This window comes from Selaginella moellendorffii, unplaced genomic scaffold (genome assembly GCF_000143415.4).
Source record: "Selaginella moellendorffii unplaced genomic scaffold, v1.0 SELMOscaffold_23, whole genome shotgun sequence".
Taxonomy (NCBI): Eukaryota; Viridiplantae; Streptophyta; class Lycopodiopsida; order Selaginellales; family Selaginellaceae; genus Selaginella; species Selaginella moellendorffii.
In genome coordinates this window covers 1957025-2025940 of record NW_003314284.1, presented here as the reverse complement: position 1 = coordinate 2025940, position 68916 = coordinate 1957025, and the positions used below count along the sequence as shown (strand labels likewise).

Below are 68916 nucleotides of genomic sequence, written 5' to 3'. Positions count from 1 at the left end.
GTATAAGATTACAAGGTGAGCATATTTAGATTGAGGAACCACTTCCTAAACTATCGGGTAGATTCATCCTTAAGAATACTTGCTAAGGCATGGTAGAAAATATAAAGCTATTCTCCCAACTTGGAAGAGAATGACTAAAGGAAACATGTAATGCCAAAAAATAAGTAGTAAAAGGATAAAACCAAACCATAAAAAGTGAAGGATATAGCTAAGGGTAATTATGCATGTTAGGAGTGAAGAATCAAGTGGGTGCTCAAATATGTTGTTATTAACAACTGTAATACCATAGAAAGTCTAAAGTATAAAATTGTCTATATTAGACCATATAGCAATTAAAAGGCTTGTGAAAGGAGAAGCATTAGCAAAGTAAGGTATAAAGTTCCTTCAAGGTTCCCAAAGACAATTCTAGGCAAGTTAGTACCTAGAAAAACAAATATAAATGGTTCATAGAACATGTGAAATCTAAGTGGCGCAGAAGACACATGGTCATAAAGCTTACTATGAGGCGAGGCTATCAAGGATGGGGAAGTTTTTCCCAAGTGTTTAAAGAGATGGCTTTGAATGAAAGTTGATAGTTAAGGACTTTCATACTTATGCATTGAACCATGTTACGCTAGTCAGATGACATGATAAGCGAGATTGGCAAGTTGGAGGAACAAAAACCCTAGTTAAAGGTGCTGACTTAGAAAGGGGTGGCCCATGGGGCCAAGTATGGAAGAGTCCATGCATGATCACAAACTTGTTAAGTGAGAGGACTTGAAAGTTTGGAGGAACTAGGTTCTTAAGCTATGATTTGTAGCGCACTTTAGGTATAAATTGACACACTAGCGTGGGGAGTCACACTTGGCATCTGTGGTGATGCCGCCTATAGATGCATCTGCGAAGGTTGGGTTCAAGTCCCAACTCTTTAGTGTTTAGGTTCGAGTCCCAACTCACTAAAGCATGGTGATAGTTTGGAATATGAGGACATTAATTTTTCAGTGGTCATGGACTCTCAATGAGGAGACTAGCTTAGGCACACTGCCAAGCGAAGGATGCCCCAAAGTTGTGATGCACAGTTAGATTGCTTAGTGTGAAAGTTTGGCATATTTAACTTGAACACTTTAATGCAAGTGGCATTAAGGATGTAATGAATGAGATGGGGACACCCAACATCATTTGCTATAGACCCTTGGCTAAAAGGGCTATCTTGAGTGTGCCACCATCCCCCCAGAGTCATGATCAACAATTTAAAAGTTTGGAAGATCTACTATTTATTAGTCAACCTGTTAAGGTATCAAAGTTAGATCACTAAATGATCTTATGGTTAAGCTAGGATAAAGTCCTTGTGAAGTTAAGGAATAAAGTTCCTAGTTCAAAATGTTAATTTGAATTATTGAGAATGGTGTTGCTTGGTCAAGGTGACCAAGTGGAAAGGCCATCTAAGGGAAATGAACTGCCACAATCCAATGGTATTGTGAATTCAATAAAACAATCTTTAAAGAAAGACCCATAAATTGTTTGAAATGTTAGTACATGGATAGAGGCTATAGTAGAAAAATATTAGGAAAACTTACTAAGGGTAAACACCCTTTGGACTTGGCAAAGTAGAACTTTTGTTATAAAACCAAAAAAATACCTCAAGGATGGATATAGTGATTTTATGTTGCTTGGTGTAACGGTCAAAGGATAATAACAAAAGATTAATGGCCAAGAATGGGCCATAAAAATCATTAAAAAAAATCCAAATGGCAATGCTAAGTGAAGAACAATCATGTGTTAAATGCTAACAGCTTGTGAAAAAGGAAATATATTTCCAAAAATGGATTCTCAAATGCTCCAATTTAGCAAAGGTAAAAGCTCCAAAAGAGATGGAGCGATAAAGTAGACAAATGATATGAACATGAATAACTCTAGCATGAATCATGGATAAATGGAATTTAGTGTTAAGTGTGGTATGAAATAGAAAAGAAGAGGATGATGCCTTCAAGTAGAAAACTTCCTAGGATGGGGAACTAAAGTTTGCATAACATGCGCAATGTAAGGTGTTTAAAACACCTATAAACTCCTGAATTTGGACTTTCTAGGAGGTCATCCAGCCCAATACTATTCAAACCCAAGGATGCTTAACCCCAAATATCCCAAAACCCTTAACCGATTGGAAAAAAAAGTGCACTCTTATTCATGGGCCTTTCCTCTTTATATTTGAACCCCTATGGATTGTCTTTTGAGTTATTCCCTTTGGTTGTTTATAACACCCAAGAAATTGACTTTGAGAAGTCAAAATTAAAAATTCCAAAGTGTGATGGTTTTATTGATAGAAGCTAAGACTACTTGGGAATGAGTAGTTGGATTAAGATAAAAAAAAACATTTCTAATGGGTTTAACAAGAACTAAACCAAATAAAGGGAGAAAACCACCACAAGTGGTCTAATAAGTCTCTAAGTAGGGGAGATTATGCTCCTTAGAGAAGGGGAAAGGCATGGTGAGCCTCTGATGTCAAATCATTAACGAATATTAGCTTGATGCTAAAGAAAATTGTAATCCATTATAAGGTTACTTTATAAAATGGTTTATCGTTTGATAAAAATATCAAACTTCGTCTATGGGTGGTGGAGTTGTGCGACACAAATCCCTAAACCCCAAAGTGGAGCAGAAAGGGTGCCATATGGTAATGGTTGAAGCGAAAGTCTAATAAACATAACATATTTGGACTTAAGGCTTCAACTTGGAAAGTCAAGAGTGGGAGTAGAACTCCGAACGAAGTGCTTAAGGGATGAGCACGAAGAAATTGGTGAATAAATCTCTAAAAAGAGACACAAGAAGGACTGGCACATGGCAAGTATTGTGACATAAGGAAGTGTTAAGAACAAGTTTGAGGAGTCCAAGATGAAGTCCGAGATGGAGTCTAATATGGACTCTGAGATGGAACGAAGATGCAATTTGAGATGGAGTCCGAAATGGACATAAAATGGAGTCTGAGATGGACTCAAGATGGACCTAAGATGGAACCTAAGATGGACCTGAGATAGAGTCCGAGATGGACCCAAAATGGACCCCGAGATAGATCTAAGATGGAGTCCAAGATGGACCCAAGATGGAGTTCAAGATGGAGTCAAAAATGGACCCGAGATGGAGTCTGAGATGGACCCAAGATGGAGTCCGAGATCGAAGCCGAGAAAGAGACCGAGACTGAGACCGAGACCAAGACCAAGTCCGAGACCAAGTTCAAGACTGAGCCCAAGTCTGAGTCCGAGTCCGAGTCCAAGTCCGAGGGTGAAAGCCCAAACCGATCATCTCCCAGACCCTAAGGGGTTTAGTGAGCTCCAAAAGTATAGGTGGGGTTGGACTCCAATGGAATCCATTTGACTAGGAAAGGTTAATGTGACCAAGGAAGGTTATACCCACATGTTGAGTGATAATATATCCACTGAAGAGTCCAAGGTTAGAATGAATATAAACAAACAAATGGGGTAACTTGGTGAAGTGTTCAAGAGTTGGCTTTAGCTCCCTTGGAAGATCGAATGGTTGATGCTCCCAATCTAGTGTCAGTGGCACTAACTACTTGGATACCAAGCGTGACTTATCGAAACCTCGCTCTAGCCACATAACTAGGGCACCAAAGGCAAAAAGTGGGGAGAGTACCCATGAGGCTTGCATAGGGCCATAGTGTTCCGAAATAATATCCCAAAGTCCTAGACTATGGAAAGGGAAATGAACAATCCTCTAGTGTAAAGACCAAGGATACATTCATATGGTGAGGAAGTCCCAAATGTTAGTGGGACATAGTGGTCAGGCATATGGGGCTTGACCTAGTGGTAGTGTTGATAAACGACTATGGAGGAGAAAAGACTTGTGGTGACTGAAAAAGGGATATTGGGAAGGCTCTTTCCCATGTCTACGGGCATCTTAAGGATGCTAAGGAGTGGATCTCGGATGATCACTCATGAACGGATGGCCTAGTTTTTGAAAGATGAGATTGTGATGTAAATGGTGTTGGATCACCGATATGACAAAGGTTAATAGGCATGGCATTAGCAAAATGGCCAATATGTCAATGGTACCTTTAGGTGTCAATCATGGGATCAGACACGTAAAGCACTTGGACCAAGTGCAAAGGTTAAGTGGCATAGATGCCATTCTCGGGGCTAATAAGTCCCCAAGTCCAAAATAAGATTTACAGAGGTTATGAGTGAGACTCCTCCAAATGGTCAGAGGTGTGGTTAAGTGACTAAAGTAAAATGGAAAATTTAATCACTTACATTAGTGTTGAGATCAGACATGTGGTGCACTTGGACCAAGTGAAAGGTTGAGTGGCATAGATACCATTTTTAGGGCTAGCAAGTCCCTAAGTCTGGAATAAGACTTATGGGATTCTTCCATGTGGTTGGAAGTATGGTTAAGTGACTAAAGTAGAATAGAAAATTTAGTCGCTTAACATTACTTCTGGCATATTGCAAAGAACTTCATCCATCATTTGTTGAAAAGTTTCTAGAGCATTGTTCAAACCAAACAGCATCACCATGAACTCATATAAAAAACAGTCTTAGAAATATCTTCTTTGGCTATCAATACTTGTCAGTACCCAAAAGCAAGATCTAACTTGGTGAACTAATAACTTCTCCTCAAATGATCCAATAGATCAGCAATGTGAGGAAGAGGGTATACATCCGGGATAGTTACTTCATTTAATAAACGATAGTCAATGCAAAAATGAATACTCCCATCAAGTTTTGTTGTAAGATGAAGTTTACATGCCCAAGGACTCCATGACTTTTGAATAACTCCCTTTTCCAACATTTCTTTGACGTTTGCATGTAAAATCTTGATCTATTTAGGTGATCAATAACAAATAGAAACCTTGATTGGACGAACATCCCCAGTTCGAATAGGATGACGTGTTGCAATTTTAGCCCCAAATGATAGGTCAAATTTAAAGAGTTTGGCATATTCCTTTATGAGTCAGTCAACTACTACAACACAAAGACCGTCAAAGCGATCAAAAAAGGAAAGCAAAAAAATAAGACAGAAACTTAGAAGGAAGTAAAAGGGAAACAAAAGTGATGGAATTAGAGGTAAAAGCAGAGGGATAAAAATGTATAAAGTGAAAGGAATAGAAGAAATATCAGAAAGTATGAAATAAGGGGGAGAAACCTCAAAATCACACTTGGCATGATTGTGCTGCAACCAATCTATACCAAGGATGAGGTCAAAAGCTTGACTTGGCACCACCCGCAATGACTACAACTCAAGCTCAAGATTGCCTACATGCACAACCAGGTCTCCCTCATCTCATATACATATATGTGTAAAAATGACAACTAGTTATGCCGCACGACACAAATGTAGATAGCAACGTGTGGCAATATGCTAAGCAATAAAAGATAAACTTAAGCCTATATCAACTAATATAGAGAAAATAATAAAAAACTTCTTGTTATAAAATAAGTTCCTTGAACTCAAGCAATAGTAGTATTAACCTCAATTGGAATAAGACAATCTCCCACAGGAAGTGGAGCTGAAAAAGAAATGAAAGAGGTGACATCTCATAACATTATGCCAAGCAAAGGGCATTGTCAAGGGTGGCTAAAGCAAGTGCATACATAAATCCTCAATTAGAGTTCTTTTGTGGGAATCCTAGGGATGATGTGTACCATCGGTTTAATCACTTCACGGTGATTGCCACATATCATTCTTGGGATGATATTTGACATTTGTGTGAGTTTCTTATGTGTCTCTAAAGGACAGCATTGAAGTGGTAATCGTCTACACGTCTAGATGCATGTTTGAAAACATTCGAAAAATACTTCAATTCTCATGAGTGGTTACATTCAAACCATTGAAGAAGAGTTGTACCATGCACTATGAATGCTGCCATTAATTGAGTCTAATTGTTTAACTGCAACTACATAGCATCAAACAATTACACTAACTATTGCTCTAGAGTCAAAAGAGAAGGAAGTTGCTACTCTACCATGAAGATGAATAAAAAGGAAAGAGTAAAAGAGAAAAAATTGAGAAAAACAATAAAAAAAGGGAGATCTAGACAATGCAAAAGTTAGATTTAAACCAAAATCCCAAATCCTAACACTTCTCAGGGACAAGCAAAGCTTCTTTACACCTTTACCAATGTGAGTGCATGGAATATAGAAAGAGAAAAATGTGCATATTAATTAGTCTAAAACCCTAAGTTATATATAGGAGCAACTAGTCCCTACCAAAATCCCACTATGCTAATATTAGTATATGGTATTGTAGCCATACACTTGGACCTCACCACTTTATTTATACCTCTCTTTAGAATTAAACATGATATAAATGTTATAATTAAAAAGGAAGAATAAATGCTTGATGTTGAATGACCACTTAATAAATAGTATAAATGTAAAAAGAACTAAAATCTTCATAGTTATTGCTATGAAATATTAGAAATTTTAATAACTGCTATCTTTTTAATTGGAAGTTTGATCCCATGCCTTAAATAAATAAAGGATTATTCATGGATCTCTTGGCTCGCTTTAACTATGCTGATCACGCTCATGTAAGTTTAGCTTTGCTTAATGTTTAGAGTGTCACAAAGTCATTATGTTACAGGCTCTTTATAAAGGTCATGAGGGCCACGCAAGGCATCCGACCTGTAATTTATGTAAATGATGCCTTCGTTTGAAGCAGGTGGAATGTCTTTGTAGGAGGTGGAATGTAGGTGAGGCCTTCGCTTGAAGCAAGGGTATCACGATGATGTTGCATGTATCTAGAGTTTTGTTTGAAGTTTGAAGTTGGTGATGGTGTGGTTCGAGGATGGCCAGAGGCATGTACCGGTTGTGTCAGACCTGTTCTCAGACGTGGAAAAATGGATGACTAGATAAAACAGAACCTCTCAAACGATGCAGTACGACATATACTGGGCATTTGTTAACCCAAGTGGTATACTGGGATTCATAGGATACCACCATTGTGCTCCTTGGGGTTCGCCACACTATTGCAGCTTACAGACAGACTTCAGGTGGAAAATGGTCGCCACCAACGCCCACTTCTTCCTCGACCTCTCCGCATTTGCATATATTGGTGGAAGATGTATACCACGTTTTGTTTGACTGTCCCGTTATGCACAGTCAGTGGCATGGTTCTTCAAGCAAGTTGAGAATGCTCGAGATGAACAAGATACATGAGGCTAGGGAAACAAAGTCCCATGGGACTGTAATAACATATTAATTTTAGCTGCTCCAGGAAGTTTGATGTTGTTGCAGTTGGCTGCTATGATAATTCCTAATGCAGGGTTTCTTTGAAGTTCACAAAGCTTGCTCGCTGCAGCACGACGCTTTACTGCGGTGACATCTGGTCAGATGGCTGCTACCTAGCTAACCGTGGTTAACCAACGCTGGGGCCAAAGTTCAGCTTTTAAATTGAAGACTCTGCCCATTCCACGCCACGATCACAAGAACACAGTGTTGCTCCAGCCGCGCCATCTCGCAGGAGACCAGTGAGTAATTCTCCACGAGATCGTCTGGAGCATCGAGCAATTTGAGCCACTGCGATTTAGGCCACCTTGGTCCTATGATGGATTCGTTAGTGAGAGCTTTGCCAAGTCCTTCGCTGGCTGCTGCAAGAGCTTGCAGAACATGCCACGTGTCTTCATGCAAAAAATACACTTCAAATGCAGCTTTAACATTCAAATTGTAGAAGTGTAAATCACTCTTGAGGACGGCGAGTCATAAATTTACTAGCACAAAGAATTCTTCCCTTTCTTATCCCGTAAGGTCGTGGATTCAACAACATTACAATTGTCTTATCGGAATACTTTCGCAGTATGTTGTGCTGAGGCATCTGCTCGAAAACTCCTCCTCTAACGAAGGATGATGATGGACAGATCATCAATTCCTGGCAACACTGGACCAATGCGGCTTTCGACTCCCTGGAAGCCACACTGCCACTGCGAAGTCCCTAGCGGCTGATGATTGAGCGGCTTATCCTGGCCAAAGAGATATCCGGCATTGTTGGCGACGACAAGAACTTGGGGTCCGGCACCAGAGCTTCGGCAATTGGAGATGAGACATGGAGGCTGCAGGATTCCCCTTGTAACCTTGCGTTCTCGATGAAAACCGAAACCACGAGAGAGGATTCGAGAGCTCGTTTATTCTTCAGGTAGAAGTTGACAAGGAAAAGTTGGTAAGAAGAGCACTTCCATCCTTCCAGAGACCTGCTGTCTTCTAAGTCGCTGTCTTAAAGTTGGGACTCCAGCGGTGGACTCTGGAAAAAAGCTCCCACGGTCAAGATCCTGTTCACTGTTACCGAAGTTTTGGCGACGTTCTTCCGTACAAGAGCAATTGTTTCACGTCCGAGTGAGCGCCAAAAAGGTTGCAAAAAGGTCAAGCTGGTGTTGAAAATTGTTTGTAGGAGTGATGTGTTTTGCTCTTCCATTTATTTCAGTGGTGGAAATTCATTTGCAAGTCAGTAACACAAGTGGATCTTCGAAGGTAAGCAACCAGATTTATGGAATAAGATAGATACTGCTGCCAAAAAGTCCTTGCCTTCAGGTAAATCGAATCAATTGTGTCGGCATCGCCAAAAAGGCGAGTTAGATCAGCTCTTGACGATGAGAGGAGAAGGTTTTGTGCATAAATTGAGCAGTCCTCTCATTCGCACGGTACCAAAGAGTCTGTGGGGTTCTTCCTGATTATAGATATTGAGGGATGAAGACCTTGGCACTAATCTTCGTCTTTCTGTTGTCTTTCTTGCTCGCTCGATCCAATGCTGGTTTCCACTTTGTTCTCATCCATGGAGCGGGAGAGGGCGCGTGGAGCTGGTTCAAAGTCACTCAGAGACTCCAAGCAGCAGGACATCAAGTGGATGCTCCAGACTTGGCAAGCGCTGGAAGAGACCGTACGGACGTCCAAGAAGTGAAAACTTTGGAGCAATACTCGGCTCCATTGATCCAGATCTTGGAGTCTCTGCCGGCAAACGAAAAGGTTATTGTTGTTGATGATGTTGTTTTGTTGTTGTTGTTGTTGTTGTTGCTGTTGAAAACTTTATGATCTCTTCTTTTTCTTTTTGGTGGCGATAATGAGCTTTTCCTTGCATTGATTCAGGTGGTTCTTGTTGGCAGCAGCCTTGCGGGATTAAGCTTAACTTTGGTTCTCGAGATGTATCCCGAGAAGATTGCAGCGGCGGTATACCTCTCTGCTTTGATGCTTCCCAGTGGGCCAATTGCTGCCACTCTCTTCAAGCAGGTATCTTCTTTCTAGTCGTTCGTTTGATTGAAGAGTTCCTGACAATTGAGTTATCTGATCTAGTTTAGATATTTCAAACTTTTGGAAACAACGTGATCGTGGAGAACGCAAACGGCTCGAGCACACCGGTTTCAGTGAGGTATAACTTTGCCACGGTCCAAAACTTCCTCTACAACACCTCTCCAACCAAGGTGTGCTATACTGTTGCTACAGGCCATGTAAACCAAGTATGTTTTTCCTGGGGCAGGATGTGGTGCTCGCCAAAACGCTCCTCAAGTCCTTCCCGTTTCTTGATCCCACCGTCAACTTCACAAAGGCTCGTTATGGCAGAGTCCCTCGCTACTTCATCAAGGCAACATTTGATCACGCACTCCAGCCCGCTGATCAGGAAGATCTCATACAGAGAACGCCACCAAAGTTAGTGCTTGAGCTTCCATCTGATCATTCGCCATTCTTCTCACAGCCCACGCTGCTGGTCACAAATCTCGTCAATATAGCAACGCTACAATTGCTGCTTTAGATTAAATTTGTGTTTATCATTATAACTATGAAAAATAAAAAATAAAAAAATGAATTGTTTGGTTTGTTTAATTCTTTTTATGAGGTAGCGTTTCTCCTGATTGAGTTTAACTTTCTTAGAGTCAGATCATTTTCTCATTATGGGTGGAATGTTCTATCTGAAAATTTAATGATAATTAATTTATCATGCTTTTTCTCCTAATGCAATAGATTGGAGATGCTTGCACTTGGCCTATGCACTTGCAACTTAGCACTTTCTAGATTCTCTATTTCTTTTAAAATATCATTTACACGTGAAATAGTTATGAGGCTTTAGTGGAAAGGACATACATGTCAAAGTGCAGCCAGAAACCATAGCAAATAACTCACCAAAAATATGTCAAGGTCAAAAAACTTTTGTATTGTGTCATGGGATCCAACAGCAGCAAGCACTTTTGGAACTGAACCAGTAGTTGAATCTGGAGGAATTTGGTGCACAGAAATTAGGGCAAAAGAAAGTTTGTGAGAGGAAAGATATTCTTGCTGTGTTGCAGAAAAGGGCTTTATGAATTTAACCAATGTTCTGTGTTATTTCATCAAGACCAACAACAATGTCATGCTACCCCAAGATTTGCTTATATACTGAATGGCATCTTTAGGATCTCCTTGGATCACACACCCTTCTTCTGGAATCCCACTAATCCCATAAGCCTTTTGGACAATTGTTTGTTTAAGCAAAGTTTGGTCTACCTGATCATTATGTGTATTCAAATAACATGCAATATATGTTGATGAACTTCAATTAATATATGAGCATAATTTAGACAGCCAAAAACTCAAATATGATCAACTTTTGGAATTTGTTTGTATAAGCACTACTCTAGTGTGACTCAGGTGAATAATTGTATGAGCTAATTAAAAAAAAATTAAAAATTTAGAATCATATATTTCATCATATATCAAATGATATTTAGAGTTGAAAGCATTTCCCTCTCTGTAACGCCACTTTGATCATTTTGGTGTTGGAAGACATGAATCTCATACTTATGAAGAAGCATTAGAAGAAATAGGAATATCAAATAAAAGGCAAGTTATATAACCAATTGACAGTAGTTATCCTATAAATGGATTTTTCACCATGTACATAAAGTGTCAAAGTTAGTTTGCCAAGATCAATAGGATGTACAATATCAAAGTCATAGACAAAGATATCTTAGAGACATTGAATTATTAGTATATAAATCTTAGATTAAAACACAATAGTAGTTATTAATTGATAAACTATTATGACCTTCTAGATCCCAAGGTATATATTTTCAAACTATAATGATTTTAGTGGTTTCTATACTAAGATTAATCATTCAACAGAATTCAATAGCAAGTATATAATCAAGAAAACTTAACAATAAAACTTAACTACCAAATAGCATAGATAGCATGCTAAACAACTTACAAAAGATAGCTTAAAAAACATAAAATATGATTGCCTAACAAATAAAATACTTGCAAATGTATTATATAAAAGAAATAACATTCCAATTTATTAGCATCAACTTTAGCAACAATTCACATATTAGAATAAATGTTGTAAATGCCAATAAACACTCTTTATGCTCTATTTCGTTAAAGTGGGATTTATTCAGTAAAATGGGACTAGGTACAAATTTTCAAGTATTTGAAAATGACGTGAAATTATATGTTTTTTGTCCAGGGGCTAGACATATCTGGGGCATGGTGACTAGCGCAGTGACTTTATGTCCAGACTGAGTCCATCTGGTTGTATAATAAATCTCATTGTCAAGGTGAACAAGCCGAATCTGAAGCTAAAGAAGAGCGATGGCATGCGCGCACACACTATTTGTTTGTTCATTGAGCGTGTGGTGAGCTTTCCAAGATGAACGTCATTCCTATTAGCCAGGCATATAACTTAATGGTGAGAACATTTAGATATTATTCAATGTTATCTTTTTCTAACGAATCTAATTGTGAAGGTGTAGCAAGAGGCATTGCTAGTCTGGAGAAGTCATTTAACTCATTTGACCCTTAGTGTATTTTCATGAAACTAAATAACATTCATATTATTAAGGAATTTCTCTAGTACCTTTTTTTTACGACATAGAGGCTTGCATTTCTTTCAAAGGTGATTTAGTAAAAGGCCTGAGGGCACATGCCATTCTATTTCTCAGACCGGTATTAAGATATACTAGTGCAAAGGGAAAAAGGTATTTGGTGATCAAGTAAATGGCATGAGGGCACACGCCATTATAAGCCTAAGCGCTAGTGGACACCTCTTTTTTGGTACTCTCAGCGGTACTATCATCCTTCTCCGGGTCAGTTGTTTTGCTTTGGATTGTTGTCTCTGACGTTACTGGGGCGTTCTCGATAGTTGTTAATGTTGCCGTTTGTTCAGAAAAATGATCACCTGGAGTATAGTACGGGGAGTTTGGAAGACTTATATATTCTACATCTTCACCTATCTCCTTCTCCGTCTCCTTTTCTGCCTCACTTACAGATTTTGTGCTTGCCATGAGAACGCTCTTCACCCTAAAATATGGAGTTCGTTGTGTTATAAAAGGAAACCAACACACTCGCTGCAAGGGAATGATGGTACATAAAGCACGTAAGCCCACAATATGGGTTTATGTGCCATTAATATGGGCCACACTCCATATTATTAGATTTATGCATGTGTGATTGGTAAATGCATATGTCACATCATCTTTGTTTTACCTCACACACTATATCAGGCCTAATGAACCATATCACATGTGCGCACATGCTATATATATGGAGAAGTATTATGCAAGGATAGAAATTCAATGCATGATTGTGGAGAGCAATGGCATGAAGCCACATGCTAAATAACATTTTAGAGAAAGAATTAAAAAGAATTAAAAGAATTAAACCATCTCTCCTCGTTCAATAGCGACCACATTCCCATCGAAGACAGTCTCTACTGATACAGCAGCATTGCCTTCCCCAAGCCTTTGACAGTGTATAACAAAGTTCCGATCCATAGACACAAGGGTCCCTTTTACAACTCTCTTCCCACCATTCAAAATGTAAACCTTTTCCCCAACCCTGAAGGCCATTCTGAAAGTGCAGAAAAGAAGTTAAGACCGTACAAAAAATGATTGGAGAATGGCCTAAATCATAACATACCAAACAACCTCAATAGCATGAGGCCACATGCCATTATTCAAACATGCTATTGACACCCACGTGAAATTTCACATTCACAAAATTGGCATGAGCCCTCATGCCATCTTGATATACACACAGCTGCAGGCAAGTAAAAACATACATGACAATACGCTAGCCATGAAATTGCAAGGGCCCAAGATGGCATGTGGCCTCATGCCATTTCTAAATGTGGTCCTAAGCCATTCCATGGTCAACATACCAGGAAGCACAAGTGCCGAATATCAAGAGGAAGCAGTAGCCACACCAAAGACAGTGCCGCTCGCAACACCGCAACTACTCGTAGCGCCGCTCGCAACACCGCAACTGCTCGTAGCGCCGCTCGCACAAACTGCCACTCGCATAAACTGCCGCTCGCAATGGCGCTCGCAATGCCGCAACCGCTCGTAGACGCATAAACCACAGCCCACAACGCCGCTTACACAAGCAGCGCTCACTGCGCTCAGCGGAACCAAGAACACGGCGCACAAAAATGATAGACCTAGGAATGAGTTCGAGAATTCAAAAATAACACACGCTTGAACGTCACATCAAATCCTCTGACAAACCAGATCTTATGATTCCTCTGACAAATTTCAAACTGAGTAGCTTCTAGACTTTGCTGTCGGAGGTTGAACTTTGTCACATCATGTCCTTGCCTCGATCCAGCTGTGCCATGTCAGTGATTCGAACTTTGCCATGCCATGTCAGCGATCCGCGCCAAGATTATTCGCCGTGTAAAGGAATAATTATGCTGTGTGTGTACGTCCATTTATGGCAATATAAGGCCACACGCCATTCATAGAATAATGCTCGACATAAGGCCACATGCCATTCAAAGAATAATGCTAGTCGAGCATTTTTTGGTGCATTTTTGGGTTCAAAATTGCATGAGCCCACACGCTATAAAGTTTACCTGTACCAAAAATAGAAACAGCTTTATTTACTTGGGAATTTAAGTGGTTGAGGCATTTTTAAACTTACAAACACATGCCCTACTTACATTCCTTTGGTTGCTTAAAATTCAAAAATATTATAAACCTTTCTTTTTGCATTTTCAATGTTTTCAATTATGGTTTTTGATTTTCGTAGGACCAGCCTAGTAATCTATTTGCATCCCGTCATGTTTATAGCTAGCTTTCGTTTGTCCCCTTCGCTAGCCTGAGGTACATCTGCTCGGCATCTGCCTCTTACAGCATTTGCCCAGAAAGGGCATCTTTCTTCACGCAGCATTTGCCACATGTTTAGGGTTTAGGGTTTAGGGTTTAGCAATTCAGTAGCTTGATAAACATGCAAATACAGAACTTGATGCAAAATCCTTTGATATGTCACAATGCCCCTAGGACCATAAACACATTTCAATAGAGAGGGTCCTTTCATTTCATAACTCCTTACGTAGATCTTGGTGAAACCAGAGTTAGTGAAGTTAGTTTCTTGTGATCCCGCATCTGATTGTGATGTCCCTTTGCAGTTTCGATGGAAAGGTCAATGCACACCAAACTGTAAAATCTTGGAGCAAAATAACGGTCGGATCTATGGCAAATGCCTCTGAAACATTGTAAGGCTCGTGTGGTCTCATGTGGTGTCCGATCGAGATGCTTCTTTGCAGGGTCATCAAGAAAGACATTGTATACCATTCTGTAAAATCTAGTTGCGATCTAACGGTTGGATCTCCAGAAAACTCAAAAAAATCTCGCGCGTGTCAGAATATCCTAGGAATATACTCCTATGTGCCCCTGAAAATGGCATGCGGCCCCACGCCATTCAAGAGATAACGCCAGATGACGCCGAGAATTTTTTGGTGCATTTTTTGGGTTCAAAATTGCATGAGCCCACACGCTATAAAGTTTATCTTTGCCAAATAGAGAAAAGTTTATCTGTGTCATGTGAGGTAGTTACAGTCCTTTGTGCTTGGCATCTGCCTCTTGCAGCATTTGCACTGAAAGGGAATTTTTCTCCATTCAGCATTTGGCCCTGAAAATGGCATGCGCCCACATGCCATTCAAGGAATAACGCCACAGGACGCCTGGATTTTTGGGTTTAAAATGTTTAGGGTTTTTTGGGTTTTTTCAAAATATTTTGGGTCCAACGTTTTTTGGGTTTCTTTGGTTCAAAATTGCATGAGCCCACACGCTATAATATTGATTTGAGAGAAAAATAGAAACAGATAGAATTTCTTTATTTAGCTGAACATCTGCCAGTTTTGGAAATACAAGATGCTTTGGAATATCCAATCATGCATGGTATAAATATAGCGAGGGTATTAAATGATATCCCAATCATGATCTTTCTTTTGGATTTCGCGTGCATGCAGTCCGAGGAATGATGACGTTGCGGATTTCTTTTGGATTTTGCGTGCTTGCATGCGCGCGGCAATCCAGAAATTAATGGTGGCGCCCAAGTCCGAGGAATGATGACGTGGCGGGATTACCAACCGTTGTGACATTTCGCGCGTGTGAGGTTAGGTTTTGCATTTTGCTTTGTACTCGCGCTCGCGCTCGCATCACACTCGCGCTCTCGCTCGCATCGCGCTCCCACTCGCGATCACGCTCACTTCTCTACAGGTTTCTCGTGTGCATCGGCGTCCACTCGCGCTTGCATCACACTCGCGCTCGCATCGCGCTCGTGTGCATCGGCGTCCACTTCAAGACACACCCAGTTTGTAACTTCGCCGCCAACTCCGCCGCCCACTCCGCCACCCACACGCAGCCCACTTGGCGTCCCGGGAGATTTCAGCGCCACTCTCCAACTGTAAGTGGCAGAGTAGCCTTGCTGCTACGATCCGCTGCACACACAGTGCACATTCGCCAGCGAGTCCGGCCTCGATTGTCACGGCCTCCATTCGGCTTCAAATGGTAAGTCTTTTAGGCCAAGTAGAAAATGGCATGAGGCCACATGCCATTCAGTAGCAACATTGGCATGCACCGATTGGGCTCTCGAGTGCAGTCCGGTTACAGATGGCGTGTAGCCTCACGCCATCTTAGGATGCAGCCTCAAGACATCTGATGCAGTGGTGAATGGCGTGTGGCCTCATGTTATTTCCAGCTGCTAGCTTTTCATCTGTCAGCTCTAATTGTTGTGCATTTCTGAACAGGCGAGGAATTGCGTTCTTCTTCCAGCCACTGTCAATGTGGATGCAGAGAAGGGGGAGGAGCTCACCAGTTGGACTTTCGGGATGGAAGGCGAGGATCTGATGCTGTACAACACAGATGGTGGGAGAAAAGAATGCATGGGGATCCTCATCCAAGTGACAGACACTCCATGCAGTTCCATGCAAGAATATGGACTGGCACTTGTGGTAGAGACAGCGTCTGCCTTCAAGATCCACCTTGCACATCCTAGCGGCTTCCCGGAGGGGGGCAGCGGCTATGAGGAATTCCTAGAGGGAGCTAGGGAGAGGTTGTCCAGGAGGCCCACAATTTCAAAGACGCTGCGGGTCTATGAAGATCACATGGAATCCACGGACCTCACCTACGGCGATGTTCAAAAACTATATTCCAACATTGAGCCGTTGAGAGTGCCTCCAGTTTGCGAAGCGAAGGGGAAGGGGGTCGATCTGGAAACTACCCCGAAGCAGAAAAGGGTGGTCAAGCTCAAGCCGACGTCCGACTCTGCTGCTCCAAAAAAGAAGCTACTCGGTGATGCCATTGCCTCGGGTTCGAACACTACACCCACCAAAAAGAAGAGCCGCAAAGAGCAGAAAGAGCAAGAAGAGGCAACAAAAATCGTTGCAGATAATAGTACTTGTTACTATTCCAACAAAGTATATACAATCGACGTGAGCCGTATCGAGATCCAAAGCAAATACAACCACAGGCTAGTATCTGATGAGTGGGTGGAGAAACTGAAGCAGAAGATGCTGGCAAGTCCAGTAACACCCGACATCGCAGACGTGATCCCCTACTACCGAACAATGAAGGGCGAGACGAGGTTTCCAAACTTGATCAATAGGAAGGTGTTGGACGATCAGAACATCCGGTTCTATGCCGTCTCCGGGCAGCATTCTAGCTTGGCGATGCAACAGATAGTTGTGGATATTATGGTGGGCGAGGAGGTGAAGAAAGTCTTCAAGACAAGAGTTGTCCGCCTGATAAAAGGCAACTCGCCCCTCCGATCTATCATATACATCTCCCACGCGCAGAATGTCAAGCAAGAAACGTGCTACAAATCGGGTCTGCACGAGACATTGGCACGAACACGGAAGCTCTGGGTTCAACTGAAGAAGCCACAAAAACCAGGACAAGGACGTGCACTAGCAACTAGCGCCTGGCAGGTAAGCCTCGTTGCATGTGGCATAGCATGTGGCCTCACGCCATTTCCATTGCAGGAATTCTCGAGTCTTCTCTCGAAAACACTGGGGGTCAATGACACACTCAGCATCCATAACATTCTACTCGCGACAAAAGTTGTTTTTGACAAATGGGTAGATGTGCTAAGGAGGTACCATGACGGGGAGTTGCTAAACTCAATGGGTGTGGAGGACGGCCGGAAGCCCAATGATTTGAAGCTCAACACCTTGCGTTTCTCGCGGTCTCTAGATGACGACGACCTTCTGACAGTGGCTAATGCTCTTCTACGTGGTGAGGTAGTCTTCAACAAGACCAAAATGACTCCCAGCCATATTGTGACATACGAGGACTTGTGCACGACTCTGAGAGCTTGTGCGCTATTGAAGGATTGGATCTTCGAGCAAGTGGCCGTGGCGAGGGTGAGCATCGACACCACGCAAGAGATGATGGAAGAGCTGGACTTGTCAAATGAAGACATCGACGAGTACGTGAAGGGGGCCCCCAAGTTCATCGATCTGCTGCGGGATGCCACGAAAAGTAAAGCTGAGAAGTTGGATCAGTATCCAAATTTCATTAAGAGGGATGTCGACCGCCGGCTTCAGAAACAGCTCGACCCCACAGCAGAGGCCTATCGAGAACCTTACCGGGTATACGTGAATTCGGATGAGGATCAAAGGTGGAGGAGCATCGTTTCCCGCGGAGATGAGCAGGTCAAGAACATCTTTTGTGTGATGGACTTCACAAACGAGGAGATCACTCATGCAGACGAAGTCAGCTCCATCATTGACTTAATGGTGGGACTTGCGGAGGTGGAATCTTCAGTCCACTATATGATCTACGACTCCGAATCCTATCACAAGTTCTGGAAGGCCTTGAACGAGGTGAAGGCTCGGTTGAAAGGCAAGGAGATGCGGGAGATCCATGGGATAATGGCTAAGAAGAAGATACCGACGAATGTCCGCATCTTCACAGTCGCCCTTGTTATTGGTCCTGCAGCAGAGTGGGACTGGAGTGACTTCCCAGCTTCGTTCAACAAAGCTGATCGAATTGATCTGAGGGAGGTCAATTTACCCATGCCTGAGGAACTGAAGACGGCTATGGAGCTTTCGAATCCAAAGAAAGCTCCAGGTGCAGCATGGGAAATGCTCAGCTGGGTCTTCAACGCAATAGCGGGTGACTCCAAGGGCAAATGCGTTGTCGAGTACAACTGCGGCGGACTATTCTTTCGAGCCGCACTACTCAAGGGTGTCCCGTGTGTTGCGGTGACAAACTCCATTGAAGAGGTGACTTCAATGGAGCATATAATTACAGTTGCCAAAGAAAAACAGTATCTTCTCTACGAACCTGGTGAGTACGCACTTTAAGTTTAAATGTTATCTCACAAGCTCTGTATGCAGGAGCGTGGCCACCCCCAAATGCTGAAACGGCGTTAACAGCTACTGATGTTAGGCCGAGGTTACAACCTACACAAGGTAAGGTCACGTGAGGCCTCACGCCATTTTGATTATAGATCGTTGTGAATATTCAGACACGAGGACTGAAAAGCGCACTGGTGGCGCGTCGAAGAAGGACAAACAGACAAGCAATAGGAAAAAAGGAGGTACAAATTATATTTGCAATGGCGTGTGGTCTCATGCCATTCCTTGCAGGAGACACTTCTTCAAAGGCAAAACAGGCAAGCACCAGCCAAGCTCAAACTGACAGTGGTCATAAAAAGTGAAAGCACATTGGACAGTCGTCGGGATCAGAGGCGTTTGATTCGAAAAGGAAGAAGGGCAACGAAAAGATGATAGGTAATGCCTCGCGGTTATGGCGTGTGTGCTCATGCCATTCATTGCAGATCAAGGGCTGAGTGAAAGGAGCCAGTCACCACCTTCTGACTCAGATTCCTATGGCGGACTCCCCTTCCCCAATCTCAATGGAGAGGTACAATGGATGAGGGATGCTTTTCAAGTCAGGGCCACGTTTTTCTCATCTCGTCGTCTTCGAAGGGTGCAAGAACGTGCAGAAACCATGTTAAGACAGTCGGGTGAGGATACGGTCCTAGGTCACGCACTAAAACAGGCTATGGATGTCTTGTATTTTGAGATGGAGACTCGGCCAGATGATTTTCCCAAGATGGTCCTGGAAAAACAAGCCATCCAGCCTGAGCAGCCTATGAAAGAAATGCAAGAGGGGGATGAGGAGCCAGAGAAAGATAATGAGCAGGAAGAGCAGAAGGACAAAGAGGAGGACAAAGAAGAGGAGGACGAAGAAGAGGAGGATGAAGAAGAGGAGGACGAAGAGGACTTGGATGGTCCTCACAATGGTGACGATCACAATAACGACGATGACGATGATGATGACGATGGCCAGCCTGAGGTGGCCAAAGAGCAGCGGAGGAAGGTCATACAAGACAAACCATCAGGTAAATAATAGTACATCCATTCCTAACCTTTTACCATTTCTAACATTGTCCATGTAGGTCGCAGAAGAAATGGTAAGTAGAGATTATTCAGTTGAATTAAGATACAAACTCTAGCCTTTAGTGTCGAGGAAGGATAGTGCCAAGCAAGGGTCGAAACGTATGTCCAATCCTTCAGAATCAGCAGTGCGCCCAAGTGATATCGGTCCTAGTTCCTCAATAGCAGTTGATGGTAAATACAGTATAGTCGATTCAATGTGCTAATGAGTTTGTTTTTAGTAGCACGGGAGGATACCATCTCAATCGAAGGGAGATATTTGGACATGCATATGGATCCGCTAGTGGACTCTACTTGCCTGCAAGAGTCATCAGAGCTGGTGGAGGCTACTATCCATATCAACGCCAAGCAAGCTGACCACGCTCCACTTGATGCTGCCCATACCACTGAGTCAATCTTGTCCACGTATCCAACTGACGGTGACCAGGCGCCATTGGACCCGCATGAGGCCGCCCCAGCCGCCGAGCCGGTCGTATCCTCATTTCCAACGTGTGCCCAATCGTCTGACTACGCGCCGTTGGAACCTCCCTACACCACCCCTGCTGCCTGTTCGGTCATGTCCACTTTGCCAACGGAGGCACCAGCTGAAATGGCGTGTGATCACACACCATCGGAACCACCCCATGCCACTGTTGAGCCAGTTGTACCAGAGTCTACAGCTGAAATGGCATGTGCCCACACGCCATCGGATGCGATTGACCCCACATTGCAGAGGAGAGTATTTCCGCCCTTCACGTTTCCTCGACCAAAACCCTCTGAACGACCATCGGGAGCACCATTCGCTAATATTGTAGATGGTAAAATTGACTTGTACCATTTTTTATGCTGACGCATTTCATTTCAGAGTCACGGCGAAAGTACTGTATCGTTTTTGATCTGAACGGTGTCCTTTTCTCCCATGAGCGTGGCTCGTCCTCGAATGTCACTGCACACTCCAAAGCCTGCGGTTGCAAGTTGGTCAAAATAGACAGATTCACATTAATCACACGGGAGAAACTGCGGGATCTAATAATGACCATGCGACACTTAAAACAGAGGGCCGGGTTCAATTTGCAATTGGGAGTTTGGACATCCATGATGCGCCACAATGCATTAACGTTGCTACAGATGATGCACGATCAGACGCGAGTAATATTACCATTTGACTTTCTCCTAACGCAGGAGGATTGCTTGACTATGGTCCATGTGAGGGGTAGCAAGCCCATCTTCGTCAAGGCAGAGGCTGTAGTGATGAACCGGACTGCTAGGTCAAGTGAAATCCTCATCATCGATGACTCGCCGATTAAAACTGCAGCGAACACGCACACATATGCAGTGCACCCCATCTCTTGCAGTATGGAAACTAGGGAGAAGAAACCGTATGTTCTGGGGGACCTTGCAAAACGGCTTGAAGCGATGGTGATAGAGAACTGGCCAGTCCAGGAGGTGGCTGCAGAAATCAACCAAATAGCAGATGGAACGGTATATCAGAAGCCATTTGATCGGACAGACACCAGTCATCATTTATGGCATGTATATTGTCTAGCCAAGCACTATCCGCATCTCCATAATCTGCTCAACCGGATGGGTTCTTCGACCACTGAACATGAGCGTGGACGTATTAGAGAAGAGATGGCATTACTATTGGGTTTAAATCCTGATAGTGTGGAGAGTGATGAAATTCCAAGATTATTGTATAGGCGTTGGAGGCAAAAAATAACAGTCTGAGATGGCATGTATTTATTTAAAAATGTAACTTATTATGGCATGGGGTTCCATGCCATTGTATTAATATTAAAAGACAATTCTTTGAGAGGATTTGCATTATACTAGAAGTGTTACAGCATGTTATTGGAAGTCTACGAAGTTGTTTTATTAATAAGGGGAAAGTAAAGATTGAATGGGGACTTGGGCTCCACCTAGACTCGGAGCAACTGAGCCAATATTAAAAGGATGGAAAGAAATTGGACGACGATGACAAGGAGAAGAGAGAGGTGAAGCAGTGGCAGGGGGAGGAGAAGTGATTGAGTAGACATTTCCTTGTTTAAAATAAAATGGCATGTGCCTCAATGCAATTGAATTTTGTTATATTTATATACTATATAAAGGTTTGGAAACTTTATTTTACAAGTGGGATAATGACAATTCCCACTTTAATGAAATAGAGCTTTCTTCTAACTTACTATAAACCATTTATTAGAGCCCATTGGAGTTTGGTCGTCATTTCTCTCAGGGCCGACCAAACATCAATCTTTCACCTAGATTCCATGCATCGCATTGGACACGACAGTAACGAAGTCTTCAATATTGTTAGGGAGTACCTGGAAAGTGAGTGGAGACTTCCAGGAAATCTATCAAGTAGACGGCATCGCCTAGGATGCCTGGCGTGACTCCCCACGCCGGTGCACTAATATATACTTAAAGCACGCTATAAATCACAACTTAGGAACTTAATTCCTCCGCACTGCCAAGTCCTTTCACTTGACAAATCTGTGATCATACATGGACTCCTCCATGCTCAGCCCCATGGGCCACCCCTTTTGAAGTTAGCACCTTCGACTAGGGGATTTGTTTCCCTGACTTGCCATTCTCACTTAGCAAGTCATCCGGCCACAGTAACATGGTTCATGCATAAGCGTGAAAGTCCTTAACCATCGACTTTTGTTCAAAATCCTCTCTTTGAACACTCGGTAACTACTTCCCCAACTTTGATAGCCTCACCTCATGGCCAACTTCAAGACCACACTTCTGCTGTGCCACTCTGATTTTGCGCGCTCTAGGAACCATTTACACTTGGCTTTCTAGGTACTTATCTACTTAGAATTGTTTTTGGGAACCTTCAAGGAACTCTGTTCCTTAGCTTGCTAAGGCTTCTCCTTTGCAAGCTCCCTACTCACCATATGGTCTAATATGGATAATTCCACATTTTAGACTTTCCATAGCATTGCAGTCGTTAATAATAACCCGCTTGAACACCCATTTGATTCTCCACTTCCAACTCACATAACCATCTTTGGTTATGCCCTTCGATTCCTATGGTTTAGTTCCATCCCTTTACTACTTTGCTTTTTGGCCTCATATGTTTCTTTCAATTATTCTCCTCCGGACTAAGAGGATAGTTTTGCACTTTCTACTATGCCTTAGCAAGTATTCATAGGGATAAACCTACCCGATAGCCTCGGGAGTGGTTCCTCAATCCGGGTATGTTCACCTTATAATCCTATACACTGGGATTAATGTTGCTACTCATGGGCCTTTATATACTCATTATTAGCCTTGCCAAAATCCCTTTTTGGCTTTGTCCAATTCGGGTAAAGAGGCTTCCCCCGTCTTTGCAACTTTGGACGTTTGGATAGCACCTTCTATCTATCATTTGTTAGGGACCTTGTCCCTTAGGCCTTATCTATTGCCTTCGCAACACTAAACACCACTTTTTAGAGTTCTAAAGTGTCTGGGTGTCCCAATGATGGCCTCCTTGGCAATGAGCATTTCCTTTTATGACATTAACTTACTATATCGCAACATAAGCAACTTATCCCCAATAAGGGTATATTTAACTTCTTTATGCCATTAAGAAGTCTTGGATAGTTACCTTCTACCTGTTTAACCAATTACTTGCACCTCTTGCTTAGTTGTCTCATAATTGTTAAGTCATATAACTCATTGCAGGTGCTTCCACACCTCTATCATTATCCGGGTCACCACACTCTACCACATGCCTTCCAACTTAGGCTATGCCATTCCCATTTCCATTGGGATTCCCTTAGCAAGGGGTTCTCATGAACCCATCAACGTAATCTCAAGGTATCACACCTTGGCCCATTTGATGTCTCCACACCATCGGCTCCATGAGTCTGCCGATGTTCTTCACACCAAGGTGTTCTGATAAGCTACATTAAACAATCTAACCATGCATGACTAGTTCATCTGTCCATGAGTGATCATCCCAGATCCACTCTTTAGCATCTTTAAGATGCCCACAGACATGAGGAATAGCCTTCCCCAATATCCCTTTTCCAGTCCCCACCAAGTCCCTTTCTGCCCATGGCCGTGTTCGCCAACACTGCCACTGGATCGAGGCCCATAGGCCCAACCACTTGAGGAGGATTTCTTGACTATGGTCCATGTGAGGGGTAGCAAGCCCATCTTCGTCAAGATAGAGGCTGTAGTGATGAACCGGACTGCTAGGTCAAGTGAAATCCTCATCATCGATGACTCGCCGATTAAAACTGCAGCAAACACGCACACATATGCAGTGCACCCCATCTCTTGCAGTATGGAAACTAGGGAGAAGAAACCGTATGTTCTGGGGGACCTTGCAAAACGGCTTGAAGCGATGGTGATAGAGAACCGGCCAGTCCAGGAGGTGGCTGCAGAAATCAACCAAATGGCAGATGGAACGGTATATCAGAAGCCATTTGATCGGACAGACACCAGTCATCATTTATGGCATGTATATTGTCTAGCCAAGCACTATCCGCATCTCCATAATCTGCTCAACCGGATGGGTTCTTCGACCACTGAACATGAGCGTGGACGTATTAGAGAAGAGATGGCATTACTATTGGGTTTAAATCCTGATAGTGTGGAGAGTGATGAAATTCCAAGATTATTGTATAGGCGTTGGAGGCAAAAAATAACAGTCTGAGATGGCATGTATTTATTTAAAAATGTAACTTATTATGGCATGGGGTTCCATGCCATTGTATTAATATTAAAAGACAATTCTTTGAGAGGATTTGCATTATACTAGAAGTGTTACAGCATGTTATTGGAAGTCTGCGAAGTTGTTTTATTAATAAGGGGAAAGTAAAGATTGAATGGGGACTTGGGCTCCACCTAGACTCGGAGCAACTGAGCCAATATTAAAAGGATGGAAAGAAATTGGACGACAATGACAAGGAGAAGAGAGAGGTGAAGCAGTGAGAAGTGATTGAGTAGACATTTCCTTGTTTAAAATAAAATGGCATGTGCCTCAATGCAGTTGAATTTTGTTATATTTATATACTATATAAAGGTTTGGAAACCTTATTTTACAAGTGGGATAATGACAATTCCCACTTTAACGAAATAGAGCTTCTTTGTAGCTAATTATTACACTAGTTAAACTAAATAGATCTTGAATAACAATACTAAGGAACTAAAGTTATTAAAGCAAGCATAAACAAAATCCTAATATCTTAAACCCAATAGCAAACCACAAAGAACATATAGTAATGTCGAAAACAAAAAATCATCAAGGAAAACAATTAACCGCCACTAAAAATCATCAATCACCCTATTAATAGAAATGCATTAAAGAATCATCTTTTATCTCAAAGAATGGCAAATCATCCATCACCAATAATAATCAAGCAAGACTTATAACAAGGACAATTATCTATCCTAAATAGCAATCAATTATTATCAATAATTGCATCCCCAAGAACTCTTAATAAATGAAATAATGAATATAAAAACTCAAAGAAACAAAAGTTAAGAAAGGCAAGTTTTATATAGTAATAATCACAAGTTTTATAATTTCAATGTCAATAAAAATATTATAGTATACATGAATCACCATAAATGGAAAATCTAACTTCCTTTAACTAAACACTCATATCAATTCTAACAATATCAAAATTAAAGCATCATTTCAATACCATTAACATTAAAACAATGTGAGGGCCAAATGTACGGCTACGATGCCGTATACTAATATTAGCGTAGTGGATTTTGGTAGCCGTCAGATTGGTTTCAATCCGGACCACTCGCTCCTGTATATAAGCTAGGGTTTTTGGGCTAATTGATATGCACATTTCTGTATTCCTTTTCCATATTCCATGCACTCACATTGGTGGAGTTGAGGGGCACTTTTGATTGTCCCTGGGGAGTGCTTGGATTTGGGATTTCGGTTTCGATCTAGCTTTTGCATTGTCTAGATCTAGTTTTTTCCATTTCCTTTCTTTTGTTCTTTCCTTTCAGGATTTTGGTTTAGATCTAGCTTTTTGCATTGTCTAGATCTACCATTTCTTTCCAGCTTTTTGTCATTTCTCTTCTTTTGCTCTTTCTTTTTCATTCATTTTCATGGCCGATCCGCAATCTCCTCCTTTGACTTTAGAGCAGCAGTTGGTTCAATTGCTTGATGCTATGCGCTTGCAATTGAACAACCAAACTCAGTTGATGGCGGCGTTCACGGCACATGGTACAACTCCTCCTGCTTTTGGTGCCAATCCTCGCGTTCGGCCGGAGTTCTTTCGTGGGAATCCTGGGGATGATGTGTACCATTGGTTCGATCACTTCACGGTGATTGCCATATATCATTCTTGGGATGATGCTCGATGTTTGCGTGAGTTCCCCACATGTCTCCAAGGGACAGCATTGCAGTGGTACAATGGATTGAGCGCAGCTACTTGTGGCGATTGGAGTGTTCTTCCGGATGTCTTCAAACGCGCCTTCGGACACACCGACGATTGTGATGATGCCTTCCAACAATTGCATCGTCTTCGCCAAGGGCCATCTGAGTCGGTGATGCAATTTGGCGTTCGTTTCCGAAGTCTTTTGCTTCGTGCGGAGCCAAATATGTCGGAGTGGATCAAGCTAGGAATGCTGTGGCCAGCACTTCGTCAAGATCTTGTCGGACTTGTGCATGCACTTGCTCCTGCCACTCTTGACGATGCTCTTCGCTTGGCACAACGTTATGAGACGTCGCCTCTTCCACTTCTTGCTACACGTCCTTCAGCTCCACTTCCTATGAGTGATGGTCCTGTTCCCATGGAGGTTGATGCTGCTGCTACTCGAGTCCAAGGACAAGGGCGAGGACGTGGTCGTGGCCGTGACGTTCGTTGCTGGACGTGTGATGAAGTTGGTCATACTTATCGGCGTTGTCGGCGCTTTCCGGATTGGCGACCTCCATTTCCTGGGTGGAGACCTTGGCGTCAGCAACGTCCCGTTGGTGCTGCTGCGGTGGAAGGTTTGGATACCGAGGTGCATTCGGGAAACGAGGAGTCGCGCGAGTAATGGAGGGACCTTGCGCGAATAAGTTAGTGACCCCTCCATCTTTCTTTCGGGAGTATCATCAAGGGGTTCACTCGGCACCGGTTCATCCAGTGTTTACTTTCCAAGCTCGTTTTTATAACAAGAGGTCTCCTATTCTTCTCTCCGTGTTGGTTGATACAGGTTCGAGTTTATCTTCTATTGCTCGACCTGTTGCCACACGTTGTCGTCTACACTTGCGTCGTGCGGCGGATCCAGTTTTCATTCTTTATGGCAACGGCCGTACACATGCATGTGCACGAGATGAGGCGGACCTAGTTGTGCGTGTGGGCGATCTCGAGCTTGAGTTGCAGTCGTTGCGGGTGGTGCCGAGTCAAGCTTTTGACCTCATTCTTGGTATGGATTGGTTGCAGCACAATCATGCCAAGTGTGACTTTGAGGCTTCTCCCCCTTGTCTCATACTTCCTTATGTTTCATCCATTCCTCTCACTTCCGTACCTCTTCGTCCCTCTACTTCTACCTCTGCTTCCATTACTTTTGTTCCCCCATTATTTCCTCTTGTGTTTCCATCTTGTTCTGCTCTTCCCTTTTCCGATCCCTCCGATGATCTTTGTGTTGCAGCTGTTGACCAACTCATGAAGGAGTATTCTGATCTCTTTGAATTTGACCTATCGTCTAGGGCCAAGATTGCCACACGTCATCCCATTTCAACTAGGGATGCTCGTCCAATCAAGGTTCTTGTTCGTCGTCGGTCACCCAAGGAGATCAAGATTTTACGTGCAAACGTCAAGGAGATGTTGGAGAAGGGTGTTATTCGGAAGTCGCGGAGTCCTTGGGCATGTGAACCTCATCTTGTGACGAAGCCTGATGGGAGTATTCGTTTCTGCATCGACTATCGTCCGTTAAATGAAGTGACGATCCCGGACGTGTACCCTCTTCCTCACACTGCTGATCTCTTGGATCGTCTGGGGCGAAGTCGTTGGTTCACCAAGCTAGATCTTGCTTTTGGGTATTGGCAAGTACCGATGGCTGAAGAAGATATTCCTAAGACTGCTTTTCGTACACCATTTGGTTTGTACGAGTTTTTGGTGATGCCGTTTGGATTGAACAATGCTCCAGCAACTTTTCAGCGGATGATGGACGAGGTTCTTTGCGATATGCCGGAGGTGACGGCTGACTTCATTGATGATGTCTTGATCCACTCGGAGGGGACGTGGGAGGAGCATGTTCGTGATGTTTGTAAAGTGTTGGATCGGCTACGCGACGTTGGTTTAAAGCTGAAGCGGTCGAAGTGCGTGTTTGGGTCCAAGGACACAACTTATCTTGGGTACCGTATTTCTCGTGAGGGTTTGCAAGTTGATCCTGACAAACTTGTGGCTGTTCTAAAGTTCCCTACTCCGAAGTGTGTGAATAATGTGCAGCGCTTTTTGGGTAAGGTGCAGTATCTCAGTAGTTTTGTGGATCATCTTTCCAATCGCACTATACCATTGCGAGGGTTGCTGAAGTCATCAACATCATCTTTCATCTGGTCTCCCGATTGTGAGCGGGCGTTCGTGAATCTCAAAGAGCTATTGACGACTCCTCCGGTTTTGGCATATCCTGACTACACTCGACCTTTTATTTTGCGCGTGGATGCTTCTGACATTGGTCTTGGAGGTGTGTTGATGCAAGAGAGCTTGAGTGTGCCTGGTCAGCGCCATCCCATTGCATACATAAGCTGTACATTACAACCAGCGGAGATGAACTACTCCACGACGGAGAAGGAGTGTTTAGCAGCAGTCTGGGGTTTCGAGAAATTTCATGTATATCTACATGGTTCTCGGACGTTACATGAAGGTGACCATGCTGCTGTTACTTCATTATTGAAGCGGAAGAACCTGGTTGGTCGTACGGCTCGATGGGCTTTGAAGCTTCAGATATATGATTTTGATGTTGTTCATCGCCCAGGGAGTTCTATGGCTGATGCTGATGCCCTTTCTCAAGCTCCTCTTCCTTCTCCACTCACTTCTCATGTTTCTGACGAACCTGTTGTTCCAGCATCTGTGGATTTTCTAGATGAGGATTCTGTGCCGTCGGCGGTTGCTGTCCTTGACGTTCAGTGTCCACAGGGCGTAGAGCAAGATCTACCTTCTCTGGATGAGGTTCGCGAGGCTCAAAAGATTGAGCCGTGGATTCGAAGGCTTCGAGATGGGTTTGAGAATCCTGCATCACTTGCTGATGACTTGCCTTTTCGGCATTTACATTCTCAATATCGCCTTGAAGATGGCCTTCTTTATTTTGTGGGGACGGATCCTGATGATCATTTACGACTGGTGGTGCCTTCGGTGTTTATTCCGCGGTTTCTCCATGCCTACCATGATTCTCCTATTCTAGGTGGGCATATGGGACACCGTCGTGTCACCGAGAAGCTGCGCAGATCTTTCTATTGGCCAGAGATGCGACGTGATATTATCCGGTATGTGCGTAGCTGCGTTTGGTGCTAAGCTCGTAATACTCCCCCTTGTGCTGCGGAAGGACGGTTGGAGTCAATTGCAGTTTCTCGTCCGTTTGAGTTGGTGGCGTTTGATCTTATGGGACCTTTTCCGCGATCGACTGCTGGCAATGAGTATGTTATTATTGCTTCTGACTACTTGACTCGTTGGGTGGAAGTTGGTGCTCTTGCTAGTGCCTCTGCAACTGCTGTTGGATACTTCCTCCTCAATTGAGTTGTGTTCCAGCATTCTTGTCCAGAGCGGATTCTTTCGGATAATGGTCCTGCATTTATGGCTGAGGTATTTCATGTTTTGACATCTCGGTTGGGGATACGCCACACTTTTACGAGTGCTTATCATCCACAATCAGACGGTCTGGTGGAACGGCTCGTTCGGACATTCAAAGGGATGATTGCGAATTATGTGAACTTTCAACATTCGGATTGGGATGGTTATTTGCCGTCTCTTCAATATGCTTATGTCACAGGGGTGCAGAGTTCTGTTGGTGCTTCACCATATAAACTTCTATATGGTCATGATCCAATATTACCAACAGAGCTGGGTTTACCTTCGCGATTGCCACGAGCTCCTGATGCTAGGTCATGGGATCAATATTTGACAAGCATTCTTCCACTTGTCCGAGCAGAGTCTGCTGAACACTTAGGCCGCGTACAAGTGGGACAACAACGGCGCTACAATTCCCATCATCGTCCACCTGCGGAGTACAAAGTGGATGATTTGGTGTTAGTCCGTTTTCCCCATCTTACGGTACGTGGTTTATCTAAGGGGCTCCTTGCGCAGTGGAAAGGTCCGTATCGGGTGTTGCGGCAAGTTGGACCACAAGTTTATGAGGTTCGGCATGACGTTCAACAGGCCGATCCTCCGGAGATTGTGCATGTGCAGCGGTTAAAACGCTTCATACAAAGGGATCAGGAGCAGTTAATACCATCTACAGATCCACCGATGCCTCCTCCTAACGTTCCTCCAAATCCCGGCCCATCTACAAGAGAACCCTGACGGCCTTCCATTATTCCGAGAGGAGGGGATGATGTGAGGGCCAAGTGTACGGCTACGATGCCGTATACTAATATTAGCGTAGTGGATTTTGGTAGCCGTCGGATTGGTTTCAATCCGGACCACTCGCTCCTGTATATAAGTTAGGGTTTTTGGGCTAATTGATATGCACATTTCTGTATTCCTTTTTCATATTCCATGCACTCACAACAAAATTAAAAGAAAGCAAGAATAAACCACCACATAAAACTTTTTAGTAACCAAGTTAACTAATGTTAAAAATGACTTACTTAATATCCAAGATAAATTCTACAATGAGTGAATCACTATGGTTAAATCTCAAATGCAATCCAACAGCATAGATTAAATGCAACTAAATAATACTAACAAATGTGGAATTGATATATTAACATGGACAAACTATATAATCTTTTGCAATACAATTTGGTAAACTGAATCATCATTGAGCTAAGCAAAGTGTTAATAATCCATAAGAAATCACTAATCATAAAGTAACTAACAATCATTTTTTAACTTGCCAGCTCATTGAGAGAATGACCTGCCCGAGACATGCTGGACCAGCAACAAGAGCAGCTCTAGTGGGTCTCTCATGGGATCACCCTGAAAGCCGGAGAAAGGCTCCCAACGAAGGTGTCGACGCAGCTCGATCGCCCTGCCACTCCTCGAAGGAAGAAAGCATGGTCAACAAGACGCTGACCAGGTCAAGCCCCGGCGGACGAGAGTCAACAGTGGCTCCAGCTACCTCTGGAAGGTACTGTAGCGCGAGGGATCGGAAGAAGTGGCCCGACTCATCTGAACCTCGCCAGGAGGCTCGGCTCGTTTTTGGCGGTGACCGAGAGGAAGCTCCGGATGGGTCTTGAGCGTCGCCTCCACCACCACTCCTCCCCGGCCGCGACGGAGTGCCCAGAAGAGATCCCGGCACTCGTTCGCGGCCGCGAGCTCTCCGTTGGTCGTCACCACCTCGTACTAGAGAAAGTTGTCCGCCGAGAGGCCGAAAGCCGGAGAGATTGGGCTGCGCCCCGCGGCTTGGGTGTATCCTCTAGCAGCTCCCACGGAGGAGGCCTTCCTCTCGAAGGTCTGAAGGTCTGCGAGTAGAGCTCCTCGATCTGGTGGAAGGTGATGTTCTTGAGGTGGCCGTGCTCCGCCCGTAGGCCCACTACAGCAAACAAGCCTGCAAGCAAGCGCAAGAGAAATGAAGCTATCCCTTCTGGCGAGCACTGCCTCCCACGAACTGGGAAGCAAGCGGAACCAGCGAGCGCTGCTTGATCGCCTCCCTGCTCGCGAGGCTCCAATCTACGCAGCCAAAGTCACGACTCACTCCCACGTCCGCCGTGAGCTTCGCCTCCAAGCACAAGCTGAGGCTCGCGATCAGCACGACTATGATCATGGCAAGGTAGATTGCACGCTTGGGGATCTGGCCCAGCACTTGTCCACAGCGGTATAGCGGCAATCGAGATGGAATGATTGTGACGAGGTAGTGATCGCCACCATAACAGAAGCGTGGACATCTTTTGTGACTCGTAGTATAAAGTGTTATTGAAGCATGGGACTCTTAACATGCCACCTATAAGACGACTCGAGAACTTTTCTCCATCAAACCAAACCTTATAATCTAGAGGAGGTAACTTTGTCCTGGAATTTGTGTGCCACCAGAGCCGGCCATGGGCATTTGAGATCCACCCGGCATCATCTGCGGAGGTTTGCTCTGTTGTGCGGTTGGCGGAAATCCGCCGTGCGAGAAATTTGGTGCACCAGGCTGTGGATTTTGACCCTGTGGCTTGAACACCACCGTATCCTGCGAAAACGCCACGCACGGTTCGTCAGTCTCTAGCTCTCGACTAAGAAACTTGTGAGAGATGGGCGATCAAACCCGACCACGACCACCTCACAGGCTTTGAGAAAGATGTGCTTACCCCTGGAAACAGCATTCCAATCATTCGCTGTGGTTTATCAGCGCTGGCAAGCAGCAACGTCTGCGAGGGGAGCTGAATGACAGCGCACTGGAAGCAAAACACGGAAAATCAGTTCCCCCGGAGAAGACTTTTTTTTTTTCTATATGTACCAGTTTTTTATCTGCGAGCTGCTGGAGGAATCCATGCTGATTTAGTGGCCTGAAAACTAGAAGCTCGGCCTTTCCTTGGTACTCCCTGCTGAAAGGAAGGAAAAGAAAAATCAATAACAGTAGATGAAAATAAAGTTCCCGTTCCATACTTGCTCATGTAATCCTGTGGAATTAAACGCACTATCTGCATTGTCAGCGGCCAATCGGCAGCCAACCTGCAATGCATGGTCACATGTTACGAATGCCTGTAGTTTCCATAAGTAAATACGTACGTTTCAGGAGACGAGATTTGCCGGTATCCCTGTCATCAAAAGAATAGAGATGAAATTCATGTGCATTCGTTCGAGACTTTTCACCTCCAAGCTACAGATTGGAACCGGCTTTCCATGCCTCTGGCCTGCCAATGTCCCCTGTCACACCAACTTTGAGAAAGGAGAAGCAACACAAAGTCAAAACGAGCACCTGCCAGAGCTTTGTGTACTTTGTATTCGCAGGCTGCTGCGGTGGTGTAGTCGCAACAGCATTCGAGACTAGATGAGATACTCCAGCGTTGCCAGTTGCTGGATTCTGACCAGGCTGAGACATCGGAAGCAGCACACCAGCATTCGGAGCGCTCCCAACAGAGTTGCTCGGTGCTGCTATCGAGCTATGCGGCATTCCAAGTCCGGCACCCTGGACGCTCTGGCCGCCAACCACGAGAGGATTTGCAGCTTGCAAACTCTGGGCCATTCCAACCGTGCTCGCCACCGGAGGTAAGCCACTTGGCATACTAGCTGGTTGCATCATCCCCGCAGGAGCATTCGACGGCAGAATGCTGCTAGTATTTGCGTTTCCTTGTACTGGTCCCAGGCTTGCACTACCTGCATCGCCACTAAGTCCGTGTGCCATGCTAGCTGGCTGACTAACTGGTTGTGTGATCCCCAAACCAACTTGTCCCACTGCTAAAGATCCAGCAGAGAGAATGCTTGATACCGCTGCTGAGCCTGCTCCCTGCCTGATTTGATTCAGCACGCTCGCAGCAGGAACCGGACGATGCGATTGCAAAGAATTAGTGTTGATGCTCTTAAAGTCCTGAACAGCAGTCGATGAGTCTGAGCCGAGTGGGGGACGAAGAACGTCTTGACTCATAGCTGACGTGGCTCCCGAGCTTTGTATCGGAAGAGAAACCGCTGCCATACTTGTGTTCGCCATAGGCGGCGAGCCATATGAGAGCGGACCAGAGGTCGAGACGTGCTCCTGCATTTCATATGTAAGAAACGAAACATAGAAAAAATTTCTTACAATTTTTACAGTTGACGTGGGTATGTTACCATTTGACATGATCTGTGATTGCCTTCCAGAGGTTGTAGGCACTGCGAGACAAAAGAAAGAAGTTAGCCAAGCCTTCACGAAATTAAAATTAAGGAGACCTGTGCCGGTGGATACTGATGGCACCGCAGTTGCAGGTACTGGTTGTGTAGTCTGCACCGTCAAAGGAGCAGCAGCTTGCTGCTCAACTTTTACACTTGTAGGCGATGGTGGCATACTAACAGCAGCAAGTGCAGGAGCCTGAGTGACACGACGCAAGCAATTCCTGGCCTCCAAAAAGCTCTCGGAGATTAAGACAAGGTGCTGCGTGTGCTTGGCAATCTCATTCGAAGGGTCAGAAGCTCGAGGATTTTGCTTGGCCTGATCTCAAAAGCCTTAAGGAAAGACATATAAGAATTAGCAATAGCATACCACCGAGTACAGGTTCTTTAATGATGGTAACTGCCGCGGACAAACAACTGAAAGAGATATATGGCACTGAAGGAAAACACGATGTGAGAAAACAATCGTCTATGAGAAAATGCATAAAGCAACCTGAGAGAATGCCCTTGCAACGGCTTCAGCATCCGCAAGCCACCAATGGTCCGGCTTCGCGTCCGCGCCAGTGCTTAGAGGCGGATGAGGGACGGGAGTTTGAAGCCTGTGAGGATTTGAAGCTGCCACCAAAATACAATGTCTCTGGCATGCCTGGTTACTTGGCGGCTGAGTCGTGGGACAACACATCTGCAAGGCTCAAAATCCTCAGCTTCATAATTCAAAATGAAACTTATATATGCTTACCACAAGAGCTTCCGCTAATCCCTCCGCCACAGCAACTTCGCCAAATCCACCACCCGAGAAATCGATGGACGATAGCCATAGCTGGAACAGCTCCAAGCTCGGCGTCCAGCCACTTCTCTGGAGCAGGCAGCCTGTGATAGATGGATAAATGTCAAGCTCTCTAAAGTCTTTGCCTACCACTGTAGGAGTCATGGCCGCGAAAGACCACGAGCGCCATCTCCAGAGTAGCCCCATTGTCCTTCTAGAAAGCCACGACCGTGAGAGAACCACCGAGAGAGAAAAAAAAAATTCTCACCTGGACATTCCCATCTTGACCATAGAACGCTCTAAAATACCAATCAGGAACGAGAATCCTCGCCAACAAGCAAGAAGTTACCTGGCGATCTTGTCGAGATACTCGGATCGCAGCAGCGGCCACGACGGGCCTAGCGCCGCCGTCGCCTCGACCGCGAGCACCAGATACTGCGCCTGCGGCTGCTGCGCGGTCACGCCAGAGCCGCTGCTGGGAGGCCCCGCGCTGCTGCTCGTCGCCATTTCCACCCGCGGGAAGAACCCTAGAAATCAAAGCCCAACGGCCTGGATGGGGCCAATTGGCAACACTTTCAGCCGTCGGATGAGGGAGTCGTGTGTTGAAAGATTCTACGAAATAAAACCCGGATCCTTTTCCCTGGAAATGGTAAAGGTGACGAAACTTGCGATCATCGAATGCGACCCGAAAATAACTTTTAAAAAAAGATCTCGGGTCCATCCGGGTTGCAACCGCTGTACCCTTAGCATTAAATTTTGTCAATGTGTTTTCTTTGAATGGATCGGCTTTTGTTCCATGCATTGCTGAAAAGAAAGTAGAACAGGTTTTCTAGGAATCTTTGGAACCATGGTGGAGCTCGGTCTTGTCTGAGATCCGGTGGAGATTCGAACCATGCTCGAAAACATTGCCCAGTCGCGAATTAATTTTTTGCTTCAAATTAAAAGGGTGTCTACCTTTGTCTGTAAAAATGTACCCTAAATAAGGTAGATTCAAATTTGATAACTGATAAAACAGTTAGAGCATTTACATTATTAAGCAAGTTTGACTAATGCCAATGGATTGCTGCCATGCATGGAAGATCTGGTGCCCAGTTTCTTCAAGAAAGGGATCAATACTGTGGAATTGGTACTTGCAACTGTGGTTCCAGCCAGGCTTTAGAACCTTGGCAAACCAAGTACATTGCTTTGATTCAAAGCTTTAGATCTTGATGAATTTCTTTGTGGCTTGCAAGCAAGAGAGCACGAATTCCCTTCTCCAGGAATTTAGGCAGTCAAGGCTGTCTCGGACGAGATTTCACTGGAAAAGACGCTAAGGTTGTATGGATTATTGCGCTCCACTGCGGGATTTGTCATTGCTCAATGGCTCGGTAGCACACTTGGCCGAGCATATATGGATGGTGGTACTCTTTACATCGTGAAGAAGCTGGATGGAAGAGAGGTTCCTAACGTCATGTGACCAAACAAACCTTGGAGTTGATGTCGTGGATCAAATCTTTGGCTTTGGTTGCGAGTGGAACTATTTATACGAAATACTTGTAACAAAAGTTTTACGTCACTAGCTAGAGATTATAGTGAGCAAAATGAATTGAATTCACTCAAGCGATTCCTTTTTCCAGACATTATCTGAGCAGTGGATTGATCGTCCATTATGCTCGTGAGGAATTCCAAGAATTCTTGTGGAGGAGAAGCAAAAGTGAGCTTTCTCGATCTTCCAGGGATTTTGGAGGAACCAACCTTTGTGAAATGAGATCCTCTTCAAGGTCTCCTTGATGTGATACTGTGAGATGCTAGCGAGGCTGCGTTTAATCTTTGGTTTTTAAGCTGAGGTTTATTTCGGATCTATGCTGTCATGCATGAAGTTTATTTAAATAGGAGTATATTCTATGAAGACCTTTAACCTAGAACAACTTGGTCTTCAAGCCGTCACAAAGATCCACGAGCTGTTTGGATTGGCATCAAAGACCAGGAGAGGATTGCTGCTGTTTATAGATGAAGCCGATGCTTTCCTATGCATGTATGTGCTCTCTTCTTATATGAAAAAGTTTGTTTTTAATCTTGTGACGATTGCGATCTTCTTGCAGGCGCAACAAAACCCGAATGAATTAAGCCCAGCGCAATGCTCTCAATGCAATTCTATCACTCACCGGTGACTAATCCAGGGATATTGTGCTGGTTAACCATCTGGGAGACCTTGACGCGGCTGTGCTTGACATGATCGAACTTCCAGGCGAAAGAAGCTCATACACCTGGACAAGTATATTGTACAAGCATGTGAGAGCTCCAAAATGCAAGCACAGCAGCACACAAGATGAAGGACGTGACCGAGGCCGATCAAGGACGTGATCTGAGAGGCTGCCGAGATGACGGAAGAGCATCCTAGGTTAATACTATAACTTGCACTAACCAAAGTTGATGCTGCTGCAGTCCCCAGCTCAGGCCGTGGGCAATTGGTACTTTCAGAGAAATGGTGAAGCTGGGCAACAAGCCATAGATTGTGCCTATCCTTGCAATCCAGCTTGCGTATCTATCTTTGACTTGCATAAAAACAACACATAAATAGATGGATAGAACCTTAATATGCAATTGAGAAACAATGGATCCAGACTATGGTTGCTAGTGGAGCTCTGAGTGCATGGCTGTTTCCATCAAACGTGTGGCCCGTGCCTGTGAAAAGCACCGCGAAAAAACAACCCAACATAAGTTACTCCAGTGGACAGATCTTTCTAGCGGAAAAAACTGATCACGGGTCATCTTGACACACCTTATCTCATAATTGAGAAGCTCCCTCATTTCCAAACGTTCTTCCAAGTTCCCTCGCTTCTTGCATTTCCAGTTATTGTGTATGCCATTCTGGTTCCAATAACTTATCTAGCTGTGTCCAATTTGTCAGGAGCGGGTAGGCCATTTGCAATCTAGATCCATGTTCTAAATTGTGTGTGACAATGCTATATAGTTTGCCTGGATGGAAGCATTCCAGCTTATCATCTTCTACCAGGAGCCTCAAACTCATGGCATATATCTCTGGAGGTAAAGATCAATTGCTCAATCAAGTTATAGAATGATGATCCATAGTTGGTTTTTGGGAAATGCAAGGGGGAGGATGGTGTGACTTCGTGATATCCTGTGCTAACTAAGCCAAAGGTCACTGAAAAAGCTCCATTTACATGTAAAGCCCAACTAGATTTGCAAGCTCACTCAACAACGATGCTTCTGTAAACCTAGACTTTTCAATTGGATGCAAGTGTTTGTCATCTATTTGGTTTTTGGAGACATAGCATCACAAATAATCCTCCAACTATCTATTCACTTTATTTGAGTTGTGCATTTTGAGAGTTGAGATGAGAAATTTAACCCTTGGTTTCACCTCATTAGGGATGTTTATTTGAAATGAGCTTCTAGAGTTGTAATTCTTGATGATTTTGATGCATCCTAGTTTCCATTTATCCATCTGTCAAAAAGTGTTATTGCCATCATACTTAACTCAGTATTCAATATTTGTTTATAGGTGATAGACTATGTTAAATTTTAGCTTAGTGTAATATTACTCTAGAAGAGTTTTCCAGAATTTACTAGTGAAAATCTTATTTCGATCTAAGATAATATTTTCTAGCCTTTTTACACTTAAACCATTTGTTTGAAGAATATTTTCACCACACCTTTTGCATTCATTTCCATTGTGGTGGGTATAAAATGTGTTATTTTAAAAGACTAACCCACCACCACAAAAATTGCATAAAACCTTTTACTTGGGGGGAGTCCCATAATGAAGTCCATTGTAAAATTTTTTAAGAATGATTAGAAATTGCAAGCCTTTGCAATAAGCTGACATGTCTTTACATAGTCTTAAATATTCTTAATTATGTCTGGCTAGTGATATTTTCTCTTGAGTAAACCCATCGTTTTAAGCATTCTACCGTATCCCACAAAAAGTCCATCATGACACTCTTTTAAGGCTACCTTCCTTAGTTCCCTTTATGGAATATACACCCTCATATATTTATAATAAATGAGCTTATTAAAAGTTGCATTAAACTAGCTTGTTAGAGTGCAAAAATGTAACTTCAACCCGGATCCTAGAGGAGCAGCTCACCTTTAGTCATGATTCCAGATGGATAACACCAAGGGTATGGCTATACTGGCATGGCGGCACTACACTTAAACATCCTGATGGGAGGCTAGAAACAACAATCCCAGTCAGAGGGGATTGGTCACACAACAGCGAGGAGAGGACTTTTAAGCAATAGCAATATTACCATTACCAAAGATTGTACATTCCTTCTTAGTTCAACGCACTATGGGATCCAAGACTGTACATCTTTAAGGGCTTTTTATATCTTTAGGAAACTATATGCATTATATGGATGGAGATCAAGCAAGGGCAGTGTACCTCCACTAGTCTCACAATCGACTTGAATCCCTCACATCGGTAGATGCAATCACATGGGAGAGATGAGGCTGGGGACCATAGATAAGGTGGAAGGTTCACCACCACTAAGGATTGGGAGCATGTATTTGTGGAGTGAGTGGCAAGGATGTAGGTTGCACAAAATTGAATTCTAACTTCTTTAATTTGAACTATACAAAACTGTACTCTAGTTTCATTGATCCCTCTTTCGTCACCACCCCCCCATATGTTCTTTCTTGGTTTCGAGCATGTCAAAACTAGATATTTATGGTTTTTTAGAGGATAAATATAAAAAGCTCCATTTGATAAATGGGTCTATTGCATTTCATATAACCTATTTTTTCTTCTTTAGGCAGCTCACCTCTTTGGTGAGCATCTTGTGCCTATTAGTTCTTTAGCAACATTTTTTATATTAGACCATTATCTTCATATGCTATTTATATATCATCCCAAAAGGTTACTGTTGTGTTAGATATTGCCAACTTTAAGTTTTTGTTTTGGCTTAGAACATGTGTTATGATATTACTCTTCTTAGGTATATACAAAATTTTGCAATCGAACTTGGTTAAACTATTGGCCCTTATTTTCCTTGGAGGTCAAGCTATGACAAGAAGTGTTTTCTTATCACATTATCCATGTATACTTTAAAGTGTTTCCCAAGGTAGTATCACCACTGCAAATAGTTCCTTTTTATAGGTAGGCCATTTTTGTTAAGTTTTTTCCAACTTCTTCAAGATTGAGTCATTGTCTTACTTAAAAATTGTGCCTAACACAAATTTTGAAACATTCGTTTCTACTTTGAAGTCTTTATCAAAATTTGGTAATGCCAATATGGGAGTTTTTTTTCAATTTTCCTTTGGGGCAGACAAATGCTACTTCATATTTTGCTGTCTATACTATTTTCCCTTTTCCTATTTGGCCTATTAAAAAAAGGGCTATTCTTGAATAATGTTTGATAAACTTTCAATAGTTATAACATATGTGGTTTTCATTCTTTATCTCATGGTGATTTACCATAAAATAACCACAAATTAGAACTTAAACCTTCTTACATGTCCAAGTACAACAGACTAGAATTTAAGTTTTAAGTCTTTAAGCCACTAAATGAAGGAACAAAGTTAAACTCCTAAGCTTGTAGCTAAGGAGTGAAGTAACGAAAGCACAAAGTGACTCATGAGTGTTCAACCTAAAAAGCAAAGGGATAGGAGTATGAAACAATATTAGAATAGTCCTAGAGTTTCCAACATCTCAATGCCAAAACTAACATGTAAAATAGAGCTAAATGGAGTTTAATTGTCGTGAATATAACTTTAGATATCAAAAAATACTTGTCGGTTAAGCTTTACAAACACTCTCTTTTTACTACCATGATAGTAAAAGGTTGGTATAATTGGTTCCCTTTATAGTTCCCACTTGAGTTAGTTGAGAAATTGGTCAATATTTGTATACTTAAATCGGATAAACATAAAGTAGGACCCTTATGTGTTTTTCATTAAGCATATTTGGCTTGATTTGATAAACTTGTGTCATTGGCTTACACTTATTAGTATCAAGAACCCCCACAATATTGAGACTAGTGCCTTAATATCGTAATATAGTAGTTTATTATATTTGTCAAACACCCTCACTATTATGCCTTATGTGTTAATTCCATTTCGAAACCATATACTATTTATGATTTATGGTAAGAGTCGGATGCGCAAGGGGGGGGGGGGGGGGGGGGCACTGTGAGGGATTCCAAATGTGTAGTAGGGATAGTGGTTGGAATGTATAACCAACCATTTGAGACATTAATTTTGTTTTTGCTAGGCTATTGTAGCGCATGTGATCATGGGATGAGATTTGGATATACTATCACCGTGGATCCTTAGAACCTTGGGGGATAAATGGGGATAAAATAACCACTAAGGGCTCTCTCATCAAGCAATTGCCCCTTTTCCAGTTGGTTTAAGGGGAGAAAGATAAGGTGTGCTACAGTTGGTATCGGAGCAAATGGCACAAGTTTGATTCCTATTGATTAGTGGCTACTTAAAAATATAATATACTCTTGAGCAAGGTATATTCCTACCTCTAAATTTGAAATCGTACGTATTGGACATCCATGCATACGTCCTTCTTCTTGTGTGGAGTATCCACGGACGAAAGTATCCACTGTGGGACTGCGGTACGGGTGGATGACTAGTTGCCTCACATGGAATAGCTGGTCTACACAATGGAAGGATTGGTAGATTGAGTGCGGAAATGGAGGTGCTGGTTCCCCTTGGCTCAGTAGGGGTTGTTAGTCAATACATTGACATCTTTGAAGGGGGGGTGAGTGTAGCGCATGTGATCATGGGATGAGATTTAGATATATTGTCACCGTGGATCCTTGGAACCTTGGGGGATAAATGGGGATAAAATAGCCACTAAGGGCTCTCTCATCAAGCAATTGCCCCTTTTCCAGTTGGTTTAAGGGGAGAGAGATAAGGTGTGTTATAGCTATGTTGCTTCTTATTTTATATCTGGCTTGGGTCTAAGCCTAAGCTCTATGTTGCTTTAATCAGTGGGGTGCCCTCTTCCTCGCGTTGGGCTACCAATATGCTAAAATTGTGCTAGACACCGTCTAACACTGTTTAACATGCAAGTTTACCTAAATTAGACATAGAACAAAGACAACATAGGCATAGCTTTCTTGAGAGCCTCGCTTTCTTAACACCCTACTTGAGGGCTCTCTTGACACTCTATCTCTTGGGTTGAGCTTAGCCAAAGGTAAATTGGATCTATTAGATGTCAATTTTAACATATGGTATAATTCCTCTAAGCCAACCAATAGAGATGGACCTGAGACCCCTTTAATACCAAATATAAATGACTGAATTTGAGCTTTTTGGGAGGTCACCTAGCCTAGTACTATTCAAACCCAAGATGTTTAACCATAAGTATCCCAAAACCCTTAATTGATTGAAGAAGGGGATGCATTCTTAAAGACCAAGTCTGAGTCTGAGTTCAAGTTTGAGTTTGAGTTCGAGTGTAAGCGATTAATTTTTCCATTCTACTTTAGTCACTTAACCATACCTCTGACCACTTAAAAGAGTCTCATTCATAACCTCCTTAAGTCCAATTCAGGACTTAGGGCTTGCTTGCCCCGAAAATGGCATCCATGCCACTCAACCTTTGCACTTGGTCCAAGTGCTCCACGTGTTTGATCCCATGATTGACACCCCAAGGTACTATCAACATATCAGCCTGTTATGTTAGGCCATACCCATTCACCTTGGTCATATCGGTGGTCTAACACCATCTGCATTGCAATCCTGTCTCTCCAAGACTGGGCCATCCATCCATGAGTGGTCATCCCAGATCCACTCCTTAGCATCCTTAAGATGCCCGTAGATATGGGAAATAGCCTTCCCCAAAATCTCTTTTTCGGTCTTCACCAAGTCCCTTTCTGTCTATGGCTATGTTCACTAACACTGCCACTGGATCCAGGCCTACAGGCCCAACCACTAAGTCCTACAGTCCTCTGAGACTTCCTCACCATGTGACTGTGTCCTTGGTCACCACACCAAAGGGCTATTCTTTTTCCTTTCCACAATCTGGGACTTTAGGACAACATTTCGGAACACTGTGGCTCTACACGGGCCTTATGGGTACTCTCCCCGCCTTCTGCCTTTAGGTGCTCTAGCCATGGGTTTAGAGCAAGGTTTTGTTGAGCCCCACCAAGCATCCAAGTAGGTAGTGCCACCCACATTTGGACTGGGAGCATCGACCATTCGATCTCCCGAGGGAACTAGAGCCGGCTCTTGAACACTTCATTAAGCTACTTTGCTTGTTGGTCTGTATTCACTCTAGTCTTGGACTTCCCAGTGGTCAGTTCATCACCCAACACTGGGTATGGCCTTCCTTGGCCAAACTGGCCTTTTTTGGCCAAATTGGCTCCACTGGGCTTCAACCCCCCACACTCTCTCTACTATACTTTTGGAACCCCTCGCAGCGCGCCCCCCCCCCCCCTTCTGGGCGGATGATTGCTTTGGGCTTTCACCCAATTGCCTGTAATAGTATTCGGACTCAAACTCAAACTCAGACTCGGACTCGGACTTGGACTCGATCCCAGTCCCAATCTTGGACCCCATCTCGGACTCCATCCGGGTCCATCTTAGATTCTATCTCGAATTCTATCTCAGACTCCATCTCAGGTCCATTTTGGACTCCATCTTGGGTCCATCTCGGAGTCCATCTTGGGTCCATCTCGAACTCCATCTCGGGTCCATCTCGGACTCTATCTCAGATCCATCTTGGGTCCCTTTTCTAGAGACTCACTTATTGCTCACTTTGTGCTTGTTCCTCGAGCACTTCGTTGTGAGTTCCACTCTCACTGTCGACTTTTCAAGTCGGAGCCTTTGGTCCAAACATGTTACGCTCGTTTGGCTTTCGCTTTGGCCACTACCATGTGGCACCCTTCAAGCTCCACTTTGGGGCCTAGGGATTTTGTGTCTCACATCGAGTCCGAATCCAAGTCCGAATCCAAGTCCGAATACTAATATAGGTTGCGAGGTGAAGGCCCAAAGCAATCATCCTCCAAAGGGGAGATGGGGGCTACAGGGGGTTCCAAAAGTATAATAAGGAGAGTGTGAGGTTGGACTCTAGTGGAACTAATTTGGCTAGGAAAGGCTAGTGTAACTCATGAAGGCTATACCTATGTATTGGGTGATGATATAACCACTAAAGAGTTCAAAGTTAGAGTGAATATGGACATACAAGTGGGGTGGCTTGGTGAAATGTTCAAAAGTTGACTTTAGCTTCCACAAGAGATCGAATGGTTGATGTTCCTAAGGTGGCACTACCTACTTGGATACTGGCATGGCTTATTGGAACATTGCTTTAGCCATATGGCTAGGGCATTCAAGGGCGGAAGGTGGGGAGAGTACCCACAAGGCTTGTGTAGGGTTGTAGTGTTTCAAAATGTTATCCCAAAGTCCCAAACTGAGGAAAGGAAGAGGAGTAGTCATCTTGTGTGGTGACCAAAGATACAGTCATATGGCAAGGAAGTATCAAAGGTCAAAAGGATGTAATAATTGGGCCTTCGAACCTTAACTTAGTGGCAATATTAGCAAACACGGGTGTGGACAAAAAAGGATTTAATGAGGACTGAAAAAGAGACATTGGGGAAAGCTATTCCCCATATCTATAGGCATCCTAAAGATGTTAAGGAGTGGATCTAGGATGATCATGTGTGACACAAAATCCCTAGGCCCCAAAGTGGAGCCGGAAAGGGCACCACATGGTAGTGGCCGAAGCGAAAGCCAAACGAGCATAACACATTTGGACTAAAAGCTCCGACTTGGAAGGTCGAGAGCAGGAGTGGAACTCCCAACAAAGTGCTTGAGGAGCGAGCTCGAGGCAACCAAAGCAAGGCTCTAAAAAGGGACCCAAAAAGGACTAACACATGACACGTGGAAGTGTCCGAGATGGGGTCTGAGATGGGGTCTGAGATGGGGTCTGAGATGGACCCGAGATGGAGTCCGAGATGGAGTCCGAGATAGAGTCCGAGATGGACCTGAGATGGAGTCCGAGATGGACCCGAGATGGTGACCTAGATAATGATGGAGGTGTGAAAGCACCAGCAATGAGTTGTAAGACTTGACAACTATGAGGCAACTAAGCAAAAGGTGCAAAATAAGTCGTTAAACTGGTAAAAGGCAACTACCTAAGACTTCTTATTGGGATAAGGAATTTAGATATACCCTTATGGGGGATAAATTGCTTATGTTGCGATATAGTAAGTCAATGTCGAAAAGGGGAATGCTCATTGTCAAAGAGACCATCATTGGGACACCCAAACACTCTAGAACACCAGAAGGTGGTGTTTGGTGGCATGAGGGCAATGGATAATGCCCAAGGGACAAAGTCCCTAGTGAATGATGAATAAGGGGTGCTATCCAAATGTCCAAGGTTGCGGAGACGAGAGAAGTCTATTTACCCAAATTGGACAAAGCCAAAAAGGGGATTTTGGCAAGGCTAGTGATGGGCATATGAAAGCCCATAAGTAGCAATGGTAATCCCAGTGTGTGGGATTACGAGGTGAGCAAACCTGGATTGAGGAACCACTCCCTAAGCTGTCGGGTAGGTTCATCCCTATGAATACTTGCCAAGGCATGGTAGAAAGCGCAAAGCTATCTTCCTAGTCTGGAGGAGAATAACCGAAGGAAATGTATGGGGCCAAAAAGGCAAGTAGTAAAAGGATAGAACCGAACCATAGAAATTGACAGGCATGACCAAGGGTGGTTATGGAAGTTGGGAGTGGAGAATCAAATGGGTGCTCAAGCATGTTGTTACTAGCAACCGGAATGCCATGGAGAGTCTAAAGCATGGGATTGTCCATGTTAAGCTATATGGTAATTGGAAAGCTTGCAAATGGAGAGACCTTAGCAAGCTAAGGAACAGAGTTCCTTGAACGTTCCCCTAGGTAGATAAATACTTAGACATCCACGTGTAAATGGTTTATAGAGCACGCGAAATTAGAGTGGCGCAGCAGAAGCGTGGTCTTGAAGCTTGCCAAGAGGCGAGGCTATTAAGATTAGGAAAGTAGTTCCCGAGTGTTTAAAGAGAGGGCTTTGAACGAAAGTTAATAGTTAAGGACTTTCACATTTATGCATGAACCATGTTACAGTGGTCGGATGACTTGCTAAGTGAGATTGGCAAGTCAGGGGAACGAATACCCTAGTTGAAGGAGCCAACTTCAAAAGGGTGGCCCATGGGGCCAAGCATGGAGGAGTCCATGCATGATCACAGACTGGTCAAGTGAGAAAACTTGGCAGTGCGGAGGAACTAGGTTCCTAAGCGATGATCTATAGCGCGCTTTAAGTATAAGTTGGTGCATCGGCGTGGGGAGTCACACCAGGCATCCTATGTGATGCCGTTCGTAGATGCATATACGGAGGTTGGGTTCGAGTCCCGACCCTCTAGTGCTTGGGTTCGAGTCCCAACTCACTAGGGCGTGGTGATGGTTTGGAATATGAGGACACTCATATTTCGGTGGTCATGGGCTCTCAGTGGGGAGACTGGTTTGGGCACACCGCCAAGCGAGGGATGCCTCAGAGTCGTGATGCATGGTTGAATTGCTTAGTGTGAAAGCTTAGCATATCTAACTTGAACACTTTAGTGCAAGTGGCACCAAGGTCGTGGTGAATGAGATGGGGACACTTAGTCTCAGTTGCTATGGACCCTTGGCTGAAAGGGCTGGCTTGGGTGCACTGCCAAGTGTGGGGGATGCCCCTAGGGTCATGGTGAACAACTTAAAGGTCTGGAAGACCTAATATGTATTGGCAAACCTGTTAAGGTGCTAAGGTTAGATCACTAGGTGATCTTATGGCTAAAACAAAGACAAGGTCCTTGTGAGGTTAAGGGATAAAGTTCCAAGTTCAAAGTGTTGATTGGAATTATTGATGATGGTGTGGCTTGGTCAAGGTGACTAAGTGGGAGGAACACCTAAGGGAAATGAGCTGTCAATGCGATGGCATAATAAGTCCGAGGAAAGCAGTCTCTATAAGAGATCCATCGGAGGGTCTCAAAATTGGGCCATAATAGAGCCCATAGCAGAAAATGCTAAGGAGACGTACTAGGGGTGAACACCCTCTAGACTTGGCAAAGCAAAGTCTTTGCTATGGAATTGAAAGAATACCTCGAGAATGGAGGTGACGATCCTATGTTGCATGGTGCAATAATCAAGGATAGGAGCAAAAGATTAGTGGCTAAGAAAAGGGCCATAGGAATCATGGGATAAAAGCCAAATGGCAAAGTTAGTCCAAGAACACTAATGTCTTGGATGCTAACAGATTATTGGAAAGCAATGTGTTTCCAAGGATAGGTTCCCAATTGCTCCGATTTGGCGAAGGGGGAAGCTCCAAGGGATGGAGTCGTAAAGTAGCCAAATGATAGGGCCATGGACAACCCTAGCACGAATTACGATAGCTGGAACTTAGTGCCAAGAGTGGCACGATATCGAAGAGAGCATGATGGTGCCCTCAAATAAAGAACTCCCTAGGACGGGAAGTGGAGTTGCACCATGTGCAACGTAAGGTGTCGGAGACACCTAGGAAATTGACTCTGAGAAGTCAAAATTAAAAGTTCCAAAGTGCAAGGTTATGTCAATGGAATCTGAGATTACTCAAGAATGAGTAGTGGAATTGAATTAAAGAGGGAGTCTCTAACGGGTTTAATGAGAACTAAACCAATAAAAGGGAGCAAACCACCCCAAGTGGTCGAATGAGTCTCTATGTTGGAGAGACTATGCTCCTTAGGGGATGGACAAGGCATGGTGAGCCTTCGGTGTTAAACCATAGACAAATATTGGTCGGGGGCCAAGGATGGAAACAGTAATACATGTGGATGTTACTTTATAAAAGGGTTTACCGTTCGATAAGGACATCGAACTTCGTATATAGGTGGTGGGTTGTGAGACACAAAATCCCTAGGCCCCAAAGTGGGGCCGGAAAGGGCGCCACATGGTAGTGGCTGAAGTGAAAGCCAAACGAGCATAACACGTTTGGACTAAAAGCTCCGACTTGGAAGGTCGAGAGTGGGAGTGGAACTCCCAACAAAGTGCTCGAAGAGTGAGCACGAGGCAACCAAAGCAAGGCTCTAAAAAGGGACCCAAAAAGGACCAACATATGACACGTGGAAGTGTCCGAGATGGGGTCTGAGATGGAGTCCGAGATGGAGTCCGAGATGGAATCGAGACCGAGACCGAGACCGAGATCGAGATCGAGTCCAAGTCTGAAACCGGGACCGAGACAGAATCCGAGTCCGAGTTCGAATACTAATACAGGCAGTTGGGAGAAAGCCCAAAGCGATCATCCCCCCAGGGGGGGGGGGGGGGGGGCTGCGAGGGTTTCCAAAAGTATAGTAGGGAGAGTGTGGGGGTTGGAGCCCAGTGGAGCCAATTTGGCCAGGAAAGGCCAGTTTGGCCCAGGAAAGCCATACCCAGTGTTGGGTGAAGAACTGACCACTGGGAAGTCCAAGACTAGAGTGAATACGGACCGACAAGCAGGGTAGTTTGGTGAAGTGTTCAAAAGCCGGCTCTAGTTCCCCCGGGAGATCGACTGACCGATGCTCCCAGTCCAAGTGTGGGTGGCACTACCTACTTGGATACTTGGTGTGGCTCAACGGAACCTCGCTCTAAGCCCATGGCTAGAGCACCCAAAGGCGGAAGGCGGGGAGAGTACCTATGAGGCCCATGTAGGGCTACGGTGTTCCGAAATGTTGTCCCAAAGGCCCAGACTATGGAAAGGAAGAGGAGTAGTCCTCTAGTGTAGTGACCAAAGATACAGTCGAGTGGTGAGGAAGTCCCAGAGGACCATGGGACTTAGTGGTCGGGCTTGTGGGCCTCTAATGGCAATGTTGGCGAACATGGCCATGGGCAGAAAGGGACTTGGTGAAGACCGGAAAAGGGATATTGGGGAAGGTTATTCCCCATGTCTGTGGGCATCCTAAGGATGCTAAGGAGTGGATCTAGAATGATCACTCATGGACGGATGGCCCAGTCCTTGAGAGATGGGACTGTGATGCAGGTGGTGTTAGACCACCGGTGTGACCAAGGTAAAGGGGCATGGCCTTAGCGTAACGGGCTAATATGTCGGTGGTACCTTGGGGTGTTGATTATGGGACTGGACACGTGGAGCACTTGGACCAAGTGCAAAAGTTGAGTGGCATGGATGCCATTCTTGGGGTTAGCAAGCCCCAAGTCCTGAATGGGACTTATGAAGGTTGTGAATGAGACTCCTCTAAGTGGTCGGAGGTGCGGTTAAGTGACTAAAGTAGAATGGAAAAATTTAGTCTCTTACAGATCACTCATAGATGGATGGCCCAGTCTTTGAGAGATGGGACTATGATGTAGGTGATGTTAAACCATCAGTGTGATAAAGGTGAATGAACATAACTTTAACATAACGGGCTGATATATTAATAGTACCTTTGAGTGTCGATTATGGGATTAGACATGTGGAGCACTTGGACCAAGTGCAAATGCTAAGTGGCATAAATGCTATTTACGGGGTTAGTAAATTCCCAAGTCTGGAATAGAATTTATGGAGGTGGTGAGTGAGACTCCTTCAAATAGTCGGAGGTGTGGTTGAGTGACTAAAGTAGAATGGAAAAATTAATCACTTATACCTACTTACCCATTATCCCTAATATATATATAGAATCCCAACTCCCACAAGAGATTGAATGGTTGATGCTCCCAAGATGGCATTATCTACTTGGATACTGGTGTGGTTTATTAGAACCTTACTTTAGCCACATGGTTAGGGCATTTAAGGGCGGAAGGTGGGGAGGCATCTTAAGGATGTTAAAGAGTGGATCTAGGATGATCACTTATGGATAGATGGCCTAGTCTTTGAGAGATGGGTAGATATAGGGAACAACTTTCCCCAATGTCTCTTTTTCAGTCCTCATTAAATCCTTTTTTGTCCACACCCGTGTTTGCTAACATTGCCACTAAGTTAAGGTTCGAAGGCCCAACTTACATCCTATTGACCTTTGAGACTTCCTTGCCATATGACCGTATCTTTGGTTACCACACAAGAGGAGTACTCCTTTTCTATGATGCAAGTGGTGTTAAACCACCAGTGTGATAAAGGTGAATGAGTATAGCTTTAACATAACAGGCTGATATGTTAATAGTACCTTTGAGTGTCGATTATGGGATTAGACATGTGGAGCACTTGGACCAAGTGCAAATGCTAAGTGGCATAGATGCCATTTACGGGGCTAGTAAATCCCCAAGTCTGGAATAGAATTTATGGATGTGGTGAGTGAGATTTATTTAAATGGTCGAAGGTGTGGTTGAGTGACTAAAGTAGAATGGAAATATTAATCACTTATACTTACTTACCTATAATCCCTACTATATATATATAACCACCCCCCGATAGCAATATGCCACATGTCTAAGGACAATAGAGCGGAATCCAAATTTTAGGACTTTGGGCCACTAAATGAAGGAATGGAGGTAAACTTGTAACTAAAGATCACCTGTGTTAATAAGGATTTTAATAAAGTTACCTTTGAGCTTCCTTGGGAGGAGTAATAAATATTGCAAATGACTTTCTGTCAAAGTTGCTCTTGTGATGAGTAACTTTGCACTAAAGACTAGATTATGTGCTTCAATTTTGACTTCACCTGACATAATAGTTATATTGACTCTGGCCTTTTTCGGGTAAAGACATTCTCTCGAGAAGTGTTCCACTTCACTGTAGTTGTAACATGTGTTATTTCCCACACTACTAATGGACTTAGTCTTCTTATCAATGGATTTGTTCTTTTTTAACTAACTCCCCCATGTATTTGCTCATTAGCCATTGGGTCTAACTTTTTGGAACCATGAAGGCTCATTCTTAAAGAAACTTTTCCTAAAATTTTTTTTGTCATGGTTTGGCTCCTTTGTTAAACATGGACCTCGACCTCATTGTGTTCCCTTTTCACAAGTTATTATTAAAATGCACCTTAATAGTTACATCCAATGCTTCCTTGTAATTGGTCAAATTTCAACGTATCACCTCGCCTCGAGCCTAGGTTTGCAAGTTTGATTTTAAGGTATAGAACACATCTATAGCACCTATATCTATGATAAGAATCCTTTTGGCTATAAATGTATTCACATACTCTCAATTGGTTCTTATCTACTTTAGCCTACTCAACTTATTCCTTAAATGTAGAGTAATTTACATTCTGAATATTGCTTTGAGGATGACATTTTTATTTTGTGGGGAGTGATTTTAATGATCATTTACGGTTAGTGGTGCCTTTTATATTTATTCCATGTTTTTTCCATGCTTATTATAGTTCTCTTATTCTAGATAGAAATATAGGATATTAACATGTGATTGAAAAGTTGTATATATTTTTTTATTAGCTAGTGATAGGACATGTTTCCTATCCATTTGAGTGGGTGGCATTTGATATAATGGGCTTTTTCCACAGTTGACTGTTAGTAATGAATATATCATTATTACTTCAGACTTCTTAGTGTAAGCTCATGAATTTGGAATTCCCAAGAGGTCACCCAACACAGTACTATTCAAACATAAAAACACTTAACCCTAAATATTCTAAAACCTTTAACTAATTGGAAAAGGGGTGCACTCTTGTTCATGGGCCTTTTCCCTTTATATTTAAATTCATGAGTTGTCCTTTTTAGTTGTTTATAATCTATCATGCTTTCATGTAAATTCACGCCCTCATGAATAGAAGCTGAGAGCCATAGCTCTCTTGACATCCTACCCCTTGGGTCGAGCCCAACTAGAGCAAATTTAACTTACCATTCCCCTAGCTAAGTTAAAAGCCACAACTCTCATGAGACTCTCACTTTCTTAACACCCTACCCCCTAAATCAAACCTAGTCAAAGCAAATTGGACTTGCCATTCCCCTAGCCAAGTTGAGGGCTATAACTTTCTTGACACACTACCCCTCAAGTCAAGCCAAGTCAAAGCAAATTAAACTTGCCATTCCTTTAGCCAATTAATAGAATTGTGGTGTAATTTCTTTAGCCAATCAACAAAGCTAGACTCAAGACTTTTCTGATACCAAATGTAAGCTCTTGAATTTACACTTTCCAACACAGTACTATTCAAACCCAAGGATGCTTAATCCTAAATATTTCAAAACCTTTAACCAATTGGAAAAAAAAGTGAACTTTTATTTATGGGCCCTTTCCCTTTATGGATCGTTTTTTAAATTGTTCCCTTTAGTTGCTTACACTTGGCTCGTTAAATGAAAATTGATGCTTTTGCTAATGTGTTTGTGATTGTTGTTGGGTACTTTCTCATCCAACATTCTTATTTGGAATGGATTCTTTTGGATAATGATCTTACATTCATGATTGAAACATTTCACATTTTAATGTTTTGGCTAAGGATATATTAAACTTTCACGAGTGTTTATCATCCACAGATAGATGGTTTGGTTGAATGGCTTGTTTATGTAAGCGACTAAATTTTCCATTCTACTTTAGTCACTTAACCACACCTCCAACCACTTGGAGGAGTCTCACTCACAACCTCCATAAGTCCTATTTTAGACTTGGGCTTGCTAGCCCCGAAAATGGCATCCCCGCCACTCAACCTTTGCACTTGATCCAAGTGCTCCACGTGTCCAATCCCCTGACCGACACCCCAAGGTACCACCGACATATCAGCCCATTACGCTAAGGCCATGCCCCTTTACCTTGGTCACACCGCTAGTCTAACACCACCTGCATCACAGCCCCATCTCTCAAGGGCTGGGCCATCCGTCCATAAGTGATCATTCTAGATCCACTCCTTAGCATCTTTAGGATGCCCACAGACATGGGGAATAGCCTTCCCTAATATCCCTTTTCCGGTCTTCACCAAGTCCCTTTTTGCCCATGGCCGTGTTTGCCAACACTGCCACTGGATCGAGGCCCACAGGCCCGACCACTAAGTCCCACAGTCCTCTGGGACTTCCTCACCACTCGACTGTATCCTTGGTCACTACACCGGAGGACTACTCCTCCTCCTCTCCACAGTCTGGGCTTTTGGGACAACATTTCGGAACACCGTGGCCCTACGCAGGCCTCATGGGTACTCTCCCTGCCTTTCACCTTTAGGTGCTCTAGCCATGGGCTTAGAGCGAGGTTCCGTTGAGCCACACCAGGTATCCAAGTAGGTAGTGCCACCCACACTTGGACTGGGAGCATCGGCCAGTCGATCTCCCGGGGGAACTAGAGCCAGCTCTTGAACACTTCAACAAGCTACCCCGCTTGTCGGTCCGTGTTCACTCTAGTCTTGGACTTCCCAGTGGGCAGCTCATCACCCAACACTGGGTCCGGCCTTCCTGGGCCAAACTGGCCTTTCCTGGCCAAACTGACCTTTCCTGGCCAAACTGGCTCCACTGCAGTCCTCCCCCTACTATACTTTTGGAGCTCACCAAACCCTTCAGGGTCTGGGAGACGAACGCTTTGGGCTTTCACCCTCTCAGGCTCGAACTCGGACTCGGCCTCAAACTCGGACTCGAACTCGGACTCGGACTCGGATTCGGACTCGGACTCGGACTCGGCCTCGGCCTCGGCCTCGGTCTCGGTCTCGGTCCCAATCTCGGTCTCGGTCTCGGTCCTGGTCTTGGTCTTGGTCCCGGTCTCGACTTCGGACTCCATCTCGGGTCCATCTCGGACTCCATCTCGGGTCCATCTCGGGTTCATCTCGGACTCCATCTCAGACTCCACCTCAGACTCCATCTCGGGTCCTTCTCAGACTCCATCTCAGGTCCATCTCGGGTCCATCTTGAGTCCATCTCGAACTCCATCTCAAACTCCATCTCGGGTCCATCTCGGGTCCATCTTGGACTCCATCTCGGACTCCATCTCGGGTCCATCTCGGACTCCATCTCGGACTCCATCTCGGGTCCATCTCGGACTCCATCTCGGGGTCCTTCTCGGACGCCATCTCGGACTCCACTTCGGGTCCATCTCGAACTCTATCTCGGACACTTCCACGTGTCATGTGTTGGTCCTTTTTGGGTCCCTTTTTGGAGCCTTGCTTATTGGTTGCCTCGTACTTGCTCCTCGAGCCCTTTGTTGGGAGTTCCACTCCCGCTCTCGACCTTCCAAGTCGGAGCTTTTAGTCCAAACGTGTTATGCTCCTTTGGCTTTTGCTTCGGCCACTACCACGTGGCACCCTTTCCGGCTCCACTTTGAGGCCTAGGGATTTTGTGTCTCACAACTCCACCACCCATAGATGAAGTTCGATGTCCTCATCGAACGGTAAACCCTTTCATAAAGTGACATTCGCACGTGTTACCATTTCCATCCTTGTCACCTAGCCAATATTTGTCTATGGTTTGACACCAAAGGCTCAGCATGCCTTGTCCATCCTCTAAGGAGCATAGCCCCTCTAACTTAGAGGCTCATTCGACCACTTGTGGTGGTTCTCTCCCTTTATTGGTTTAGTTTTCACTAAACCTGTTAGAAACACCTTCTCTAACTCAATCCCACTACTCATTCTCGAGTGGTCTCACTTTCCATCGATATAACCCTTGCATTTTGGAACTTTTAATTCTGACTTGTTGAAGTCAATTTCCTGGGTGTCTCCGACACCTTGCATTGCACATATTGTGCAACTCCACTTCCCCCTCTTAGGAAGTCCTCTACTCAAGGGCAACATCATCCTCTCTTCGATTTTGTGCCACCTTTGGCACTAAGTTCCGGTTATTATAATTTGTGCTAGAGCTGTCCACGGCCCTATCATTTGGCTATTTTACCGCTCCTTTACTTGGAGCTTTTACTTCGCCAATTGGAGCACTTAAGAATCCATCCTTGGAAGTCCACTTCCTTTCCCACAAGCCGTTAGCATCAAACACATTAGTGTTCCTTAGCTAACTTTGCCATTTGGATCCCTTCCATTAAATTCTATGGCCCAAACTTGGCCACTAGTCCTTTGCTCCTATCCTTGATTGTTGCACCCAGCAACATAGGATCGCTACCTCCATTTTTGAGGTATCTCTTCGGTTCCATAGCAATTGCCAAGTCCAGAGGATGTTCACTCCTAGTACATCTCTTTAGCATCTTTTGCTATGGGCTCTATCCACGGCCCAACTTCGTGACCCTCTCATGGGTCTCTTATAGAGACTACTTTCCTCGGACTCACTATGCCATCGCACGGACACAACTTATTTCCCTTAGGTGCTCTTCCCACTTGATCACTTTGACCAAGCCACACCATTTTAAATAGTTCAAATCAACATTTTGAACCAGGAACTTCCTTCCTTAGCCAACCAAGGACCTTGTCTTTATTTGGCCATAAGATCACCTAGTGATCTCATCTTGGCACTTTACCAGAGTTGCCAAGAGGTATTTGGTCTTCTAGACCTTCAAGTTGTTGACCATAACCCCGAGGGCATCCCCCACACTTGGCGGTGCACCCAAGCCAGCCCTTACGGCCAAGGGTTCATAGCAACTGAGATTAGGTGTCCCCATCTCACTCACCACGTCCTTGGTGCCACTTGCACCAAAGCGTTCAAGTTAGATATGCTGAACTATCACACTAAACAATCTAACCGTGCATCACGACTCTGAGGCATCCCTCGCTTGGCGGTGTGCCCAAACCAATCTCCCCACTGAGAGTCCATGACCACCGAAATATGAGTGTCCTCATATTCCAAACCATCACCACGCCCTAGTGATTTGGGACTCGAACCCAAGCACTAGAGGGTCGGGACTCGAACCCAACCTCCGTATATGCATCTATGGACGGCATCACCCAAGATGCCTGGCGTGACTCCCCACGCCAGTGCACCAACTTATACTCAAAGCGCGCTATAGATCACAGCTTAGGAACCTAGTTCCTCCCCACTGCCAAGTCCTCTCACTTAACAAGCCTGTGATCATGCATGGACTCCTCCATGCTTGGCCCCATAGCCCACCCTTTTTGAATTTATCACCTTCAACTAGGGTATTTGTTCCCCTGACTTGCCAATCTCGCTTTGGCAAGTCTTCCGACCACTATAACATGGTTCCTGCACAAGCGTGAAAGCCCTTGATCATCGACTTTCGTTCAAAGCCCTCTCTTTGAACACTCGGGAACTACTTCCCTAACCTTGATAGCTTTGCCTCATGGCAAGCTTCAAGACCACGCTTCTGCTACGCCACTCTGATTTCGCGCATTCCTTGAACCATTCATGCTTGGCCTTTCTAGGTACTAAGCTACCTAGAATCCTTTTTGGGAACCTTAAAAGAACTCTGTCCCTTAGCTTGCTAAGGCCTCCCTTTTTGCAAGCTTTCCAATTACCATATAGTCTAACATGGACAATTCCATATTTTAGACTCTCCATGGTATCACGGTTGCTAGCGGCAACACCCTCGAGCCCCCACTTGATTCTCCACTCCCAGCTGGCATAACCAACCTTGGTTATACCCTTCGATTCCTATGGTTCGGTTCTATCCCTTTACTTCTTGCTTTTGGCTTCACACATTTCCTTCGGTCATTCTCCTCCAGACCAAGAGGATAGCTTTGCACTTTCTATCATGCCTTAGCAAGTATTCTTAGGGATGAACCTACCCGATAGCCTAAGGAGTGGTTCCTCAATCCAGGTATGCTCACCCTATAATCCCACACACCAGGATTACGTTGTTGCTTACGGGCTTTTGCATGCCCATTGCTAGCCTTGCCAAAATTCCATTTTTGGCTTTGTCCAATTCGAGTAGACAGTCTTCTTCTGTCTCTGCCACTTTGGACATTTGGATAGCACCTACTATCCATCATTCGCTAGGGACTTAGTCCCTTGGGCCTTATCTACTGCCCTCGCGACATCAAACACCACCTCCTGGTGTTCTAAAGTGTTCGAGTGTCCCAATGACGGCTTCCTTGACAATGAGTATTTCCTTTTATGACATTGACTTATTATATCGCAACATAAGCAACTTATCCCCTGTAAGGGTATATCCACTTCCCTATGCCATTAAGAAGGCTTGGGTAGCTACCTTCTACCCGTTTAACCAATTATTTTGCACCTCTTGCTTAGTTGCCTCGTAATTGTCAAGTCCTACAACTCATTGCTGGTGCTTCCACACCTCCATCATTATTTAGGTCACCACACTCCAACCGCATGCCTTCCAGCTTAGGCCATGCCATTCCCATTTCTATTGGGATTCCTTTGGCAAGGGGTTCTCATGAACCCACCAACATAGCCTCAAGGTATCACACTTTGGCACATTTGGTGTCACCACACCATCAGCTCCACGAACCTACCTCTATGACACTTTTTCCTTGTGTCTAAGTCTTTGCCAAGACCAATACCACTCTTTCTCATGCCAACTATCCGTTAGCACTGCACTATAGAGGTCACACACAACTTTGTGTCAAAGTTGTTTTTTTTTTGGGAACACCTTTCCCACGACTTTAGCATGGCACATTTTGCCATCAATGAGATACCCTCTGTTCTCATCCTTGGATCCTATAATCCACCCCCAATCCTTTGTGGGGTACAACACACCTCAGTCCAAATGCTTTCATCAGTCCTTTTAAGACCATCCCTTGACTCTACTTGAGTCATTCAGCAGTTTTGGACTTGGTTAATCCACAGACCTATAAGGTCCTACTTGTGAGGCACTAGCTCACTGGAATACACTTCTTGCATTCCTGTCCTACTCAGAAGGACTATTTTCACAAGTGTTACTCTGACACTTGATTTTCTTCTCTGGAGCAACCTTTGCCCCTTATAACTACTTGTCCATGTGATGAGAATACCAACTCATCTCTAAGTACACCCCCCAACTCCTTGGGTTGTTCCAGCATTTATTAAAGGTAGCCCCGGCTACCATTTCAAGGACTTGAGTCCTCTTCCGTATTTGACCTCCCACGGTCATTACCTCTGGTCTCACATTCATGAGCACCAACCTCAACTATATGAGGATAATCTTGTGACTCCTTTATTGTTTTAGAGTCTACATCTTTCCCGTGATCCCAACTATAGTTGTTTATCACAACTACGTTAGCCCGTTTGCTGCGTCAAACGCTCATCTGGATCACATCCTCAGCTCTCTGAGGAGACCTTATACTGTTCCCAAGATCCCAAAGTCGTTCCATTATTGGCCCTTTTCTATTCACCACATTGTGCCCAAGTTCACGCATGAACTTGAGTGGAGAGCCATGTCCTCTCGACATGCTACTCCTCCAGGATAGGCCCACTCCTAGGACCTTCCGATGCCAACATCAATGGTGATATACTTGAGCACCAATAAAATTCAGACTAAGGAACAGCTCCAATACCAAATTGTAAGCAACTAAATTTTCCATTCTACTTTAGTCACTTAACCACACCTCCAACCACTTGGAGGAGTCTCACTCACAACCTCCATAAGTCCTATTTTAGACTTGGGCTTGCTAGCCCCGAAAATGGCATCCCCGCCACTCAACCTTTGCACTTGATCCAAGTGCTCCACGTGTCCAATCCCCTGACCGACACCCCAAGGTACCACCGACATATCAGCCCATTACGCTAAGGCCATGCCCCTTTACCTTGGTCACACCGCTAGTCTAACACCACCTGCATCACAGCCCCATCTCTCAAGGGCTGGGCCATCCGTCCATAAGTGATCATTCTAGATCCACTCCTTAGCATCCTTAGGATGCCCACAGACATGGGGAATAGCCTTCCCTAATATCCCTTTTCCGGTCTTCACCAAGTCCCTTTTTGCCCATGGCCGTGTTTGCCAACACTGCCACTGGATCGAGGCCCACAGGCCCGACCACTAAGTCCCACAGTCCTCTGGGACTTCCTCACCACTCGACTGTATCCTTGGTCACTACACCGGAGGACTACTCCTCCTCCTCTCCACAGTCTGGGCTTTTGGGACAACATTTCGGAACACCGTAGCCCTATACAGGCCTCATGGGTACTCTCCCCGCCTTTCACCTTTAGGTGCTCTAGCCATGGGCTTAGAGCGAGGTTCCGTTGAGCCACGACAGGTATCCAAGTAGGTAGTGCCACCCACACTTGGACTGGGAGCATCGGCCAGTCAATCTCCCGAGGGAACTAGAGCCGGCTCTTGAACACTTCACCAAGCTACCCCGCTTGTCGGTTCGTGTTCACTCTAGTCTTGGACTTCCCAGTGGGCAGCTCATCACCCAACACTGGGTCCGGCCTTCCTGGGCCAAACTAGCCTTTCCTGGCCAAACTGGCTCCACTGCAGTCCTCCCCCTACTATACTTTTGGAGCTCACCAAACCCCCTAGGGTCTGGGAGACAAACGCTTTGGGCTTTCACCCTCTCAGGCTCGAACTCGGACTCGGCCTCAGACTCGGACTCGGACTCGGACTCGGACTTGGATTCGGACTCGGACTCGGACTCGGACTCGGCCTCGGTCTCGGTCTCGGTCCTAATCTCGGTCTCGGTCTCGGTCCCGGTCTCGGTCTTGGTCCCGGTCTCGACTTCGGACTCCATCTCGGGTCCATCTCGGACTCCATCTCGGGTCCATCTCGGACTCCATCTCAAACTCCACCTCGGACTCCATCTCGGGTCCTTCTCGGACTCCATCTCGGACTCCATCTCAGGTCCATCTCGGGTCCATCTTGAGTCCATCTCGGACTCCATCTCAGACTCCATCTCGGGTCCATCTCAGGTCCATCTCGGACTCCATCTCGGACTCCATCTCGGGTCCATCTCGGACTCCATCTTGGACTCCATCTCGGGTCCATCTCGGGTCCATCGGAGCCTTGCTTATTGGTTGCCTCGTACTTGCTCCTCGAGCCCTTTGTTGGGAGTTCCACTCCCTCTCTCGACTTTCCAAGTCGGAGCTTTTAGTCCAAACGTGTTATGCTCGTTTGGCTTTCGCTTCGGCCACTACCACGTGGCACCCTTTCTGGCTCCACTTTGAGGCCTAGGGATTTTGTGTCTCACAGTTTAAAACCAAAGTCAAGAAAGTCTCAAAAAATCCACTTTTAAAGAGATGATTGTGAAGTATATAAACTTTTAACATTTAAATTAAGATGGTTATTTGCCATTTTTTTTGTATATATATGTCATAAATGTATAGAGTTTCATTAATACTTCACCATATAAACTCATGTATGGTCATGATTTAATGTAGTTGAGTTTACTTTCATGATTGCTACAAGCTGCCAATATTAAGTATAAGTGAGATAACAATAACATTACAACTCCCATCATCATTTACTTACAAAGTATAATATAAATGACTTGGTGTTAGTCCATTTTCCTAATTTTAAAATATGTGATTTGTCTAAAAGGCTCAATGGAAGGGATTATATTGGGTGTTATGGCAAATTAAATTGCAAGTTTATAAGATTTGGCATGACATTTAACAAGTTGATCCTCTAAAAATTATACATATGTAATGGTTAAAACATTTTGTATAAAAGGAGTAAGAATAACTAACACCATATATAGATTCATTAGTGCCTTTTCTTGATATTCCTTTAAATTCTAACCTATTAACTAAAAAATCTTAATTGCTTTTCATCCTTTGAAGACAAGGATGATATGAAGTTTAAATGTACAATTACAATGTTGTATATTAATATTATGATATGCACATTATTTATACTCTATTTCCACACTCATATAATTAAATAACTTATAAATTTTGAAATAACTGAATAAAAAAATAACTAAAAAAAGTTAATTTTTATAATTTAAAATTATCTAATTTTATCATCTACTTTTCAAGGATTTTATTTTAAAATAAACTGAAAGTTAATCATTGAATCTTGTGCCCTAGCCCTAAAGGCGCGGAGAGGAATGCGAAGGCGGTTTGTGGTGGACGAGTGGAGGAGCCCCAGCGATGCCTACTTCCTCACGCATTTGCACGCTGATCACACTGAGGGCCTGTCTGCGGATTGGTGCCGCGGCCCTCTCTACTGCTCGCAGGTAACCGCCATGCTCCTCCTCGCCAGATTCAAGGGCTTCAATCCCGCCCTGCTCCACATTCTCGACCTCGGGACTCCAACGCTCGTCTCTTCCAACAATGCTGCAGATTCCTTGCTAGAAGTCACGGCGATCGACGCCGATCACTGCCCTGGTAAGTCTTGATCCTAAGATTTTCGAGAGCTCTTGAATTTCTTTGGAACTTCTATGTTACATTCTCTTCGTTTTTGTCCATGCAGGAGCTGTGATGTATGTGTTCCATGGAGAGTTTGGGTGCGTCTTGCATACCGGGGACTTTCGATGGAATAACGATCGATGCACGCTGGAGGAGAGGAAAGAGGCTCTCAGAGAAGCTATCGGTGGAGCTCAGGTGGATTTTCTCTACCTTGACAACACATTTTGCAACCCGCTCTTCTGCTTTCCATCCAGGAACGCCGCTGCGACTAGAGTAAGTGGACGGGCTCAATCGATTGAGTGAGAAAACAAAGAAACGATCTTCCAGGTCATTGAGCTCATACGAGGCCACCCGGAGAAAGATATCGTGATTGGAATCGACAACCTTGGGAAGGAAGAGCTTTTGCTCTCCATTGCTCAAGCTTTGGAAACGAAAGTACGTACTCATACTTTCTTCTATTTTCCTGGGAATGAGTTGGCTAACATTCTTTTCTGCTGGTTTTTCTTTCTAGATCTGTGTGTGGCCACAACGGTTGAAAACAATGCACTTGCTACAGCTCCCGGATGTTTTCACGACCGACACTTCCATCACACGGATCCGGGCCGTTCCACGCTGCAGCGTCTCCACCCGGAGCCTAAAGCTCTTGAACGAGATTCGCCCGACTCTGGGAATCCTTCCAACCGGCTGCTTATGCCTGTGCAATCCATCCTCCGGACGAAAGCCGAAGCCAAAGCTGCTGTGCTCCGAAAGCTGCTACAAATCCCGGGAAAGAACCAGCGACAACCAAGCTGCTGACGCTTCTTCGCGGCTGATTAACGTCGTCCCGTACTCGCTTCATTGCTGCTTCTCCGAGGCCAGAGACTTTGTCGACCTTATCCGTCCAAAATCAGTGCTGGGAATCGTCAAATCTTCCACAGACTACAGCATTAATCCCATCCAACTTCTTTCCGGGTGCCAAGCGACAACGTCAACCACGGCAGCGTCACTTCGTGAAGGTCCACGCGTGCTACTGGATACCCGGCCCGACCTGGATTGTAGCCACAAGCTGCGAGATCTGCTTCAAGTCCGCTGCTCCTCTACCAAGCTACGACGTCGCAAAAACCTTTCCAGGAGGCGTCAAAGGCTACACGGACGTGGCGCTAAGCTGTACGAAGAAGGCTGAAAGTTGTGGACCAAACTCTGGATCAAGCTTCTCAAGTCTTCACAAGCTTCGGCACCGTGAACATCTTCCACACCGAGAGCTTCTCTCTGGTCACTCCGGGGTCCGAATGAAACTTCTCCAACTTCTGGGGAGTGTTTTCCTTGCACTCGGTGCCGTCGCCATCTGGAACCGGGATCGCAAGCACCTGCTTGAGGCCCTCCACGAGCTCGCTCATCTTCGGTCGTGCCTTTGGCTGCCTCGTGAGGCAGCTTGCCGCGAGGCTCGCCATCTTTTGAGCCGCTTGGAGAGGGTAGTGGCCTTCGAGGCTCGGGTCCATGATAAGGTGGAACTTCCGGCTTGTAGAAATGTAAGGCTTGACCCATTCCAAGAGCCGCTGCTCGTTCTTTGGGCGATTTTTGTCGAGAGCTTTCCTTCCCGTGAGCAGCTCCAGCAAAACCACGCCAAAGCTCCAGACGTCACTCTTGGCTGTGAGGTGACCAGTGTGGACGTACTCTGGAGCCGCATAGCCTACAGTTCCCACAACCTGTTCATCCATCCATCAAAGATCAACAGCAAGTTGAAAAGGAACCGATGTATGTCAACTCACAGCGGTCGTAACGTGACTATCACCGCCCTCGGGCCCAAGCCTTGCGAGCCCGAAATCGGATAGCTTTGGGCCAAACGAATCATCCAAAAGAATGTTTGACGTCTTGAAGTCGCGATAAATAATCTGCTTGAGCAGGAAAAAGAGTGAAAACACTGACTTGGACAAGTCATGTACCTGGATTTGTAGCTCCTCGTGAAGATATGCCAGTCCACGAGCAGTACCCAGCGCGATTTTAACTCGGGCCTCCCACGGAAGAACCGGGGGCCCTCTCCTGAAAAGATGGCCTTCGAGACTCCCCTTGGGCATAAACTCGTACACGAGTAGCATTTGAACGCCTCGAGGATCGTCTTCCAGGCAGTAGCCGATGAGCTTCACCAAGTTGGGATCGTCGACGACTCCCAAGTATCTAATCTCCGAGAGCCATTCCTTGTGTCCCTGGACGAAGAACACGCTTAAGTTACTAGGCCTATGACTTTGAAACCCATGAAGAACAGAGAAAGAAATTCTAGGAACGTGGAGATGGCGATCGAGCAATGTACCTGCAATCCCTTGCCATTGAGCTGCTTCACCGCCACTTCTACCTTGGACTCGGTGCCGTCGGTCCTGTTGACCTTGATGAATCCCTTGTAGACGCAGCCGAATCCACCCTCGCCCAGCCAATGCGTGCGGTGGAAATTCCTCGTCGCCGCCTTGAGCTCCGCGAACGAAAAGACCTTGAGCTCGTTCTGGCGCATCGAGGAGCTGAGCAGGAAATTCGAGGCCGGAGACCCTTGGCCGCTGCCGCTGGCGTCCGTCTGGGAATTCGCCTCGGAGCCGGAGCGCCGGGCGTTATCGGGATTGGATCCGCCGCTGGAGGAGAGGTTCCAGATCGATTTCCTGCTCCTGGCTTCCGGCCGCTTGTCGCCGCCGCTGTGGGAGAACCTGATGCACTTCATCGCTGCCTGGCCGCGCGCGCTAGCGACGATCGCTCATCGATGTGAAGAACCCTAATCGGATCCAGCCAAGAAACGAACAAAGCGAATTCTCTGACCTGGTTTTCTCTTTCCTCCCGTGCTAGTCGCGTTTCGCGTGCATTAAGCGCCGCAAATCCTGTGAATATTCCAAAAGCATATACTCTGTATATTCTACTCTTCCTAGAATTTTGGGAGATATATTCTTTGGCGCGTTAACTAACGTTTCGAATTTTATGCGCCTCCTTTTCTTTTAAGGCTTATAACGCGGAGTAGGGTTCTTGCTTTTGGAGTGTGAGAGAGATCGCAATGATGAAGTTCTATCGATCGCTCAGGGGGAAGAAATCTGGTAGGGATTCTCCAGTGGCGAGCATTGCCGCCGAGGCTACTGTTCCATCGCCGGCTAGGTCCATTGATCAACGCGCCAAGGAGCTAGAACAGGTTTTCAGGTCGATCGACACCGACGGGGATGGAAGGATCTGCCTGGAGGAGCTCCGCGCGATGCTCAGACTGATAGGGAATGCTAATCCCGACGACACGGAGCTGCTGGGGCTGCTCAGGGCGATCGACTCCGACGGCGACGGCTTCATCAGCCTGGAGGAATTCCTCCGCGCCAATGACGAGGGCGGCAGCTCCGCCGGCGATCTCCGGGCCGCATTCCAGGTCTTCGACATCGATGGAAATGGATTCATCTCGGCGGACGAGCTCCACTGCGTGCTCCAGAAAATGGGCGACAAGATCACCAAATCCGAGTGCCGGAGGATGATCAAGGGCGTCGACTCGGACGGCAATGGCCTGGTGGATTTCGAGGAGTTTCGGATCATGATGGCGCCATCGCAAGATTCGCTACAGCAATGAGGGCGAGCGAGCGAGCGAGCGAGCGAAGAACCCTAAAAAAGGATCCTCTGCCTGTCTCTGTCCCTTTTTTTTCTTGAAAATATATCGCATACTGTTACACATCATATGCTCCAATCCTGTCTAGCCACCTCAGCGCAATATACACGTGGACCAGTAACATGAAACCTCATTGTCATTTTTGATCTCTAGGGCAAGGCCGCTCTGGCCTAGAAATATGCGTTGATTCAAGGCGCCGCGCGATGAGGATTGCTTGCGACAGGCATCGTCAGCTCATGATCTCCTTCGCGCCAATCGTGCTGCTGGTATCGGCAATCAATCTTCTGGGAGTTTTTGCCTCCAATGCGGGTAAGATTTTTCTCCAGCTCGCGCTTGCAGTGATTTCTTTTCTTCCTTCTCAGGATCTTACTTGAAATCTGGAGATGAGTCGTTCTCCAATCGAGAGTACTTTGCGGCTATACGGCACTACACTTCATTCATAGGTAGCGGAAATTTCGTGGCTTTGTCCAACTGAAGTTTTGTGTTCTCTTAGAGATTGATCCCGATGCGTCGATCGGATATTCGAAGAGAGCAGCAGCATACATTCAGCAAAAACGGTACAAAGACGCGTTGCGTGATCTCGATAAGCTGGTGGACATCGATCCAAGCTACGTGAATGGGTATTTGCAACGAAGCCAAGTTCTTCGCCAGACTTGCGAGTAAGATTTCCAGTCAGTTATCGAGAGTTTGTGCAAAGACTCGACATGTAGGTTGGATGAGGCTGAGAGTGTTGTTTCTAAGGCGCTGGGTATGAAACCAGGGCATGCGGGTGCTAAGAAGGAGCTCTCTATGGTAACTCAAGCAAAAGACGCGCTGAAGCAAGTCGAGAGTAGCTATGAAAACAACGATTTCACAAAAGCGGAAGAACACTTGGAAGTTCTTTTATCGCTTTCTCCTGATTGCTCAAAGGTTGGTATAGATGTCATGGCAGAGTTTTGGTAAAAGCGTATTGTTGCTTTGCAGGCGAGATTTTTAAGAGCAAGGATTCTCCTGAAAAAGAAAGACTATGCAGGTGTTGTGGGAGAGACAGGATTTATACTCAAGGAGAATGAAGACGACTTGGATGCTTTGCTTCTTCGTGGGCAAGCTTACTACTATCTCTCGGACTTCGACGTGGCCACCAGGTATGTTCTTTTAGTTTTGTTGTTGAGCAAGAACTAACGTTTATGCCTTCTAGACATTATCAGAAGGGTTTGCGCCTTGATCCCGAACACAGCAGCTTGAAGAAGGAGTATTTCAAGCTGAAAAATCTTTTAAAGAAGACAAAGAATGTGAGTGCATGCCTTTTCTTCTGCTTCGTTTACATTGTTGCTGTTTCATTTCAGGCCGAAGATCTTTTTGAAAAAGGGAAATTTCGCAAGGCAGTTGAACAATATAATGAGGCTTTATCACTGGATCCCGAACATGAGACGCAGAGCTTTGTTCTGTATCTAGGACTATGCAAAACACTTGTTAAGCTCGGTCGTGGTAAGGAGGCTCTGCCAGCCTGTTCGTCGGCATTGAAAATTGATGGCGAACATGCGGAAGCTTTGCTTCAGGTTTGTTTGTGAATTATTGGTTGCGATGCTCTATCCGACTGTCCGCGATTGCAGAGTGGGGAAGCCAAAATTCTAGTAGAGGACTGGGAAGGGGCAATGTCAGATTTTAAAACATCGTTTCATAAATCTCAGGTACCACTTAAGGTGAAATAAACGAAGCGGAACCTTGAATTCATCTTTGCAGAGCCAAAGCGCCAGAGAAGGGCTTCACAGAGCTGAAAAAGGCTTGAAACTCAGTAAGCGGAGAAACTGGTACGAGATTTTGGGTGTAGAAACGACTGCCAGTGCTGCTGACATAAAAAGAGCGTACAAGAAGTTGGCATTGCAGTGGCATCCGGACAAAAATGTAGATAACAAGGAGGAAGCTGAGCGTAAGTTTCAGGATATTGCTGCAGCATATGAAGTAAGCAATCTTTTTTCTTCGTTTTTCTTACTAAGTACGTAGCACCTCCTCTAGGTTCTCGGGGACGAAGACAAACGAACGCGATATGACCGGGGAGAGGACGAGGAACCGCAGATGGGGGGTCCGGGATTTAATCCATTTGGCGGGGGTGGAGGTGGAAGTGGAAGTGGATTCACTTTCACATTCGAGGGTGGCTTCCCCGGCGGTGGAGGTTTTGGCTTTAATTTTTGACACAGCACTGACTCAAAGGATTCGTGCAAAGTGTATCAACCAAGCCTGTGACAGGAATGAATGAAAGTTGTGACATCTTCACTGGTAGAACAGGTCTTTTCGCTTGGCTCTCTGTGCTTTTCATTGTTGTTCTCACTCGAAACGAGGTTTGTTTCTCTGTTAGCAAACGATGCGGGCGCTCCGGGATGCCTGGTAACATCTGTATCTTGTTCTTCCTTTCTGGTTGTGATTCCCGTGTTTGATCTTGATTTCTCCAGGACAAGAAGAAGAAAAAGAAGAATATTGTATTGGCCCCGCTGTCCTCAATTTTACGTTTATCAAAACTGCAGAGAACGTGAACATCCACCAGACACGACTCAACGGGACCCCTTCGAGTTGGTATCTATCTAATTGACCTTTCATCTGCTCAGATTTTCGAGTGCTATGCGTTCGGTTCAAATGTCCATGTACGTAGAGACTAGAGGGGTAAGCGGGCTCTTATATAGGCGTGTCTGCGGCTGATACACTCGTTGAGTTGGCAGGATTTTTCAGCGTAATGACGTCTTCCTTGATAATCGAGGTCCGACATTTCTCTATAGTACAAAAACCCGGTTTTCTATTCTTCATGTGAGCCATGCTTGGACGTAACAGGCGCAAGGAGATGTTTCTATTCTCTTGTGCCTGCCAGAAAGAAGGAAAGATAACACTTTTGAAGCCAAGGAAGTCAATGCTCGCTTTACAGGCTACCTCAGCAACTAATTCAATGCTTTGGCTATGGCCAGCACGTTCTGCTACAGGATATGGCACGTAAAGTTTCTACCAGGTACGCGCTATGTATCACGCTTGTGTTATTTGTACTGACCGGGTCTTCCTATCAGAGGCGTAGATCTTGAGCTTTCTTTGGTGGTGGATGGTCGTAGAGGCTGTCAGAAAGAAAAGCGACTGTCCCTGATTGTTTTGGAAGAGAAGACTGCCCTTCGGTGCAACATCAGCATCATTGGTTGGTACAGGTTCTTTTTACGGCTTCATGGTAGCACATTTTTGGGTAAATGATTGGTTTTCCCATCGATTCAAGGAACTGACCTTCTTTTGTAGCAGGAAAGGATGCAAAAAAAAATGTTAAAGTCGTCAAACCATTCCAGACAGCGCTCTCGACGCAGTTGACACTAGTTGACAGCATACCGAGATAAGTTCCTCGACGCATCGTAAAATGTCTGGTATATATACTCTCTACTCCTTGGGAGTAGCCGGGAAGCAGAGCGGCTGAGTTTAGTGCTCAAGACTGTTCCAATATGGCTCGCTACGAAGTACTTGCAACGTTGCTGCTTACAATCCTTTTCCGGCGATCCGTCGCTCAGCTCAGTCCCTCTTTCTACAACTCGTCTTGCCCCACCGTAGAGACCGTCGTGACAAATACTCTCCAGCAGGCAATGCAGAGCGATGTTCGAATTGCTGCCTCGCTTCTCCGGATGCATTTCCACGACTGCTTCGTAAATGTAAGTATTGAATTTAATTTCTCTCCTTTTGGTCCAGAATTCCTCTGTCTCCTTCTGACTCGTCCTCTGCCCCCCGCAGGGCTGCGATGCGTCATCTCTCCTGGACGACACTGCGAATTTCACAGGGGAGAAAACGGCAGCTCCAAACAACGCCTCGCTCCGAGGCTTCGATGTCATCGACCAGATTAAGTCGCAGGTTGACAGCGTCTGCAACAACACCGTCTCCTGTGCCGACATCCTCGCCATCGCAGCCAAGGCGGCAGTAGTCCTGGTCAGTACTCTAACCCGAATCCATTTCACGAAATCACAAACTCTTAACCCCCGCACCTTCTCTTCTTTCTTTTTCCCAGAGCGGAGGACCATCCTGGACGGTCCAGCTGGGAAGGCGAGACAGCACCACAGCAAACTTCTCCCTCGCGCAGGCCAACATCCCGCCGCCAACATCCACGAACGCTCAGCTCATTGCGGCGTACCAGAATGTGGGGCTCTCGACGCTGGACATGGTGGTCTTGTCCGGCGCGCACACCTTCGGCCGGGCTCGCTGCACCACTTTCTCCAACAGGCTCTTCAACTTCAGCAACGGGCAGCCCGATCCCCGGATCAACTCAACGTACCTGCCGACCCTCCAGCAGATCTGTCCCAACGGGGGCAACGGCAGCGTGGTGGCCAACTTCGACCCCGTCACCCAGGACACTTTCGACAACCAGTACTACGCCAATGTGCTCAATGGCCAGGTCCTGCTCAACTCGGACGCCGAGCTCCTCAACGGCACCACCGCGGCGCTTGTCAGCAACTTCAGCACCGATCAGACGAGCTTCTTCAACAATTTCGCGGTGTCCATGGTGAACATGGGGAATTTGCAGCCGCTCACCGGCAGCCAGGGCGAGATCCGGAGCAACTGCAGGAGAACCAACTGATTGATCGAACAGTGACAAACCAATCCATGCTTGCGAGCGACGGTCTCTTCTATTCTTTCCCTCCTCCGCGAGATCTGCCGCGAATAAGCTTTGCTTTCGAAAATTTAAATCTGACGAATATTCGCCCGATGCTCTTTTAAACCAAGGCAGCAAGGGATATTCGGGTGAGATGCGTTTAGGGTTAGGGCGCCCCTAAAGGCGAAGCATGGGATGCAGCGCACATCTGGTGTGGCTGGCGGCGGCCACGGCGTGCGAGGTATGCCAGTCATGCAATCCGGACGCCTTCACGGCGCGCGAGGTGTTGGATTTGCTGCTACTGCTGCCGCTGCGGTGGGTCTGTGAATCACTCCAGATTTTCCTCTTGGGCCCATCTACAGCGGCCACAGCTTTCCATGTCGACTGAAGACCGCTCCGCCGGTCTGTGGACTCAATCATGGTGTCTCACAGCTGTGGCATTTTTGCTGGTGTTCTCTCCCCTCTCATTTCTTTTTCGCAATCTCTTTTTTGGCATGGATCGAGCACGATTTTGT

General features: G+C 45.1%; 8 protein-coding genes across 12 annotated transcripts in view; 6 read left to right on the top strand and 2 right to left on the bottom strand.

Annotated features, from left to right (window-relative positions):
• Window positions 1-8662: 8662 nt before the first annotated feature.
• LOC9656350 (putative methylesterase 13, chloroplastic) lies at window positions 8663-9726 on the top strand. Its single transcript, XM_024678739.1, has 4 exons — window positions 8663-8945; window positions 9066-9206; window positions 9275-9397; window positions 9454-9726. Exons 1-4 carry the CDS (start codon window positions 8670-8672, stop codon window positions 9724-9726), a joined length of 813 nt encoding a protein of 270 aa, XP_024534507.1. The 5' UTR covers window positions 8663-8669.
• A 21859-nt stretch (window positions 9727-31585) lies between these two features.
• Window positions 31586-34797, bottom strand: LOC9657364 (mediator of RNA polymerase II transcription subunit 25). 4 transcript variants are annotated; one of them, XM_024678977.1, is made up of 15 exons: window positions 34622-34797; window positions 34541-34571; window positions 34423-34486; window positions 34246-34376; window positions 34000-34188; window positions 33877-33942; window positions 33567-33825; window positions 33439-33509; window positions 32620-33393; window positions 32514-32567; window positions 32430-32458; window positions 32307-32372; window positions 32158-32245; window positions 32009-32095; window positions 31586-31890 (listed from the first exon to the last, which is right to left on the bottom strand). In XM_024678977.1, exons 1-15 carry the CDS (start codon window positions 34777-34779, stop codon window positions 31708-31710), a joined length of 2250 nt encoding a protein of 749 aa, XP_024534745.1. In that variant the 5' UTR covers window positions 34780-34797; the 3' UTR covers window positions 31586-31707. The 4 variants fall into 4 exon arrangements, with proteins under 4 accessions (XP_024534745.1, XP_024534748.1, XP_024534747.1 ...); XM_024678980.1 differs by having other exon boundaries at window positions 34426-34486; XM_024678979.1 differs by having other exon boundaries at window positions 34423-34483.
• Window positions 34798-59922: 25125 nt separating this feature from the next.
• On the top strand, window positions 59923-61764 carry LOC9656349 (5' exonuclease Apollo). The gene is made up of 4 exons (XM_002974144.2): window positions 59923-60209; window positions 60295-60503; window positions 60558-60665; window positions 60742-61764. Exons 1-4 carry the CDS (start codon window positions 59930-59932, stop codon window positions 61390-61392), a joined length of 1248 nt encoding a protein of 415 aa, XP_002974190.1. The 5' UTR covers window positions 59923-59929; the 3' UTR covers window positions 61393-61764.
• Window positions 61395-63039, bottom strand: LOC9657363 (serine/threonine-protein kinase PCRK2). Of its 2 annotated transcripts, XM_024678984.1 has the most exons (4): window positions 62518-63039; window positions 62153-62413; window positions 61979-62101; window positions 61395-61915 (listed from the first exon to the last, which is right to left on the bottom strand). In XM_024678984.1, exons 1-4 carry the CDS (start codon window positions 62911-62913, stop codon window positions 61424-61426), a joined length of 1272 nt encoding a protein of 423 aa, XP_024534752.1. In that variant the 5' UTR covers window positions 62914-63039; the 3' UTR covers window positions 61395-61423. The 2 variants fall into 2 exon arrangements, with proteins under 2 accessions (XP_024534752.1, XP_024534751.1); XM_024678983.1 differs by having other exon boundaries at window positions 61979-62413.
• Window positions 63040-63184: 145 nt separating this feature from the next.
• LOC9657362 (probable calcium-binding protein CML10) lies at window positions 63185-63885 on the top strand. The gene has a single exon (XM_002974143.2). The coding sequence runs from the start codon at window positions 63238-63240 to the stop codon at window positions 63784-63786; it is 549 nt and encodes a 182-aa protein (XP_002974189.2). The 5' UTR covers window positions 63185-63237; the 3' UTR covers window positions 63787-63885.
• A 67-nt stretch (window positions 63886-63952) lies between these two features.
• On the top strand, window positions 63953-66081 carry LOC9657361 (dnaJ protein P58IPK homolog B). Its single transcript, XM_002974142.2, has 10 exons — window positions 63953-64131; window positions 64185-64265; window positions 64316-64481; window positions 64533-64731; window positions 64786-64946; window positions 65000-65093; window positions 65148-65360; window positions 65415-65492; window positions 65545-65763; window positions 65818-66081. The coding sequence occupies exons 1-10, from the start codon at window positions 64026-64028 to the stop codon at window positions 65992-65994; spliced, it is 1494 nt and encodes a 497-aa protein (XP_002974188.2). The 5' UTR covers window positions 63953-64025; the 3' UTR covers window positions 65995-66081.
• Window positions 66082-67197: 1116 nt separating this feature from the next.
• LOC112347681 (peroxidase 15-like) lies at window positions 67198-68515 on the top strand. The gene is made up of 3 exons (XM_024678985.1): window positions 67198-67469; window positions 67549-67740; window positions 67820-68515. Exons 1-3 carry the CDS (start codon window positions 67266-67268, stop codon window positions 68384-68386), a joined length of 963 nt encoding a protein of 320 aa, XP_024534753.1. The 5' UTR covers window positions 67198-67265; the 3' UTR covers window positions 68387-68515.
• A 54-nt stretch (window positions 68516-68569) lies between these two features.
• LOC9657106 overlaps window positions 68570-68916 on the top strand; it is a 1611-nt gene continuing 1264 nt past the window's right edge. The window contains exon 1 of the mRNA XM_002974141.2: window positions 68570-68916. This exon is cut by the window's right edge and continues 393 nt beyond it. The gene's annotated coding sequence lies outside the window, so the exon portion shown is untranslated.

What these genes read in the sequence shown, in the direction of transcription:
- LOC9657364 (XM_024678977.1), bottom strand. Translation starts at nt 34,779, where the DNA reads ATGGCGACGAGCAGCAGCGCGGGGCCTCCCAGCAGCGGCTCTGGCGTG. An exon ending in TTCCAATCTGTAGCTTGGAG is followed by an intron (nt 32,459 to 32,513) that starts GTGAAAAGTCTC and finishes TTTTGATGACAG; the next exon opens with GGATACCGGCAAATCTCGTC. An exon ending in CAAATCTCGTCTCCTGAAAC is followed by an intron (nt 32,373 to 32,429) that starts GTACGTATTTAC and finishes CATGCATTGCAG; the next exon opens with GTTGGCTGCCGATTGGCCGC.
- LOC112347681 (XM_024678985.1), top strand. Translation starts at nt 67,266, where the DNA reads ATGGCTCGCTACGAAGTACTTGCAACGTTGCTGCTTACAATCCTTTTC. An exon ending in TCCACGACTGCTTCGTAAAT is followed by an intron (nt 67,470 to 67,548) that starts GTAAGTATTGAA and finishes TGCCCCCCGCAG; the next exon opens with GGCTGCGATGCGTCATCTCT. An exon ending in CCAAGGCGGCAGTAGTCCTG is followed by an intron (nt 67,741 to 67,819) that starts GTCAGTACTCTA and finishes TCTTTTTCCCAG; the next exon opens with AGCGGAGGACCATCCTGGAC.
- LOC9657361 (XM_002974142.2), top strand. Translation starts at nt 64,026, where the DNA reads ATGAGGATTGCTTGCGACAGGCATCGTCAGCTCATGATCTCCTTCGCG. An exon ending in AGTTTTTGCCTCCAATGCGG is followed by an intron (nt 64,132 to 64,184) that starts GTAAGATTTTTC and finishes CTTCCTTCTCAG; the next exon opens with GATCTTACTTGAAATCTGGA. An exon ending in GACTTCGACGTGGCCACCAG is followed by an intron (nt 64,947 to 64,999) that starts GTATGTTCTTTT and finishes TATGCCTTCTAG; the next exon opens with ACATTATCAGAAGGGTTTGC.
- LOC9656349 (XM_002974144.2), top strand. Translation starts at nt 59,930, where the DNA reads ATGCGAAGGCGGTTTGTGGTGGACGAGTGGAGGAGCCCCAGCGATGCC. An exon ending in GGAACGCCGCTGCGACTAGA is followed by an intron (nt 60,504 to 60,557) that starts GTAAGTGGACGG and finishes ACGATCTTCCAG; the next exon opens with GTCATTGAGCTCATACGAGG. An exon ending in CTCAAGCTTTGGAAACGAAA is followed by an intron (nt 60,666 to 60,741) that starts GTACGTACTCAT and finishes TTTTCTTTCTAG; the next exon opens with ATCTGTGTGTGGCCACAACG.
- LOC9657362 (XM_002974143.2), top strand. Translation starts at nt 63,238, where the DNA reads ATGATGAAGTTCTATCGATCGCTCAGGGGGAAGAAATCTGGTAGGGAT.
- LOC9656350 (XM_024678739.1), top strand. Translation starts at nt 8,670, where the DNA reads ATGAAGACCTTGGCACTAATCTTCGTCTTTCTGTTGTCTTTCTTGCTC. An exon ending in CTCTGCCGGCAAACGAAAAG is followed by an intron (nt 8,946 to 9,065) that starts GTTATTGTTGTT and finishes GCATTGATTCAG; the next exon opens with GTGGTTCTTGTTGGCAGCAG. An exon ending in ACAACACCTCTCCAACCAAG is followed by an intron (nt 9,398 to 9,453) that starts GTGTGCTATACT and finishes TTCCTGGGGCAG; the next exon opens with GATGTGGTGCTCGCCAAAAC.
- LOC9657363 (XM_024678983.1), bottom strand. Translation starts at nt 62,913, where the DNA reads ATGAAGTGCATCAGGTTCTCCCACAGCGGCGGCGACAAGCGGCCGGAA. An exon ending in TCAATGGCAAGGGATTGCAG is followed by an intron (nt 62,414 to 62,517) that starts GTACATTGCTCG and finishes TTCTTCGTCCAG; the next exon opens with GGACACAAGGAATGGCTCTC. An exon ending in ATAGTCACGTTACGACCGCT is followed by an intron (nt 61,916 to 61,978) that starts GTGAGTTGACAT and finishes ATGGATGAACAG; the next exon opens with GTTGTGGGAACTGTAGGCTA.